This window comes from Apteryx rowi, unplaced genomic scaffold (genome assembly GCF_003343035.1).
Source record: "Apteryx rowi isolate R43461 unplaced genomic scaffold, aptRow1 scaffold_351, whole genome shotgun sequence".
Lineage (NCBI taxonomy): Eukaryota > Metazoa > Chordata > Aves > Apterygiformes > Apterygidae > Apteryx > Apteryx rowi.
The window spans coordinates 453,448-525,040 of record NW_020449986.1 but is presented as its reverse complement, the minus strand read 5'-3'; the positions used below and the strand labels follow the sequence as shown (position 1 = coordinate 525,040).

Genomic DNA, 71,593 nt, shown 5'->3' with positions numbered 1-71,593 from the left:
ACTAATTATATTGCCAAATTGTTTATACAGACTATTGGTTTAAATAACTCTACTGAATATTTGTATGCTATTTAGGCTGGTACTTATTCTCCAGCAGAGGTGATTAATGTGATAATATATGTTTTAAATGAGTGGAGAAAAATTCTGTTCCCAACATTGATAATGTTTCCTAAAAAAGGACGAAAATGAAGTTCATCAGCAACTTATTTTCAAAACTTTCTTTGCCTTTCTGTTTAGTTCTGCAAGACCATATTATGTTTTCATCCACAGCAGTGAAACAAGCTGATATTGATAGTACATTATTTCAAAGCCTAGCCTTTAATTAAGAAGTACCTGCAAATACATAATCTTTCAAACTTCAGCCAAACCAAGGTTTAAAATGATAAGGTGTTATACAGAGCATAAAATTAAGTGGCAATATTTTGTTTAGATAAAGAAATACAAATATACAGAAGGAAAGCTATTAAAAGGAATAGCTTCTAGGCCATAGATTCTATTCCTTTTAATATTCTCTGATAGAATCTTATAGATTTTCATTTTGAAAAATGAGGTCATTGTTGAACAACAAAGCTTCATCATTTTAAAACACGTCATCACCTTTTTCTGATTCACAGTGACCTTCATTTCTTTTTGGAATCACAGAGAAAAAAAATCAAAGGGATCATGACAGAGTCTGACTTTGTAAACCAAGCAGACATCCAAGGCAAAGGGGGGAGTAATAAAGGCAAGGAAAGCATCAGTTGCGACTGCTGAGAAATAGAGCGATCAGAAAAACAGGAAAGCAATCATGGCCAGCGTTGCAGCAGCTTTTCCCTCTCAATTGCCTGCTCTGTCACTGTACGTATCAGTTGACTGGTTCTGCTTCTCCCTCTCTCCATTATTCCATCCTGCCATTTAGATGAAAAGGAGATCTTGAAGATCTGCTAGCAACAATCACCTGACGTTATGTCATGGCGTAGTCCTTATACATGACAAAGACAGTGGTAACCAATTCAGTGAGACCTATCTATTTCTATAGGGCGAGAGAAAATCATAAAGACATTGATTATGCAGTGAGACTCAGAAAAGCCCAGCCAGTTACATACACTTATGGCATATACCCTTTGTGATCTCTTGAGGACTGGTAGAAAATACTAAAAAAAGAACCTGAAACTCAGTGGAAGTTCCCCTTCTCTATTACTTTGGCCACGGTCACTTCAGGAGCAGAAGGTATCAATGAAAACTGCTTGTTAAGATATCCCTAGGACATGATTCAGTTTGAAACTGGCAGATTTCCACAGATAGCTAAGTGTCTAAACTGCCGTTATATGCCTTGTTTAAGCTGTGCACAGATGAGTGTCTGGTGCCATTTTAGAGACCCAGATGTGTCCCACCAGGCCCTCAGCAAGTCTCCCACTGGGGCTGAACACTAGCCCCATGTAGACAGCTCATGTTCCCTAAGGCATCTTAAATGGCGCTAGGCAACTGATTCATATCCTAGATATCCACTGACTACAGTCAGAGTTTAAACAACTACTCTGGCGATTGCTATAATCAGTGCTTAGACATTTACCATAACTACAGACACTGACCTGTATACATTAAAGTTAAGACTCTTAATCTTGAAACTCAACCCACAATCTAGGTCTTTAAAGATATTGTACTGCAGAATTCACATACGTTCCTCTGGTAATTTGGCATCTAAATCTCTGTACGAATCCTGTTCTGCATTTCTCTGTTTAGCTTAGTCACTGAGTTTGGTACTGTTACTATAGAAAGTCTGCAGGTGTATGCAGTAGGGATCAGGTTTTTACCTTCTGCTACAGGCTGAAGCAGACAGAGGAACAGTAGAAGAGTCTTTGGTTTCTGTCCTAAGAAACAATGAAGATCAGTATTGCAAACTGAGGGAATAACAGGCACTCAGAGAATGAAATGAGATTGAATATCACTCTTAACTACAGGCATTAGGTTTCATAAATGTCTCCATTTAAAAACACTGAATCACATTTTGTAGTCAGTCTGTATTCAGGACATCCCTGAAAAAACACGTAAGCCCTGTTTCTCCTCTCCTTCCTCCAAAAATGTGCTTTAAGCTTTAACTATCGTAAAAAAAAAGATATTTTTTCTGACTGAGTTTTAAGATTATGGACAAAACCCAAAGGATTTGAGATAATCGTTGTCAGAACAGATTATGACATCCCAAAGCTCTAGCTCATTTGTACTAGTAGGGGCAAACTGTTCTTGCTTTGCAAAAAGCTTACCAATATGATGAAAATGGGAGGAAAGTGTTTTACTCTTTGGTTTATTTTATTACGTACATTACAACACGCAGCTGCTACACTAGTCATTTTATTGCACTAATTTCCTACACAATATCTGCTGTACAAATCCTTTATTTTGTTCTTATACATATAAGGCATGATTCAGTTGCTGACTGTATTGAATGCAAAACTGACCACTAATTTCAGTAAGCTCTGGAAAACTGGGCCTATACTGATCGCTTACTATTAGTTGCATGATATAATTTTTGTAGCTGCTTGCTCTTTTTGTGTTTGTGACTCAGAAAATGCAGCTCTGCTATAAGATGGAATGACTTGTTATTAGTAGGCAGTTGCTCTAAAGACTTGAACAACATTCAAACCTAATAATAGTTTTACATACCAATAACAGAAAAATAAAATAAAATTATTGTTATTATTATTATTAAACTGCTTGTTAATTTTTTATAGAAGAGAGTTTGTTCTGCTTACTACTATTTAAAGTTTTTCTGAAAAAAATATGCATAACAGTCTAGTGAGACAGAAAAAACTCCATTGTGTATAGCACAAAATTTTATCATATAGCTTGCTGCTGCACAGAGTTCTCAACTTATCAGATATCTCCAATATTAAAAGGCCCCAGGAAAACTCATAAACATAGCTGGAGAGAATGAAGAATCTATACTGACATTTTATGCTCAGCCCAAGTATGTAAGCATATTCTAGGTCTGTATGCAGACCTGTTGATTTTTTTGGAAACAAATGAAAAAAAAAAAAACCCATGTGATATCTTAGGATTATTAGAGAAAAGAAATAAAGAAAAAGAACTAAACATGCAATATCATAACACCATGCTAATATCCAGAGTTTGAATACCTGGTGCAGTTCATGTCCTCCCTCTTCCCCATTCTTCTGCACCCTATGTATAGTAGAGGTAGAAAAGGTGCAGAGAAGGGCAACAATGATGTTCAAAGGTAAGGAGAAGTCTTCTTACAAGGAATGATTCAGCAGGCAAAGATTCTATAGGTTTGAATAGGTACAACTGAGGAATTTAGGATTATACCTTCCAGAGGTAGCCTTTGGTTCAGGGGCCAATCGCTGCATGCTAGGACAATAATGTAAAAAATATCAGCATAACCTTGCTCTGTCATCTGCTATTGGCCACTGGCTTAGTAGATCTCTGATCTCACCTGCAGTGGCACCTGTATGCTTTTTTGTACTTAAAAAACAGACACACACCCTATGTAACTTGCTAAATCAGGACCTCCTTCTTCATTTAAAAATAAGTTAATTGTCTGTGAAAAAAGTATGGTCATAAACAGGTTGCTATTAATTCAGGATATCTCAGGAACAGTATGGGCAGGCTCTTTTTTGGAATTGATTACAGTGTTTTAAACACTTGTCAGCATTATTACAACAAACATAAGACTTCAATAAAATGTGTGTGCTGGGACAAGTGTTCTGGAAGGTAGCTCACAGGAGGGTATGCCTAGTTAAACCTGGGATCTACCCAAGCCAACTGTTTTGGGAAAAACACAGAGTAAGAAGAAAAACACTGACTAATGGATGGTAAATAATATTCATGAGAAATGCTTTGCTGTGTACACAGCCTACATTATTTTCTGCAGTGCATATGAAGGCTATGGTCATTCCTGGTACAAGTCTACTGTAGATGTTCTAGAACTAAAGATCCCATGAGTTAGGACTAGTTTCACAGCCTTCCTGAACCAACGGTAGGAAAATACATAGATCAAGGGATTGCAGGCAGAGTTAAAGTAAGCAAACCAGATTAGGATGTCAAAGAGAACTGGGGGAGTAATGAAATCTAGAAGACTGTCTACCATGGTATCAATAGTAAAGGGCAACCAGCACAGCAGGTAGATTCCTACAGCTACCCCGAGTGTCTTTGCTGCTTTCCTTTCGCTCTTGGATGCTCCTATGTGTAGCTGAGACCCAACACTCTTATTCATGCTGTTTATGAGTCTGGCTTGTTTGTTAGCCACAATAAATATTTTTATGTACAAAACTATCATTATGAGGCAAGGGAAGAAGAAAACTGGGAAGTTCAACCAACCCCAGAGCTTGTTGAACAGCAGCTGACAGCTACCAACACAGGGCATGTCTCGTAAGAAATGGCCCAGTCCTTCTGTGATCTCTTTAGCATACAGGAAGACAGAGGTATAAATCATCGGGACTGCCCAGCCCACCCCAATGTAAATGCAGGCTACTCTTACGGTGAACTTAGTGGGGTAGAGCAAAGGGTCACAGATAGCATAATGCCGGTCAATGGAAATGAAACACAGATGAAATATGGAGGTCAAGCAAAAGACCGTGTCCAGAAAGGTGTGCAGCTTGCAGAAGTCATCTCCAAAATACCAACAGCTCTCTACAGATCGGACAGTGCTGAAGGGCAGCACGATCAGCCCTAGGAGGAGGTCAGCCAGGGCCAGGGAGAGGAGCAAGAAGTTAGTGGGGGTGTGCAGGGCTTTGAAATGGGAAACTACAATGACAACGAGCAGATTCCCCAGTACTGTGAGCAGCATGCCCAAGGCACAGGCCAGATAAATGGCCAGCTGGATCCCAAAAGGGTGCAAGGTCCGAAAGCAGGAGCCATTTGCCTCATAGCACAATGCAGGGATCATCCCTTCTTCTGGGCCAGGCCCCAGGACTGAGCTCGTGTCAGCCTTCCCAGGTCCCCAGGAACCTTTCCAGGATTTCCACAAACCTGGAAAAGGATTCAGCTTCCAACAGAGGTGCCAGATGACTACCTGAAAAAAGGTAATAAAAAGGCAGGTTAGAGGGAGAGATGCATCTTTTAATCAAACACTTTTTATTAAAGCTGTTGGACAGTTTCCATTTTTCAAGGAAAAAACCCCCACTATTTTACCTGTGTTATAGTTCTATCAAAGTAAAGCAGTTTCAGACCAGATTAACGCATTCAATTTTTGTGGCACCATTTTTTATATTTTTGACTTGGGTTTCTTCAGCCAGTTGTGAGAGCAGTGCTTAGAAAAATGCAGCAAATCCAGAGGTGCATGAACAAGCAGTAAATAAAGGCAAGTTCTGCTTTAGAAGAAAAACATGGTGCCGACTGGCAGTCACTGCAAGCCAAAGCTCCCTAAGGGATTTTAAAGCTGACTCTAGTACAATAGTACACTGATTCTTGTGAATTTCCCTGGAAGTGAAATTCCCATTTAGTAATGATTCTTTTTTATTAAGCAGAAGGTCTGAAGTGATTACTATAAAATAAGTAATTTCTTATTGCAAAGGAAAACTCCCCAGGGTAAGTTGCTCATTTTGTAATGTTTTAACTATGGAAATACACATGGATTTTGATTGTGTTGATGGCATATAAATATACAGGAAAGCAGACAGAAATATTACTATATGTCCTAAACATCGCCACCACTTTTTACTTAAGACATTGCTATTTAAGTTTTAAACATAACTGTAAGAAATGTAAGATATTAAAGGATTATAATGGATTATTCCAGTAGTCTGTTTAATAAATCGGGTAACTGAATGGTATGATTTTTAACAGTAAGACAGCTACAGTTAAATACATGACGTTTTCTTGTAYGTATTCTATTTTTCTTGAAATGATTGGAATAATAGCTGGAAATTATTCCCACTTTCTCACCTTTCCCAGCAACAACAAACAATGCTAAATCTCTCTTAATTATATTTTCGYAAGCTTTCAAATCAGGAATACTTACAGTGAAATACTTCTTGTTGTATAATGGGACCTGTACTGAAATGTATTGAAACTCTCTTCTAAGCACATCTATTACCTATGTGGAAAGCCAGAGATCAGTCAACACCTTATATAACCCAGATGTACAAAGAGTCCCTATAGATGGCTAATATACCTTAGAGGCATAAACACTGTTGTTTATTTGGCAAAAATGCCATTTTCAAAGAAGAAGCTTAAACACACATGCTCAGCTGCTGTCAAAGCTCTAARGACTTTTCTTCAGTTAGTCTGTGAATTTTCTGTCTAAGGATATTCCTAAAACATAAACAACTAATACCAGCTCGTCCTGGTGTGTTGCTGACCCTCACCACATAGAGGCCTCCCTTGCCAGTCTGCTGCTGAGTGTCAGTCTCCCCAAAACTGTGTCTTTCCTTCTAAAATGAGTCGCATCAGTTACCCCCAGATTTTCCTTACTTCCCTGTAGCAGTCCCCATTTCGATCCTGCAGTAAATTAGCAGAGGGGGCAGGTACAGTAATCCTATCGCCCCAACAATTTTGTGATGTTTCTTTGACGCAGGACTTCTTCCAGCAGTTGAAATGTCTGTTTTTAATATGATCTTGGACATTAGCACTCAAGCAAGACCAATATCACTCAGGAAAGCCCCAGACTTCTCATCCTAGACAGGACATGGAGTTTTAAAAYGAGCTTCTCACTTCTCAGAGGAAGTTTTCCAGACGCACAGACTCTCCACTCTCATCCCCTGCTCAGTCAGGGCAGCCCAGCCACATGCATGCCTGCTTCTGAAGGACTCCTATCGTACATCCCTCAGAGCTTGGCTGCTTTTTTCCTAATCTGCAATTAATCTGCTTTGCAAGCATCTCTAACATGATCTCTGTCCTGTTCTTCCTACTTTGGGTCTCTTCAGTTAATAACTGGCCTGCTGCCTAACTCTCCTATCTCTTGATGTTTTAGAGACATAAGACCCAAAGGCTGCTGAGGCCCAGCAAAAAGACTGTCACAAAGAGGCTAAGAGGCAGTTTTTTGAACTGACTTCTTAATAGGAGAAAAATCTGAAGTTGGCGTCAGTTTTCCTTCCATTCTCGACTGTTTCCTCAGTTCTACAAGGGGACACAAGAAATAGCTTTTATAATGGGGATTTAAAAATGCCCGCAAGAGCAAGATATTTTGAATTCTTCCAGGTGTACTTCAGCAGTTCAAGGTAGCATTTCTTTACTATTAAAAATCCCAGTGCAAGAAAATATAGACTGGGCATGGCTATATAAAGCACCGTGCTTAGTGGGAGACTTGCCATAAAAATTGAAAGACTTGTTTTTCATTTTTCTATTTCCACATTTTAATAAATGTTCACTTATTTTAAGATTGTCAGAGACTTTTGGATAGTTGTCGATATTAATAATAGGTTTTATGTCCTTGCTGCTCTGCCATTTTCATTAGTTTTCATTCTTTCTGTTTTATATGCAATAAAACCTTATTCCCACTCAAGTACTTTGTCTTTTATATTCCAGGTAAAAGCAAGCCTTTGTCAAAATACTAACCCTCTCTAGCTAGCTAGCCATCATTATGCTTCTGAACTGATTATCACCACCTCTGAAGAGACCAACATTTAACAAAACAATCTCCACTTGTCCTTCCAGGACCCATTATTTGTTTGAACCTCTTTCCATTCTTTCCCCTCCATGGTCATCTGGCCATGTGAAAAAAGACCAGCTTACAATTAAGAGAATGCTCAGATAATGAGAATGTAGGTCATTATATTTTGGAACAAGAACTTTTTCACTTATATAGACTTTGAAAGTCAGAATACTATCATAAAATGAAAGTGAAAATCATTTTGAAGATTTTTCTTCTCTTGCCCATCTTTTTCAGACAAAACTGCTGAATATCATCCCAAAGTGAATTTGTCTTGAATGTACTATGCAGCTTGAATTCCTTAACGTAGAAAAGACAGTTTCAAAGGATTATAGAGTTTCTAAGGTGGCCATCATCAGTGTTTTTTTGCCAAGACACTTTTGCTCACAGCTTCCAAAAGAGTTGGTCTGGGTTTCTTAAATATAAGTCTCAGGAGGCACTGAGGTAGTGAGCTTAAAACTGAAATCCTCTGTAATGCGCATTGTAGCCTTTTGCTCTCCTCTGCACTAATGAGTAGAGATCATCTCTGAAAAAGCAGGCATATTGTATATGAGTGTTTTATCATTACTGCAGAGTGATAGAAATGTATTTAAATTAAATACTCACCCAATATAGCTTAAAATTCTTCTAGGTGTAGTGCACAATCAGTTCACTGCACTTTCAAGAGGACAAGAGTCTCCCTTTGAACATTGTGAATTGTTTTCTTCCTTTATTTTTCCTGAAAAACAGCAGCATTTGGCCTTCAGTTTTCTAATGATGAAAAGTCTTGGAAAGGTTTTTTTTTGGCCGCAGCACTCACAAGTAGTTCTTCCACCTACTGAATAACATTTTTACATAACTTTTGTTTTTGTAATTTCCTGCCCTCGGTTACACTATTCCATGTTCTGTGCATTCAAATACCCATTCAATACACACCAGCATTTTTACAGGCATAAGTAGTACCTCTGTAAGTTAGCTGTGATAGTTTAAACTGTGTTAAACGTAGAACTGAAGATGGAGGGATCAGAATTCACTGGCATTGTCCCCATCTGGCATCTTTGCCCAAATTAGTCAGCTAAAGGATTAAGACCCAGGAGGCTGTGGGTTAGAGAAGGAATAAAAAATTGATATTTTAGTTCAGGAAGTTAATAAAAAAATTGGAGGAATGAATTTTTTTTTAATCTATTTTCTTTGAAATGAAGAACTCAAATTTTTGTTTTTAGTTCTGGATTGTCTTACTCAATCCAAAATAAAACATTTTTCTTTCAGCTTATTTAACTTGTTATTCTCTTATAGTGTGCATTTTTTCTGTTTATATCTACCTTGAAATGAAAAATATCACCATAAAGTGAAAAATTTCAATATTCCATTGTCTTAAAAACATTCCTGCTCAACATTTTTTTTCTGCCCAAACATTTTGCTGAATATGACCCCAAACTGCATTTTTTTGTGAATTTAGTGTTTAGTGATGAGGCAAAGGAACTGCAAAAGATATGACAGAAAAAATCAAAATACACACTGGACCACGTGAAAAAAAGTTGCTTATGACATACTTTATTTCAAGAGTTCTCTGAAGAAGTATTCATTAATAAGAGGTGCTAAAGATAATCCCAAGACTGCGAAAGAGTGCCACAGGTACAAGTGCTATAGCCCTTCCCCAGAGCTCCTGATTCCCTTTGCTGTTGTTTGCTGCTAACAAAACACGTCAGGTGGGAATAAGCTAACCAAAACAACCAATATGTTAATAGGGCTTGTTAATTCTCATTTCAGAAAAAAAAAAAAAAAGTGGCTGAAGCCATTTTAAGCTTGCAGAAAGGGAAGGGAGAGGGAGAAGTAAGGTATTGTGCTGCCCAGCACTGGCAGAAGGAAACGAATGAACAGTCRACACTGCAATGCGAGGCACCGCATTGTCCAGGCTGTGATGCTGGTAGCGTCACTTGAATGAGATATTGATTCCTGCTACATTGTACCAGACAATGAGGAACAAAAATCCCTTTTTTGCCCTTAATAATATTAGAAATGCCAGACGTGCTGGAGTATTAGGGTCTTGCTGCCTCAGAAACGAACACCCTCCCTGTATCCTCACATATCAGAGCAGCTGCCTTTCAACCAGCTGACTGTCACCTTGGCATCCCGGCTGTGGACAAGGTGCACAGCGCAGTGACCACTGGGAAGACAGAACTGGAGCTTTGCCTATGACACCTTTGACAGATGTGACCCCATCCTAAGGAGATGTTAGTAGTAATATAATTAATTTTATTGATTTTTGGTTTATTCACATTTTTTTAAATCTAACCTTTAATTCCTCTGGGTGAATGTACCCACTTACCCAATTAATATTTTCGTGATAAGTTATTTATATATGCAGTGCAGGGCACTGCAAGGAGAGAGGTAATTGTTCAGACGCATCAGCTAAAGCTCATGTCATAACCTAAATCAACCCACATTTTAAATATTTTTTGGTTACAGACTGAAAAGTTACATTTATAGAGACAAATTGAGGTTAGTTCATAAACGTCTGTAAGACTCCCTCAGGGATCCTGTAACTAATAAAGAAAATGGAGTATTTTCAGCTGGAAAAAGCATTTTGGCTCTATTCTTTTCCCCTTGTTCACTTGGGAAGTTTGACTTTCAGCATGACTAGGGTGCTGATTTTCAGACAATGATATCTAAATAGTTACCTCATGCTTAAACTCTGTAGCTTCGACTTGAGAGTTCACACTGGCCTTCAAAACAACTGATTCTTTAGTGTGGTTGCCAAAATGATGTAACATAGCTTGTATCTCTCTGTGCACACAGCAGAGAATCTGATTAATGTATCCTGCACATTTTGCCAGTATGATGTATCATTTCCTAGAATCCAGACACAAAATCCCCTAGGGTATTTTACTGTCTTCCTGAATATAAATCCAGCTGTATGTTGCATATCATCTTATTTGACAGTGTATGCCACTGTATTGGCCTGTTATACAGATTTTGTAAAGATATTGTATTTATTGTATTTACAATATTGTAAAGATRAAAGAATTCATATAAATATTTTCAAAGTTTTCTGGATGTAATTCCAGCACCTGCTAATTCATTTATAAAGAGTGCGACAGGGTAACTGAGTTTTTACAGGGAGATACTAGAAAGCATACTGAGAGTAGGAGTGTCTGAAGACTATGCTTGCCGTGACTATTTTCAAAGTTTTTTGAAATAAAGGATAAACTAAACCATAAATGATTGTATTGCAGATAGAAATAATCCAGCCAGAAGACATTGTACAAGTCCTTAGGTGCTGAAAAGTTAATAAAAAGATTGACTATTGTAGGAATAGAGGCAGCCAACAAAAAGCAAATATCCCATGATTATAAGGAGTGTTTTTGTTGCTTTGTTCTGTTTCTTGGAGGAATTTTGTTTCTTGCATCTTATTGTGACACATGGAGAATTTTAGTAGTTTTTCTGGAATGCTTTTCTGCTGCAGAAAATATACAGACTTATATCTTTACCATAACTGCCTAGAAAAGAGAAAGCAATGAGAGAAGCCAGCACTCCTCAGAGTTTGTTAAATATGAGAGCACAGAAACTACTACAGGCAATGGATGCTACGTATTCTCCAGTAACATCTGTATTTAGCTCTGAGAAAACTATGCTAAAGGCAAATAGGAGTAAAATCGACTAGCTATCTAAGAAAAATACATCCATTGTAGGGATGGTCATTTTGGTGAATGTGCAATGGGTTGGACACAGTATAATAATGGTCAAGAGAGAGAAAACAGAAAAGAGAGGTGATGCACAGTAATATATCACAACATGTGTGTGGTCAGCAGAAGAAATCTCCAAAGTACCAGCATGATTTGGAAGATCTGCCTGTACTGTAGGGCATAACATGACACTAACAAAAAGTCAGTTATGACTGTGGAGCAGACAAGAAATTTGATGGGAGAGTGAATTGCTTGAAATGACAGATGGAAACAAGACAGACATATTTCCCCACCTTGCGAACAAGGTGGTACTACCCATGCATGTGTTCATAGCACAGAGGCAAAGCCTTTGTCTTGCATTCCTAGACCCTAAATTGTTAATTATGTTTTGCACTTCTAGCCCCTAAAATGTTAACAAAGTCAAAGCAATACTGTGCAAGCTGTGAGCTCCAGAGGCTGGATGTAGTCATGATTTGGAGCATGAGGAGAAATATTGTCCAAAGTATTGCAGCACAGCCAGTCCTGGGGAAGAAAAACATAAAAAMAAAATTGCTTAAACATTCAAGAGTTAGGCCTATAAGGAAAAATGCTGTCTTTTATTAGACCACTGATAAAATTGGAAAAGCTGGTCTGTGTCTGAGCACACAGTTCCTTCTTTGTATGAAATCTTGCCTCTCTTKATTTAATTCAAATGTATCTTTTTATCTTCAGAAAAACCCTTAAAGCATCATGGTTGCAAGGTTACATCAGGCCTCAAAAGAAAAGCAGGCAGTCACTTTCTATCACTCAGCATCTGAATTGAAGGATGATGGGACAAAATCTGGTGCTTAGGTATGCCACTGCCAGGTAGCTGCAATGTAAGCGTGCTTCGGCTGCGCCCGTGCTCGGGGATCCGAGGAGCCCCTGGCTGGGGCCCGCTGCCCCCTCCCGCGCTGGCGTCAGCACGACAATGCTCTACCTGCAGCCACAGAGCAAGAGAAAGCGGTTTCCAATCCTGAGTTAAATAAAATGTTTGCGTTTTCCACTCCCTTTTGGCCTCAAAAGGCTCCTTTCTCCAGCTTTGCCTTCCCTCTTCCTAACCCCCGGGACAAAGGTAGTCTACACCCCAGAGCACTCCAAGATTTCAGTAACACACATACAAAAAAAGCAGCTTGGTGGCCTATATAACCCTTTATTATAGAATAAAACTAATTTTACAGTAGTTGTTGTTTCAGACTCCTGGCTTTTGGTTTTCTTTTTTTTGGTGGGGAAGGGGACAGGGGAAAAAAAGGATAAAGCTATAATTATTAAGAAAATGAAAAACATTTAAAGAGAAGAAGAACATGTTTGTGACCCTGCTGTTTTTGCTGTCTCCATTTCAGCCAGCTGATGCACAGAACTGGATCTGTGCATGGACTGTGAAGGTGGCTTGTAAAGGTGAAAATCTGTTTGCTCTTTCATAGTAAATTGCATAGATTATCTAGCCAGACAATTTGCACCGATTTTTATTTTATGTGCTGTTCAAGTATTCAGGTATTTTTATGACATGATAATATCCTTTAATAAGAAAACTATGCTTTCATAATACTCTCTAATATCCTTTGGCAGACTTATTAGAACATTTTTATTACTTTTAACCCAATATTTCTTCTATYTGTTTTTATACTTTTTCTCACACGGCTTTACAAGATGCCGTTGATTCCATACAGCGTAGAGACAAAGTATTTCATCCACTCTGTCTGTGCTTTACCTCCTTAACAGCATTTGGGCTTTTTTTTTTTTTTTCAGTTTCAGTTTGAGTTAGAACACTATCCTGACTCTTCAAAGCTAACCAGCAAAATCTTCTTTCTCTTATTAAAATACAAAGCTTCTGAGTGCTCTTTTTCTCCACATTGCTTTTTGATAAAAATGAACAATTAAAAATATAACTGAAAATGCTCTTCCTTTCTTATAAGTAAAATTGGATTGTTCTTGGTTTATACATAACTAAAATGTCATGGCTGTCTGTTGTGAAATGACCCATCCTTTCATGGGAGTTTTCTCTGCAATTGCCCTGTTATCTTCCCTTTCATTGATGCTTTGCTGTTGCTGCAGCCATGAAGACTGATGCACAACCAATCCAGTGAGAGGATGTTTTGATTAGGTTACTGTTTATCCAAATGGAAGGATAAATAAATTATTTTAATATATTACATATACATTTGCATATGCCCCTTTGTCTAGAGTTTCATGAAATAGTCACTATCATTTACTTTATTTTCATTAAAGCTGTTTAATTTTTTTTGTCAAAAAAGAGCATAACTGAAAATTGGACGCTGACTATTGAGCATTAATTTACCTGAAACTCTCTCTTTTGCATATTCTCATTCTGAATAAAGAAATTAATGCCTGAAATCCCAAACTTTTAATTTAAATCTTAATATATTTTAATTCTGCAATGCTACTGCAATGTCTCAGGGGAAATATCATTTGGATGTTTTATGCTCTTGTTCACTTTCTTCATCGCTCATACATGCTTAACTTCAGAACCATAGTTACATTAGTGACATAAAGCTAAATAACTGGTAAGTGCTGTGCAATATCAAGGAATACAATTAAAAGCAGATTGCAAAAGTAAATCCATCTTTTTCTCATATAATTTTCAGCTGGTGTTTATGTAACTCAAGGATTTACGTTTTGGGTTTTTGTTTTTGTTTTTTTTTTAACCCTGCATAGATGTTGTCAGTCATTTTCTTTAAAGCTGTTTTTGCTTGTGGACTCCACAAGGGGGTAGGAAAACCTTTTAGACAGTTTAGGCAGTGACCCAAATGTTCAAAAGGAAAAAAAAAAAAGTGAATTTACAGTATTCTCACCAATAGCAGGCACTGTATAAACCTTCACGTTGTTGAGTTGCAAACCACTCTAAGAAAAAATTTTTAGTACTTGTTTGAATAAAAATCACTGAATCTGTAGATAGCTCTGAGTGTTGCTATTAGAGGTAGAATAAGAGTCAGCTGCATTTAGATTAGCTGGCCAGGATGCCCCTCAGTGTGTCTCCACCCTGTGTGTCCAAACTGGGGAGTCCTGGAGCAKGAGAGGACAATGAGGGTGCTCGTCAACTGAAGTGCCCACCTGGGCATGGGAGCTTGAACTCCCTCCTGAATCAAGAATTGCAAAGATATCCTCCAGGGGCAACATTAGCTCCTGCTGGAATCAGTCACGGTAAAAAGATAAAAGAAGTCCAAACACTTCCGATTGCTGCCCTAAGGAGATGAACACAGYCTGGATTTGACATAGATTAGAATTCATGCTAAAATGGTTCATGGCATATATTGAAAAACAGTAGGTTAATGTGCTAACGTGTATTTAGGAAAAAAATTGCCATGGTATTTAAAGAGAGGAAACATTGAAGAGATGTGCAGTGCTTACATCTGAATATAACTGGTGTACCCTGTTGAACTGAGCATGGTGAAAATGTTATAGCAAAAACCAAAGGCACTCCAGTTCTCCTGAGAACCAGAAGGTATGGGCTGCAAAACTGCATATTATTCAGCTGCCCTAGGTTTCATGCAAAGCAGAGGACCCCAAGTCTACCACGAGGTGGAACAGCACAGCATCTTGCAAAGTCATGGAGGCTCCAAATCCCACAGTCCCAAATCACACGATAAATGTGCTCTAGCTCCCCCTGTATGACCAAGATGCAGCAAAAAAAATGGCTGCCAGCGTGATTCAACCAGTTTGCACTGATTCCCTCTCATTTTCTGACAGATTTGCAGGAAAGCTTGGCTGGAAGACTTACTCCAGTAGAGCCCATCCAGCTGCAGGCTGCAGGTTGGGTACCATGTCTGACTAGGAAGTAAATACTTCTTTAACATCCAAGGACACACATCGGACATCACACACTGAAGCCTCACAGAGAGCTACAAGTTGTTCTGTAAAGATTCACAGATCAGAAATGTTGTCTTTGTAGGATATGCAATACATTGGGCTGACTGTAAATGATTTATGTCATATGTTAATTAAGTAATTCAATCATTATTTAAAATGTCTCTGACTGCATCATGTGTCACCAGCTAGGAATTTAATATGTGGAAGAATTTTCAGAAATGTTTAAATATGGACATCAATACTTAAATAGGCAACTGACATTAAGACAGAATTCTTGTGTTAAGTAACAGGAGAGATTAAAAATCATTCTGCAGACTACTGTGTACAGAGGCAATACTGCTGGCAGCAAACATTGTGAAGACAATCAAATTGGATCTGTAATTGCCTCCAAATTTAGCATTATATCTATTTTTTTGTGGCCCATCATTTGAATCATGGTAAATTTTGCGCTCTAACAGCAGGCCAGTTTCACGGCTGGAAGGAAGGGAATGTCCCGGAGTCGGGGACCTTCAGCGCTTGTTAGTTTTTAACATAAACACACCGTGGATTCCCATCTGTGCTATTTGCAGCCGTGCCCTCTTATTTTTAGATGAAGACAGATCTGATGGGAGACGAGTTTCTCCAGAGAAGCCCTAGTGAGCGGTGTGCAGATGTCACCTGAAGGACCTGCTGCCCGTGGAGCTGCCCCTGCGGCCACCCCGTGCCGACGTGCAGCTCCCCTCTCCCTGGCGGCCCTGTGTGTGGCAGGCTCCCCCATCACCCCAAAATGGTGTCAATTAATGATATCGGGCAATGTATTATCCAACGTCTAGGTGCCTACATTTTTATTACAGCTAGCCATATTCTGTTCCTTGCTCTAGCATATCAGCTAGCGGTAACTGTGTGCAGAGAGAGTATTTGTATTAAAGGTCTTGGGTTTTATATTTCTTATTAAGAAAGGTGAGTTTTACACTCCACCTGACAGGTCTTTCATCTTCCATTTCCTTGCTATCTTTTTTTTTTTTTTAGAGGTTTAACTCAAACAGGGGGTTTCCAGACCCAAAATAGAAGGTGTTCACATTGTCACAAATGCATTAAAAACTTTTCAGCAAAGAATATGAWCAGCTGTCGCTGGTATACTATGCCAGCATCAATGCGATCAAGCAATAAATGAATAAACATGTGGGTGCTTTTGGTAGTCTGACTTTTATAAGTGTACAGCAGGCCAGGTGCTGTATGCATACAGCGAAAGGTAAGTCAGAGGTACAGCACACAGTAAAAGGATCACCGTAGCTGCATTCAGTCGTGGCCGTTCAGCCCACCTTATTTTAAGCATGTAACTGATCTGAACTCTGACAGTGACTCTGTGCTGACTTTGGAGAGAGTGTAGCGTGGCAAGGAGTGTGATTAGAGGCTTCAATTCAGTGTTAAAGTTTGGTGGGATGAATCTGGGGTGAGCTATTGACAGGAATACTTTGTAATAKCTGGAGCCTGACATCTAAACTAAGAAAGTGCAAGCACGTGCTGGAGTACTTCACACACTGAGGGCTGAAAACCTGATTCCATTGATTTCAGGGGAAAAGATCCTTTCAACTTCAAGCCACAATTACACTCACAATCTACTTGTTTGGGAATAATAGCAGACTCCATACAGCTATAAATGTCCCAGTTGCAAAAGGATGACAAAGACTATCACCATATTAGTGYGGGATGTATTCTGCCTAGGAGATTATTTATGGTGAACCTTAAGAAAATTTTGCTGCATGCATTCAAGATTATTCAGTAAAATGTTAAGTTTATGGACTATATGTAAGTATTTTCTGAAATCAAAAAACAATGCATTAACAGATTCTAGAAAGATTCAAACTTCTAAAACACCATCAAAGCACTAAGAGTGACCACAGATGGTACATAAATATCAAAGTAAAATAATGAGTCTGATTTTTTAAAGGAATATTTGGTGAGATAATTCTACAGTACTAAGACTTGTAAAATTCCTATTGTGCATTTCAGACCATGTTTCCTGAAACATGAATATCCAGTAATCTGCTAATTCCTCATTGTTTTTAGAGCTGCTGTTGGTAGTAGAATATATTACTGTGACTGATCTTCAGAAAAAAGTTTTGTTGTGCGAAAATGTGGGTTGAATATTTTACCCTTTAAGATATATTTAAGTGCTTTCCAAAACCATGGATAAAAAAATCCATATATTAATGGATTGCAGAAAGAATTGAAATAGCTGAGCCAGCTTAGAGCATCAAACAAAGGTAAAGGAGTAGAGAATTTTAAAAATGGATCAACTAAGATGGCAAAAAAATAAGGAAATGGGCATACTAAGAAACCCAGCATAACTTTACTCAATGTCTTGGCAGCTTTCCTATCTTTACTCCTAGAAAGCTGATTTTTCATATTATTTTTTGTGCGAGTGTATACCTGGGTCAATGCACACATATGCATTTGGGAGACTATAAAAATTTTAATATAAATTCCTACCATAATACAGCCAGGAGCAAATAAACCAACTGTAAATAAAACAGTGACCCACAGTTTGTTGAACACAACCAGACACAAACTTGAGCRAGCATTTAACAAAGCTTTCATAGCCCTCTGTTCCAGAAGCATAAGCTTCTGAGAAAACCACCCCAAAAGCAAGCGTAGCAGGCACCGACCAGCACACTGCTACTATTGGTCTTATGGCAGTGACAGTCATCATGCTGGAGTAACRCAGAGGGCGGCAGATTGCACAAAAGTGATCAACAGTAGTGGAGCAAAGGTGGAAGATGGAAACTAAGCAGAGCATCAGGTCAAAGCTGTAATGAACTTTGCAGAATGTGATCCCAAAGTACCAGCAGTTCTCCACAGACCTAACCGTGCTGTAGGGCATAATGGTGAAGCTCAGAAGGAAGTCTGTGACAGCCATGGACAGGATGAGGAAACTGGTCAGAGAGTGAAGCTGCTTGAAATATGAGATGGAAATGATTACGGCCAGATTCCCCAAGACAGTGAGAATGAAGACTCCAGTCATGAATAGATACACTACCTTTCGTACTCCTGGTGACCTAGAGGTCTCAGGACAGGATCTATTTCCAAATGCAGAGCAATCAGTCAAATCCCTCAAGATATTAGGAGAAAACATAATCAATCCTTTATCAGCTTTTTCTACTGAAGATACAGTTCCATAGGCTAATTTAGTTTTCATGAGTTTCCAAAAGATTCCAAATCCTAACATGAGAATACAAGATAAAGTTAGTCAAGACTATGAATAAAATTAGAGTGAAATGTGGGACCTAGCTAAATTAGAGAAAAACTTTCTATTGACTTAAATAGGGACCAATTTTAACACATTATTTTTCTGAACTAGTACATGAAATCTGATAACTTGAAGCTATTAGAAAATTCATTGCAAATATTTTAAATAAAGCAGTTGAAAGTAAACATAATTTTCTTTTAAATTAACTAAATTACATGAAAATGCCAATTTYATTTTGTGTATTCTGTTGTGTCTAGAATATTTTGTAAAATATGGTGCTTGTATTTTGTATGTATCTTAATGTTAGCCATTTGAAAGTATTAGAAAAAGATGCAGAGAGGAAGAAACTCATCAAGTCACCTCAGTGTGTAAACATGGTATAGGATTTATTTGTCTCTTCAAACTGAGAATGTCAATCTTCTATAAGAGAAATGTTATGCCAGATCACATACCTCAGCTTTCCTGGAGATTTCATGAGCTATAACTAAATTCTGATTGTAAGAGTCACAAAATCAGCTTTCAAAACTCCCATTTCCAAATTATTTGTGATGCTAAACTCACCTTTGGTGGATTATAAAGTACCAACCATCAACATGGATGATGGAAATTGGTTGTAAAAATTAGCATGATAACAAATACTGTCTATTTTCCCTACATATACCCTTGTTTTGTATCATTATAATTCCAGTGACTGAAAAAGGGTGGAGATGGATTCAGTCATCTCCACTGTAACAGACTGTGGTCCAGCTGCCGCGTTTATAAATTAATACACTAATGATTATTTTTAAAGGTCAAAAATTCCCTTCATTTATCTGCCTCATTTCTTTCACCTCTTTTCCTACTCACTTGTTTTGGACTAAAAGTAAATTTAGAAACAGAAGCAGAGATACTCTTCCCCAATTTAACTACCTAAAAGGAACTTTGGAAGCAGCTTGGTCCATCGATTTTTTCCATTAGTTATCRCCCTAAAATGAAGAAAATACAGAAACAGGGCATCAAAAGGCTAAAGAAAGAATGCTAGACAGTCAGTTTTATAGGCTAATCTATCTGTATCTGTTTTGTTGCACAAAACATCAATTAGATTCTTTAAGTAGATATTTTCCTGTTTTGTTATTGTCCTGCAAAAGTGGAATATCTGCAAAAGGCAGACTGCTGCCTTTGAAACTTGGCTCAGATTAATGAAAGGTGGCAAATAATTTTTCTTTTATGACATTACATTTAGGTCTCAGGAGACTTTCAGTTAAAAAATATGTATATAATTTAGGGGTTTACATCTACAGGAGATAAACAAAGCCAAGTGTTTGTATTCCCAAGACCATTAATTTTGTTTGCTCTATTAATTCATTTACCCTCATGTACAGGAGTGCTATTTTGGTGACTTAATCTAGATACAAGTCATATCAAAAAGAGTCTTTAAAAGGAGAGACCAAAGGAAAAGGTGAAATATTGGGGAAGATGTTATGTTTTCTTATCTATTGCAGTGAACAATACATTATAACTTTCATATTTTTGAATAATTACCAGTTTTAATGAAACACAGAATGAAATGTAATCTTCCTAAAGAAGATTACTATCTTGTAATTTAATAAGATGCAACAGCAGTTTCTCTCATGCTGGCTTCATCCACAGATTCCATATCTCACACAGAAAAACTTCCCCATAGATCAATGACAAAGTGACAGATAAACAGAGGTGTTATTATATGACAATTTGTCATCTATTATTGAACAAACTATTATTTATAAAGAAAAAAAAACAGGAAAGGTAGTATTTACTTTCTCACAAGAAAAGACAAAATGAATTCACTATTATCATGAATAAATTGAGTCCTCTGAGGTCAGAGTTGGACAGTCAAACATTTTTAAGATGTTTTGAAGATGCATTACAAGTCCATTGTAAATGATCGCTATCCAGCATAATGCACATGGGATTCTTCCTGAATGCAAAGTACAGTATGTTATAAAAACAGGGCAGAAAACAAACATGGTTTTTCAAATTAACTAAGAGAAAAGTAAGAACATTTAAAGGATTCTACCTTTATGGCAGCTGCTTTAAAGACAGACAAGGAGACTTTCTTTTGGAAGCAAAGTGCAAATCACTGGGATTACCTGAAATAGAAGCACTTATCAGCTCCAAAAAATAGTGAAGTTTTTTTCCATCATGTACAACATGTCTTTCAGATTGGTCAGTATTTTTGAGGCAGACATGTCTAGGAACTTTATTTTCAGATCATCGAGGGAGAGAGATGCAAGCTTCACGCATATGATCTTTTATTAAAACAAGCTATTAAAACATAAATCAATGGAAAAATCAGGCATAGTTATATGAGATATAAAAAAATCTGTGGAAAAATGCTATGCTTCAAATAGCATTACCTTCAAAAAGCAGTGGCCCATGCGCCTCATTACTGGTCCTCCTTCTCTCATAATGGGACAGCCAATGGTGACGGCAGAAGAGTCTGGCAGCTCATCTTTAAGAAATGCGATGTCTGACAGTTGCTAACAAATTCATCGGAACCAAAACCTTTATAAAAGAAACTGTTTAACTGTGTTTCAGTTCATAAAAGCAAGGCTGCTGAAATGACCCAAGAAACTGCCTCTGAGAATTAGTCACATTAGGTACTGCTGTGTAAAGCCAGCATGAGGGGAAAATTGTGTGATAATTATTTTCACTGGCAATAAAATTTAATTTCATTATGGCCTAAGAGTTTCCCTCTTTTGGTACTTTGTCATTTCCATGTTGTTCTTCATTATTCATTGGGAAGAAGTATATTCAATATGAATGTGGTTCAAACAATGCACTGTGAAGCTGAATCCCTCTTTTTGCTTTGGGCTGGCTTCAGCAACGCAGAAGTCACAGCAATAAGAACAAAAGATGAGCTCAAATTTTCTCAAAGAGTTGTTTTCTTCTCTTGGACTGAGAAAGTCCAAAGGGTATAAGACTTACTCTGTCTTCAGTGATCTCTTTTTAACTGACATAGGTATCTTTTAGTCAGTATGCTATTACTACTTAAGGTTTAAGAAGTCTGACTTTTCCCATATCTATGGGAAATTGAATGGGAAAAGTCTAGACATCTAGGAGAGGGTTGTGGGCTTCACTCTAGACAACAACCTCCTAAAAGTACAACAGATTTATATGTTACCACTGCCTAAGTTACCTGTGGATCTGGTTTCTTAGGAAATTATTTTGTTTTAAAAACACTATTGCACAATCATCCCATAGAAATATTTTCAATTGTCTGTGCCCCRGGTTAGATTTAAAATGGCAGCATGAAAGTGAAAATGTCTATTAAAAAAAAACACAAAGAAGGAAGTTAAATTTTCTCCTCCTCTCTTCCTTGTTGAACAGGTATTAATGTAGTTTAGATGACAGAGTAAACAGTGTATACAGGGTGGATGAGTTAATGATTTAAGAAAAGCTTTACGTTTTGCAATATTTACACATTTTAAGAGCTCAATTTTTCTGTTCAATCATTGCACTAACGTACTTTTTAATCTAGCAGTTTAAAGTACTCCATTTTATTGCTGTGACTTCCTTTTGTGGGTACTAGAATTGTATTGCCTGAACAGTCAGTGGCTACTGCTGACCTCCTGTGCATACTGCTCCTTGGCAACAGATGGGAGAGGCCGTGTTGGTCAGCTGCAGATGGGAGTATTGTGCATGATGCCATAGCAGATGCCACACCACAGCTGCAACACAGTGTTGCATCCACCTAAATGTGACCTACAGACAGTAAGGCAGAGGAGACAGGAGGCAGTCAGTGAGTCTTAGCCTTCATGCATGAAACCTGTCAGTTCTGTACAAAGCACGAGAGAAAAGTGATGCTACAAACTGTGTTCAGTGGGAATATTACCATTAACTTCACTAGTGGCAAAATGAACAAACACAGGTTTATGGACAAAAGGATCCTATCATAATATTGGAATAATTGCTTTACAGAAGTTTTCAGAAAAGTTAAAACATATGATTATCATCCACTGGAGAGCCATTTGTTTTGAAAAAGGTAGCCATCTGGGAAGTGTTTAATAAGGCCACTAATTAAATGTGTTGATGAGGAATTAAAMAACACCCTTTGTACTTCATTTACATGATGACACTTTGAAATTGCAGTCAGGTACATTCTGCCTAACTAGGTTTAACTTGTAATCTGATTGGACAACAGTGTGAGGCATTTTGCTTGTGCTCTCCTACTTTATCAAACTGTTGGGTTCAAACAGAGACCCCCGGGCCTCATTAACATGTCTTGTTTGTATGTCACCTTCACAGTGAGAAATAGCTTTTTGCTTCCAGTAGTTAGAACTAATGAAAGAAAGTAACCTGGGACTTCATTAAAGTCACTCTGCCAGAGAAGACAATCTGTAAACAGAAGGCAAGGAGGCTCTTTGGGAAAGTGTAGGTAGTCAGATGCAAGAGGAAAAAGTTATTTCTGAAACTTTCTGAACTGGACCAACCACAAAACCAACTTATGTTGTAGTCATAAGTTAAAAAGAACATGGACAGCTGATTTCTCAGTTTGGATAAAGGTTTTATTTTGATCACCAGTAGTCTGTGTGTGGAGGCCTTTTGTTACTTCAGCAGAGAATAAATATTGGTGGCATCTGGATTCTGTCATGTCCAGTGCCCTGTGCTTAGACTAGCTTGCAGGAGAGTTGCTGGTCTATACAATGAAAATGTCTTCATTTATGTCTTTTCAATTAGACTAAAAAGACTGCAGTGATTTTGTACTGCCACGATGTGGAAATGCTCTCCAAACTTTATCACAGTGTGCATGTGATGGCCGAGGCTCCCCTAGGCCAAGGTCCCTCCTATCTGCCCTTCCTGCTAAGTMACCTCCTCAGTTTAAGCTACAAGCTGCTCATGAGTTTTGACCTGCTTCCCTTCCGATGCGCTGCAGGACAGGATGTCAGGAATAAGCACATGAGCCTCAAGGGATTCCACAATCCACCGTCACACTGCCTTTTTCCAGCTCGAGCTACTCAGACAAACCTTCAATAATAGCTCCTTGGATCACTCCTGAATATACAATCTCATTTTAGGACTCCTATTGCTCAACAACTGGTCCTGAGAAGTTGTCTAAGTGCTAATTCCAGAAAGCTGACCTTCAAAGCAAGTGGTTTTGAAGTTCCAGGATCATTCCAACTTTTCCACGACGTGAGATACATCTATCCTAAGAAATCCTCATCTCTGTTCCCTAAAAATCATATCTAAAATTATCTTAAAATCTATGCTCGTGACAAGAAGATTCCTCTTGGCAGAGAGAGAAAGAACATCTGCAGAGGAAATTAATTTCATTTAAAAATGGATAAACTGGTGAGATAAACCACCCTCTGGAGGYGACTAGTTTTCTGCTGTGAGTATAAAAAGAGTTAGCAATGACAAGAGCAGATGCAGTGCCTAACTTTTACATGTCTAAATTTAGGTTAGATGACTATCAGCCTTCAGGAATGTGGGACTGGGTTTTATAGTTTTAAGTGGATTGCGTTGCACACAGAAGGTCTAGGCACTGGGTGCAGAAGTGTGTGCTCGATTTAAACTATCCTGCAAGCAAGCTGGGTCATACTCTTTCACAAACATCTCCTGGAACCAGAAGAAAATGCCAGAAAGAATGTCATAAAAAATTATGAAAAGAGACTGATCAGTTATGACCTCTAGCAGAGCTAGTTCTTTGGAAATACGGTAGATGTCTCCAGATTTTCAGGAAGATGTTGAATTGTGTAGACACAGGAAATGATTACTCATGAAAGGCAAGACAATCAGATGGGATCGTACTTTTGACGATTAYACAGGCCCTGGGGACTTGCTTTTCAGTTGCCCTAGGCAGAGAAAGATATTTATAATCCTATTACAAAATTGTGAAAGATGACAACACTTTACATAAAAATGAAATGCAAAAAGACAGAGGTTTAGAACATAAGAGTATAAAAGGAAAAGTTGGGGAAAGGTGCATAACATGGTATTTCACATATGTTTGCAAGAGTCACAAACACGAAACTGAAAAGGTTAATAGTTGTAACAACATCTCAGAGAAGATTGCGCTGCTTTTGGAGTTAAAAGTTCTTCAACATAAACAAAAAATTCTCCTTAAAGTGCATTCAGTGGAGGAACAAAGGCCAAAAATGTTCAAGGAAAAGTTTGAAGACAATTTCTAGGCAGTAGAAAAGCTCTCAGCTGAGTACAGCATAGAGCTGAATCTGACTGCTCATTATTTATGCTCAAGAAAAGTTCTCTTCCATCCTAGCAGAGTTTAAAAGTGAAACAGAATAGGCTTATTTCTCTGTGGGTTTTTGGTTTTTTTTTTTCAGAAGTAGGCAAATCAGCAGAATTGGTATACTTCCTGGTCTTTATAAGAAAAAAAGAAATATAACTCGTTATCATACATTGATTTTTAACAATTAAATGCACAAAATGGGAACATTTCCCATTTTCAGTAAGGGAGACATTTTGGATAATAAAGTGGATACATCTGTAGGACTCTACTGAGTGTCCTTGGAAATACAGTGTACCTGTTGTGCACATTCAGTGCCTTTATTGGAAGACTCCAGCTCCTGTTCCCCAGACTGAAATATAGCTTGAATTTTCTCCTTCCCAAATGTTTGGAATATGCAGAAGTTTGAACAGACTCATAAAAGGAAATGCTAAAAACAGTGGGATCAATTTATTTGCCTAAATGACATAGGCATTTAATGCCATTTGCAGTGCCCTGGAGTATTTGAGATATCTGTTTGGGGCTGGCAGACCTGAAATGAGACCTGTGGACACTTATTCTTCCAGGACAGCAGCTGAAGGCTAGGTGGGACACTTTAAGGCATATCAAGTGGCACTAGACACTTATGTTTGAGCAACTGAATGGAGTTCAGGGTGACTTGATGGCCTCATCTGTTCCTACTTAAGGAAAACATGACAGTGCCAACCCATTTGCCCACAAACAGCAAAAGTCTTGCATCTGATGTTGCCACACTGTCTTTGAGGTATTCATCCCAGACAGAGAGCAGATGAGGGGAAAGAAGTAACAGCTCCTTTGACTTCCTGAAGGGACTATGTTAATATACAACAAATTTACTAAATTTCCCTGAAAAGCCTCAGATGGGCAATGTTCCTCTTAGGGAAAGATCACCAAACTTCAAGCCGTAACACTGCCAGAAGAAAGGTATTACCTCCCAACAGCTATGAAACTTTTATTTCAAGAGAGATACAGATTTTCCAAGTGACCACACAATTCACTTCAGAAGTTATTGCTGAACATGAGAAAATGAACTGCATTGGGCCTACCTCACCAGGGATGGAGGAAAAAAAAGCAAGTGGTTAAATTATCAGCTTATTTATCAGAATGATAGAATTTCTGATCTTAACTTTATTTCTGTGAGATAGATAAAGTACTAAAACAGTCATATTATCTTTCACAGTACATTTGCTGATGTGTTTCAGCCATTCCAGCCATTGTTCCCTTTTATGTAATTATGGTGTGTACAAAATTACAGGATTGCAATGAAAAAGTAAAAGAGACAATCGTGAATCCTGATATTTTGCTTGGCTGGAATTAACATCATTCAACTTTTACACTCCTTGTGCTCAGTGCTATACAAACCACAGAAAAGAAAGACAAGATACACAAATAGTGTGCACTTCTCCCAGCAGCATGAATGGAGAGCATCATTTACCACAGAGCATACCTCTTATTTCAACACAGAGTCATCGATTTCTCTCCATAGTCTTTTCTCAGGTACTAGTCCATTCCTAGTACCAGTCCTTAATAGTCTAGCCAGATGTTGCAGGATCAGGCCAGAGAGGTATTATTTCCTTCTGTTTGGTGATATGTTAATTCTAGCAAAACCAGGTCATAGATTAAAAACTGACAACCTCTGTGTCTTCTTCAGCTAATTTTTGATTTACTTACCTGTTCTTTGTGTTCCAGTCTGGGTTTCCTAAGAAGCTGCACACAGATTTGATCTTGACAACCTGCCAATCTAGCTGCCCTCAACCCATAGCATTTTCATGGTGCTTCTGCCATTCCTTCTGGTGCTTCTATATCTGAGCTGCCCCATTCKCCCTCAATTCAGACTAATCTTAGCATTTCTATAATAATTCTCTACTTACTTTCCTCACCAATTGTCATAGCATTGCTATGTCAGACAAAATAACAATATGTCCTAGCCAAAAAAAGTTCTGAAATATGCAAATGGCATATATTTTACACCACAGACTTCATTACCCAAATGCTACAAACATCACTTTCTATCATTGTTAGGTTCAGTATTCCTTTTCAGTATCACTTTTTATTCTGTATGTCATATTTTTGCTTATCTTTGATCTCATTAAACATGTCTTTGATCTCATTAAGCCTCAAAGCCTTTCTTTAAATGACAGACTCATTATTGAAAAGCATTAGTTGAAATGTAAAGAGAAGGATCAACATGACTTCTCTTTTGCTTCGTCTTCCCTCTGTGGAGCGTACTGGTGTACACAGTGGAAGCACTAGCATGGCCTAGTTAGTATAGTGGCCTAATTTGACCACTGAATACATACTGAAGGTGAAGCACATAACTTAAAAGTTTTGGTTTATCATTCAAAAACATATAGAAATTCAAAAGGAAAGGCTTTTCTGCTCTTTCTAGAGGACAGCAAATAAATATAAACATTGTAATATAACCACATCTTTCTCAAAAAAGAAAAAAATTAATCTGTTATATCAGAATCATCCCTTTATTAGCTGCTGTAAAGTTTTTTAAACTGAAGTCTTGCTCTCTTATGTATTATAAATAATTGTAACCAAAGCACCACATTCAATTCCCRATCTGTATTGAAGGAAGATTTAAGACACAATAGTCGGTTATCTACTTGAACCAAATTTGATAAGTGAATAAACAAATAGGTCTTGTTTCCCTCATTTTCAGCTGTTATTTCAAGTACTTCAGCCTTCAGGCAAAAATTCAGACAAATGAATCCAGACATTTGAAGCATGTTACTCTAGAAATAATTGAGTCCTGGAAGAGTCTTGTTTAAAAACTTTTCCAAACAGAACCATCCTTAATGCCCTGCGAAAACAAATGTAAAAAAATGCATAAACAATTGGATTAAACGTAGAATTTAAATAACCAAACCAAACCAAAGCATCAATGAGAATAGGAGGTGTCACGTAATTCATAAATGGATTGGTTGCTGTAAAGAAGAAGAATGGACTCCAGCATATGAGAAATACTCCCATCACTATGCCTAGTGTCTTTGCAGCTTTCCTTTCTCTGCAGCATGAAATGTGGTGCTTCATTTCAAATTGTATCTTTTTTTGGCTAATGGCATCAATGGATCTTGCTTGCCTCTTGGCTATAGAGTATATTTTCCTATAGATGTACATCATAACAAATCCAGGAATGTAAAAAGACACCATGGAGGCCACAACACCTGAAGTTTCACTAAAAAAAACAAAGCATCCTCCTGCACAATGGATGTGATTATAAATCTCTTCTGCCCCTCTCAGGTTCAGCTCTAGAAAGATCATCCCAAAAGCAAAAGCCGCAGGAACAGTCCAACTTATGAATATCATGACCAGGATGACAAAAGTATTTATCTTTGATTTGTATCTCAGAGGATCACAAACAGCATAGTAACGATCAACAGATATAAAGGAGAGATGGAAGATGGAAGCTGTGCTCAGCATAATGTCCATGCTCGTGTGGATCTTGCAAAAGAACTTCCCAAAATACCAGCAGTGCTCAACAGAGCGCACCATGCTGTAAGGCATGATGAAGAATCCCAGCAAAAAGTCAACTGTAGCCATGGAAAGTATCAGGAAATTGGTAGGTGTATGGAGCTGCTTGAAATGTGATATTGAGATGATAACTGTCAGATTTCCAACCACTGTGGCCAGAATAATGAAAGCCATGACGATATACATGGAAATGCGGATACTGTTTGACCAGGTGCTTTTTATGCAAGAGCCATTTACGGATTCACAACACAGCTGCATCCTTCCTGAGAGCTCAGATCCATTTAAGTATACAGGATATGTCATGGATACTGGTTGTCCTAATGCTGAGATACATTTACAGCTGTTTATTTCTTTCTTTGGTGAAAGTACTGCACAAGGAACTGCAAGCAGAAAAAAAAAATCATAAATACCTATTAATTAAGGATGAAGCTATTTTGTAATTACACTTTTAACAGAATTACACTATTATCATTAGACTGCCTTAAAGTAGGAATCTCATTTGACCAAATAAGCTGTATAATGGGAAGTCCTCACACCAGAACAGCAGTAGCTCCCAGAGACCTACACTGGGGGATGTCTTGTCTATCAGGGAGATGGGAAACTCTGCCCAAATTTCTTCTTTTAAGCTTTGTTTTTTCGTTGTTTTTCTAAACAGTCCTACTCTCCTTCTGCAAAATTAACCTGAATCCTGCAGCTCCCACTTTAGTCATGAAAATCAGTAATTTTCATTTCTGAAGCTCATTTTATTGATTTGATATATAAATCTAAGGTCTACAAGTCTAAAACGGAAAGTAAAAAAAAAAAGTAACTGACAATACATGGAGAACAAGAAAGTTTGCGGGAAGCTTCACCTTTATCAAAACACAGTCTGTGTTCTGCAACTCACTGACTCAAGGATCACCCCCTCCTCATCCTGCTGCTACATTGACGGCCAAACTGCTGACACTACTTCTCAAAATCCTTCTCWTTCCTCCCAGCTGGGATCAGGAAAGGGAGCAGAAAGCAGTAAGTACATAGGTGTGTTCARTCTAGGAAGATTGGATAAACTGAGAGTGTGGATCTTTCTTTTCCCTATTTCCCAGTTCCCGCTGGAGACTTCAGCTACTCTGAGATGAGCAATTCATTGAAATGAGCAAAGCTACCTCAGGACACTGCTTTGGATGCACAGGAAAGAAATTCAATGCCCTTAGGTTCTTTACCTTCTTCTCTGTAGTATAATCAAGAGTTCAGATATTGTCCTGGTTTTCCTCAGTAGCATATGAGGCTCATACTTGCCATCTCTGTGTGGTCTCTGTGTTTTCTTCCTAGAAGGCAATAAGGCAATCTGTCCTCTTTGATGTGTCTGAGTATGGCACCTTTCCTCTTTGGGAGCAAACAGCAAATACACAGTATATACCTGCACGCCCTCAAGGTGACTATAGGGTAAGTGCCTATTAGAGGAGCCTAGTATTTAAGCACAAGGGAGACCTGGGTTTTATTTCCATGTCAGCCAGCCCAGTGACATTGAGCAAGTCATTTTATGACCGTGGCTGACTTTGTTTATTACTACTTCAGAGGTAAGATAAAGATCTTAATGGTAGGGTGACTTGAGATCTGTGAGATGAGAAGTGTTATAAAAAAATCATTATAAGTGCATGGTTTTATTCTGCAAATTGATTTATACAGAATTCAACTGATTTTATGCAGATCCATAAAATAGGTACCTGTTTCCATCATCAATGAAGGGAAGGAAGAATAGTAGGATGACATATATATTCATATGTTTTAGAATAATATATTTGTATTTTTATGTGTGTATATATAGATAGACAGATGACAGACATCTATATTAAAAGAAACACTAATCTATAAACACTATCCAACCCTAAACCCCCAAACCCTAGTAAAACAAAGAATCCCACTTTACATTCTTCTTCTCTAGGAAGTAGATGAAAGAACAGAAAGCATATAAGCAATATTAGCTATATTATGTTTTTACTCAGTTAAGTGTGAGTAGTAGAACCTATATAGGGAAGGCTAATCCTGAAATGTACAGGTAGGAAAGGTAGTATCAGTTTAGGGTTTTATGCTGGTCTCTATTCCATACAGAAGTTACTTCCTCCTATAGCATGTAAATTATAAGTAATTTTACTCAGTCCATCAAAATCTCTGGGTTTTGTCCGGAGTCAGGAGCTCTATCCAGGAAAACAGTCATAACTGGTATAAACTCCCCTCTCATCTCTGTTGGCACATATCACTTCATATAGTGAAAACAACCCAGACAGAGCAGGCCTAGTACAGTGTAACTAGGAAAAATAATCCTATCACAGTGCATAGCTAGTGTAGGAAATGGATTGTGGTAGTCTTTTGAAAATCTGTTGCTATTTTGTAAAACTGATTTTTAAAACACTGAGCTTCAGTTATTTAGAAGTAGCTGGGTGTCTATGGTACAACTGAGTTTAGTGGAGGATATGCATCCAACTGAGACACCTTTACACACATGAGACTCAGCAGTTGTCTTCATGCTAAGACTGCTAAGGACCAGCCAGGTACATCGCTTCACTATCCCTTCAGAAGTGGTATTTATATGACACCTCTCACATTGCATTTTCTGTTACAGAAGGCAATGGCTGGTCCATGAAAAGAGTGATTTATACACACCCATCCACTACTGAAGAAAACTGAATAGTTTCAGAGCTCTGTTGCAAGGCTTCTCTTGAAAGGTTTTTCTGTCATGTTTTATCACAGCGCTGGACTTTTTGCTGGAATCACAGTGAAGACTCGTTTCAGCTATGCAACCAAAGGAACATGTTTCCGTGGATGAAACTTAGAGGCTTTTTGATTTTGTTTTTCATTATAATGAAGAGGCATTTCTCTAAAAAGGAGTTAGTGAAATCCTAATGAATAAACTATAACTTGGATTCAATCCTGGAAATAGTTACAACTGTAGTAGTCTGTCTTCATGTTAACAGTCCTCTTGAACTTATCTGGATAAGAAACCTTTTAAGGATAGCAGATGAAAATGTATGTGTAAAATCAGAGACATCTTTCTTCTGAACAGGCTTGATACAATCTGATTTCAGAGACACTAGACCACATCCATATTTAAAAACATTCCACACTGGACAACAGACTTTTCTGCAAAGGCTTTGGGAAGAAGTGGAAAGTTAATCCTCAGTTCTGGATCTGAAGCTTGGGGATGGGACCAAAGCTGGTGCCTCAGGACACCCTCACTCTTGTACATGAGGGAGCCCAGCTAAAGCGTGTCCTCTGCTGTGCACAGGGCTGACTCTTACAGCCCATTCTGGGCTGTCTGTCCTAGTGTAGCTATTCTACGTTGTGCAATATACTTAAAATCTGTGTTGGAGCAGGGGCTGAAACCAGGCGGCAGCTCAGCAAGAGTCATTCTATTTTTTCAGTCCCACGGATAACACCTTGCCCTGAGACACCTTGCCATGACTGTCCTACACGGGCAAGCCTTCTTCGAAGCCTGCAAAGGCTTCGAAGAGCAGGCTGCCAAACGAGGAGCTGGTATTTGGGGCTGAGGCTTTCTCAATTCCTGCTGGAGGAGGAGACCCGAGCTCCGGCAAAGAGGCTACTCCATGTGTTGGCTGCCTAGGGGAGGTCGGGGTGCCTGGAGGTCTCTCCACTGCTGTGGGGTCCCTGCTGAACCTCTCAGCCAGCCTGACCATGGCCGCGGTGACAGACTCCTCTTGGGAGCTTAGCAACACCAAAAAGTTTCCACTAGCCCTTGTTTTTTAGGTACTGTCTGGCAAAATCAAGTCTTCTGTAAGGTTCTCATAGGCTCTAGCTATAAGTAAAGATAGAAGGAAAAATTCTAGGAATAAAAAGAAACTTCTCTGACCCTTTACTGCCAAAATATACTGGAAGAGCATGACTGCTCTGAAGATTTAGCTGCTGTTGAAGCAAGTAACTTTTCTGTCTGGTTTTAGTTTATTTCAGTGCTAATAGTTTATCATCGTTATATGTAATTATTATGTTAATACTGTTTTTAGCTAAGGCACAGTCTTGACTCCTTTATATTAACAGTAAACACTGGCCTGAGCCCTGGAATGTTAGATGTAAACTGTCTTTATGCTACAAAGACACATTCCAAAGTGCATTTGATAATTTTTTGGGTTGCTCTTTCTGTTTAAACATGAGAATTTTTCATCTCAAATATTAAAGGACAAAGTGTCCTCAAGACCTTAAAAGTCTTCCCTTTTAAAAAAATGAAGAGCAAATAACAGTCTTGAAAGATAAAAAAATATGAAATATAAGCAATATTTACCAGTGTCTTCTTTCTCCTTAATATTTGTAATAACCGAGAGTAACTAACCCTCATCCAGTCCATAGAAGACACAATAGCGGAATATAATAGWAAAATGATTTTTTTTAATTTTACACCAAAGACAGAAATCTGAATCTGAAATGTATCCAGTTACAGAAGGAAGGATGGAGAATATTCTTATTCAAGGAATCACATTTTTAAGAGATAAATGCAATATACTGTCATTTCAGAATGCTACTTCTTTTTTTTTCTGTATCATTGAAATAACAGTTTTGTAACAGAAGAATATTTCTTATTCTCTAATGATTGTCCTAGCATGATTTTGTGCCCTATTAGTTCCCACCTAGACAATGGTCCAGGCAGTAATACCCAGAAAATTCCCTGTAATGAGTTGATTACTATTACCGTTTGACAAACAACTGAATTCTCCTGGGATTTTCAGATTTCAGATTCTTTGTGGATGTAGTACTGTTATTGCTGCTACCTATCTTTTATTTCCATCACAACAGCAACCTACAGCAACCACAAAAGCAGCTATCCCTTGAGAGTTCAGAAAATGGCATTGAGCAGTTACTCACACGATATGAACAGCTGGGTTTTGTTATGGTTGGTGTGCGATTTTGGCAGTATCCTGCTCCCCCTTCAGTCATAGGAGCTAGTCAAAGGCACATGAGTGGGAAGTTTGCGCTGCAGTGGGCAGTGCGGAGCGTTAATAGTCATGGATTGCTGGAGCCTGATCCCACCAGATGCAGAATTCACTGCACAGGAGGATGCTTAGCACCTCATAAAACTCTTAGAAGAAAAGTGTGCTTTGGGTACCGTTCATGTCCTGTAAACTTAGCAGTGCAAAAGTGTTGCAACTGTTGTAATTAGTCCTGGGGACAAATAGGTGCCCTGAAACATCCCATGTCATGGTAACTTACCGGGGCGCCTCCAGCTCCTGGCCTAGCAGGGGGGACTGGAAAACCCCCTCAAACTGGACACTGAACTTTCAAATGTCAAACCCCACTCTTTGCTTATTTCCCTTTTAAACTATATCTGAATTACTAAGAAGTTAACTTTTTAAGGAGTCTTTCAAATAATGATCTGCTTTTGAAAACCCCCAGGGTCTAGCTGAGTTGAGGCATACAGAGTTTGGGTTCAATATCTGGAGGAACTTCTCTTTACTCTTCAGCCACACAAAATTGTCTTTAATGCACTTCTTAACATATTGTTGATTTTGCTTCCACTTATCAAGGTTTTTGTCTGCCTTGAGGATTCATTTTAAATATTCTTATCTCTTGCCAACTATATATCACTGAAGGGTAAATTGGCTTTATTTTCCAAAAATGGCATAAACTGAAACTACATAACTAAAATATTGAGCACTACTAAGCCCAGGAGCTATTCCGCTGAAAGTGCACTACTTTGGTGAGAAGTAGAGCCATGACATATATATCTCATTCCAAATTTACCCCCCTCCTTTCCCTGAAAAAAAAGAAAAAATCTAGGTTTTGACTCAGGCCTATTGTATTTTCCTAATGATTATTAGACCTGGGTAAAACAATGATGAGAAATAACCTTTTCATTGTCTTAACTGGAAATACCTGTGAAAATATATTGTTTTTCTCACACTTATTCTTCACGTGAATAATCTTGTTCTGTAGGTTATTTGCAAGCAGTTGTTTTCAATATTAAAAATTGAAATTATATTCAATATTTCAACATTAAAATACCAACAGTCCTTGAGCAGACATAGCGATCACATGATATTATTTCTGTTGATTAAATTATTGAAACTCATAGTACAAATCTTCTCTTGTTACTGCCTAGGATTTCTTGTTCAGAAATCAGCTCTATGAATAGTCTGCCCCATCACCTAGACTGCACAGTAGCACATCCTTTCTGTGAGCATCACTTTTGCAAAAGCATTTCATAAAACAATTCAAGTACTTAGCAGGCAGTATTCATTGCTGCAAGATATAGTTTTTCTCTAATTAATAGAAAAATAGTATTACTGTGAAAAACAGAGAACATTACCCTATGCTATTCTGTAACTATCATTATGGCATAATACAATTGTTTATATTAGAAAAATACTGACACAGTAATTCAGCCGGTGCCAGTATAACCCACTCACTTTGGAACTTTGTTGTGTCTGTTTATTCCAGACAGAATGTAAAAGAATCATTTATTTTTTCGCAAACGAAGGTGCCTCCAAGATGCACACTCAGCAATACAGGGCACATGGAATCCAAATGTATTTATTGACTGTTTGGGGTGCCTTTTGCTTCTCCTTTTTCTGCCTGCTAATCTTTAACACCACCTCTGCTCATTTCTACTTTGCTGTAATTATCACATTTCATATATTATTTCCTTCAGCTTCCGTCAATCTGTTCATGTTTATTTTCCTGCCTATTATTCTTTCTTTCAAATCATATACACCAAAGATAGAGAAAGTACAAAATAAAGCCAGCTGGAATTTTATTGGCTCATATTGCCAACTTTCACAGCAGAAAAACTTACTCCCTTTTTAAGTGCATATATTGGACATAAGTTTTAAAATGTTAAGTTCGTTCAGATTGTAAATGTGTCACATACTAAAGATTTTGAGCTTCATTTGTTTCATATATAAAGAAATTACACAAATATTGTAAAACAGAATATGAAGCCAACTGAAAAGAATTAAGGTACTATTTCTAGTTTTCTTTTCTGTTTAAAAGATGAATAACCACTATTGCTCTCTGACAGTAAAACTGTTTAGCCTAAAAAAATTTCATGTCCCCTAGAAATTGTTTTTCTTGAAAAAAAAMCTTACTTTCAGGGCTTTTTTTTTTTTTAAACAGAAAGAAGAAACTCAAATCAAAAAGCAGCAAACTGAGATCAAGTATGTGGCTTTGCATGAAAATTGAAGCAAAATAAATCAAAACTCATGTGGCAAGCTCTCCAGATGAACTGGAGACTGAAAGATGCTTTCAAAAGAAAAGCAGAACTCTCCCTTTCCATAATTAATTACAAAAAAATGGATTTTACATTAATTAAAAATCAATGAAGCATACTTTTTAAATCCTCTCTTCCTACCTTTTTCTCCTCACACTGCATAGAAGTCTGCTTTTGATGCTCACTTGCTTTCTGCTCATTCAGTGGCATTCTTTACTTTTAAAGAACTCCTCAAAAGGCAGCTGAGTCTCTTCGCCATCATAACAGTCCTGGGCAACATACATTTTGAGAGGACAGGCACTTAATCCACAGCCAGAGCAGCCTGCAAAGCTCGCAGCATATTGCTCAAGGATGCTGGATGTAATGAATAACTTCTTTGCCTTTTGTCTCAGGAACAGCTGTTAATGTGAACAGTAGCTTAAGCTGTTTATTTTGTTAGCCACTTAAGAACAAAATTATGGCTGCAACACTGCTATTTGTTTAACAGGTCTTATTTATAGGTAAATTGAATTCATTTGAAGTAGGTTTATCTGTTTAATTAAACCTTGTGGTCACATTGTGAGCAGTCCAAGATTATCCAGGAACAGAACAAAAACAGCCGTGCAGTCTCCCTTCCGTAAGCTTCTAAAATGTAACAAAATACATAAGTATAGGTAGCAAGTAAGTGTTCCTTGAAAAGGTGTATTGTGTACAGAGTGACATGATGTGCTTTTATGAGCCTAGTTCTGCTTACTCTGCTGAACAAACAGGTTTAATCTAACAGTCTAATCTGTTAACAGCTATTTGCAAAATACAGCTACTAAAAAGGTGTTTAAAGTAAACATCTGCTATTGGCTGTATTGCAGTCACTGATGAGGAGCATTAATTTCCTGCTCTACGAAGGACCACTCAACCTTTTAAAATGGTGATGCTGCTGAACATCATAGACTGTTAATACGGTGGGCATCAGCTAAAGTCCAGTTCTGCCAGGTGCCTCAGGGACATATGGAATGAAGCAGGCTGAGATACCACTTCTTGCAAACTATGCTGCATGGCCTGGGTTAGCTGCTTCATTGTACTATGTGCACACAAATCTAAATGAATGCCAAAAAAATTGGTTCCTTTAATTTTCTTGCAGCTGCATTCATAAAGGCATTTGGAGTTGCAGTGCAAAGGCTCTCCTCGCTATGGAAGGGGAGCTTGCCAACGGAAACCAGCAGGCAGAGCGAGAACTTGCCGAAGATAGTCAACAAGGTATCTCAAAGAAGAGAGTCAGGTCCAATTGCTCAGAGCTGGAGAAGTACTCAAATATTGGTCTCTGAGAAAGGCCTTCACCCTTTCATAGCTGGGATCTGTTCCTGGACCCAGACACTTCTCTTCAAGAAGTGAAGATTTAGGCCTTGATAATTACCATCTTTACAGAAAGGTAAAATTTAGGGGATTGAGTCTATGTTGCCTTACTCTGTACCAGACTCAGTGWTATACAGAAGTCTGGCTGTCAGCTCATTATGGTGATTTAGTCATAGGATATGCACACATGTACACATACACTGCTCTCCTGCTGTGGCCTCTCCTTCGAGCAACACGGTGGTCAAATCTCAAGAAGATAATATGGAAAGCCAGCACTGCTCAAATTGCTTGTTTCAGAAGCAGCTAACTGGCAGTGATCTGCTAAATCTCTCTCTGTTTTCGCACCCTTTGGGTTTTAAGTGTTACCAAAATCAAGGCAGACAGGCTGTAAAGCCTTTTCATGCTCCAAACAGTTCTTCTCCTCTGACAGCAGGCAGGCAGCTACAACTTGCTGGGTTTTTGCTCTGCCTCCATTCACTACCAGATTTTGGGTCCAGTCAGTAAGCATTTCCCTCCAATTTCAGTAAAATATAGATGCCATTCTTCCTCTTACATATTTTTCCAGTAAGAAACTTGCTTTTTTTTTAGTGTTTAAAACTGCTCAGGACTTTGGAAAGGTTAGGAGTCCTAAAGGAGATGAAACAAAATGAAAAGGAAGAAATCAAATCTGGATGATCAAAATGATGTATTGAAGGGTTGTTAAATTTATCAGATGGCTGTCATGACAGTCATATCTTCTCCCCCCATACAGTGTAGTTATTATTGGAATATGCTGGAAGAGGGGAAGTTCAAATAATAAACCTGAGAACAGCAATTTCTAGTGTAGATCCACTGTGGAAAGGCCATGTTTGTTTTCAAGCTGACTACTGGTAAAAGTCAGATACTTTAAAATATTTAAATGCATTRTAAAAATAAAGATACTGAGAAAGGGACCTGGTCGCATTAAAGGTGAATTTTGCCATTGACTTCAGTGTAGCTAGGCTGTCATCTTGACTTCATCGCTAGAGAAGAAAAGACTCATTCTCCAGGCCACTCACATCTGTAAGGGTGACAAGCCTTCCTGCTTTGACTAAAATCTTCCTGTAGCCAAGGGCTGCAAAATACTTACCACATATTTCAGAAAGCAGAGAGGAGCAAGTGTGCTGGGGCTGGTTCATGAACGTGACTCCCCAGAACCCTCCCTTCCCATGGCAGGGTTGGGCAGGATGGAGAAGAGCTGGCACCTTCAGTGACCCCATTGCACTGGCCTCAGGAGCCCCATCTGGGTCCCTTCCTGGTATAATTCAGTTTTTCCAGCAGCACGAGGCTGGCAGAGCTTCACTAACCTGAGTTGCTGAGAAGCCCCAGGGAGCTATGCAAGCACTGTAGCATTATATGATGCTGCATGTTCTTCTGCTCCCTGTGACAAAGACCTCAAAGACTCGTTAGGAGATGATACCAGTCTTTCAACAAGCTATTGACTATGGACTGGTTAATGAGTGTTTCAGATCCATACTAGTAATGACCTCGAGCAGGTCAAGCCAGGGTACCTGAACATGGTAGGGAAGAACTGGAGCCAGATGGTCAGAGAAAGTCCCAGCTGGTCCGATCTGTCCCTGGGCTTGGTCACAGGGCAGTGAACAACAGACAGGCTGGCAAAGAGCAGAAAGTGTTTTCCCCAAGCGCACTCTGGGCCAGCACAACAAGGGAAAAAAAAGTGAACTGTAACACTTTGCAGAACTCCTTCTCCTAACCAGCAAAAGACTTTGTATTTCGTACATTAGACCATAGAGGAGTTACTGTGAACAAAGCAAGATATTTCTGGATAGACTATTTTTGCATATGCTCTTCACTCTTCTGCCAAATACCAACCCAAGGGCATAGCATTTAGCACTCATTATCTCTGACTACACCAGCTTGTACTGAGTAACTGATAAACATTGAAAACTGAAGCATATTGGCCATGGAAGAAACTCACAATAGACCAGGAGGAAGCTGCAAGTTAAAGTATGGGAAGAGCCAGAATTTATAGGATAGTTAGTGAAATGAAGGTAAAGATGCAAATTTTAAAATACTAAGATAATTTAGTATTTCAGCAGCCCAAATTGTCAATTAATTTAGAGCAACAGTGGACACTTTAGTGATTAGCTTTCATGCTATTGGTGCAGCACCTTCAAATAGGCATCTTCTTGCTGCTTTAATCTGACATGAATCATGACAATAGTCTCAAAGCTGATATTTATAATATCAAAGAGAAATACCTCTAGCTGTATTTTTGGAATACCTCAGAGCACTTATGAATAGTCAGTATTCAATAGTCTTTTGAGTCAGTAATATTACAGTAAAATAGTTGCACATCAAAATTTGAAGTAAAGACTTGTCTACATAATTGATTCTGTGGCTTTTCTTTTCTGTGGCTTTTCTTTTCTGCAAGATTTATATTTCTGCAATAATTAGTCTGCAGATTTCTGAAAAGGAGAAAACCAAGAAAACTTTTCTGACCCATATCTTGGGTCACTTACACTTTTTTGTTTTCTAAGCATGAAATTATTAACTTGGAAAACAGCACTGTGGGGAAATGGCACTTTTGCCAGACTTCAAACCCATCTGAACAATGTGTTCAGAAATGGTTCTGTCCTTCTTAGGAAAGACTGTGAAAGACACTGGAAAAGGGAAGGAATGAAAGAGGATGAGAGAATGAGAATTATTATGAAGAAAAAAGTAAAAGGTAGGACAGCACTGATTTCTACCATGATTCTATTAACTTATATTTCCATGGGTACAGTTTGGTCATTTTGCAGAGAATATCATTTATGGTATCTATCAGACAGATGAAAGTTTTTCATTTTCATATGGTTCATTTTAAAAATGGGTCTTTCCAAGGGAAATCATAGATTTAAAATTAGTAAAGGCTCTAATATGGCCCCATGGTTGGATGGGAGTTTTAAAAATACTTAACTCCGCACGCCATTTATGCAGTCCTCAGAAAAAAGGCACAGCATACAAAAAATTATCTTCTTATGTCTCCATTCAGATATTTCAATCTCATGGAATGTGAGTCTGATGTGCATTCAAGGGAAAATGCACAAATTCCCATTGAACGACTCATTCAAAATATATATTTCACTGTATGGGTTAAAGAAGATGTGCCRACTGCTACTCCACAGCTGAAAACCTGGTGTAATGCCACTGAAGTTAATCTGAAATTACTCCAGATGTATACCAGAGGAATGGAGAGAAGAATGGATGAGTTCATTGACCTCTAGACCTTTTCCCACGGTTTATATTCTTATATTTCAGTGCAAACCACTGCTTCCTCTTGTCAAGCAAATATAGCTGTTTATATAGAGAAATGCTATGTTTATGCTCTTTCTGCAAGTGCARTATTTTGGATCATGACTGTAAATCCAGGGGGGGGGAAATCTAAATGCAATCTTCTGAAACACGCAGGGGAATAAGCAATTTGAGTAAAAAAGATTTTCACAGCAAAGCAAAACCACATCCATCAAAACCCAAGAAATTATCTTTGTACTATTTAATTGCCATGCTAGGTAATGTAGTAATGTGGTTTATTGCCTCCACTCACTAGCCAAAGCTTCTCCCACTGCCGCCGGTGTCGAGGCTGCCAGGAGCAGACCCTTGGCTCCTTCACCAGAAGGAGTAGTGAGTGTTGGCTGGTGGCGGCAGTGCACACGGTGGGACAGAGGTGCTGCTGGTGGCATGCCAGTGCACCCGCCATTCCCATGGAAGTAAAGAGGGGTCAGGGCTCCCACAGTTTAGGATGGTGGCCAGTTTGTGGGCATTCAGTGGCATCCAATCACCACCTCAAACACAAAAGCAAACAAGGAGGGGGAAGAAGGTAAGGAGCAAGCATGTACGATCCAAGCTACATCATTGTATGGCTCTGGAAAAATCCCACAGAAAGTAAAGCTTTACACTGAATTCATAGCTGTGCCTGAAAAGAGAGTTTTGCCTCTAGCTATGCTTCTCATTCTGGTATTGGGACTGAACAGCTTTTTGCATGATCTTCTCAGCCACCACCAAAGCCTTATTGCTGTTAGAGGTATGTTACAAAATGGACACAGTGCTTATTGCAGAATAACAACTATTATCTTAAGGTCTAACCATGGAATATACATCTTGGAAGCAAAATACTTTCCTAAGCTAGCATATTAGCAACTAACCTTATTTCAAAATGCATGACATGGAAACTTACTGTACCTTGTCAGGAGTTATTTCCTCTTAACAAATCAGTGGAGCCTGTAGATACAGAGCAATAGGGTCTTATTCCACATGAATCCCACAACTTAGCTCTTGTACGCTTCAGTCTGACTCTAGTTTACAGCCAATTGGAAAAATCTCATCATCAGGATGACGCAAACATTAAATATTCAGAAAAGATAAGCAGCTAATAAATCTTTTCTGACACAAGCCAGCAACATATGCAAAGATAAATGCATTTGTAAAGCCAGGCTTATGGAAAGAAGCATACAAAATAAAGACAAGTGTTTATTACTGTCAAAGTATGGATGGAGCTAACAGCCCTGAGCTATTATTAAGATAGCCTGATGTTTTTCACTTCAGGATCCTCCTTTCAGTTGTATGCAACTTTGCCAAACTTCAGAAATTTGAGTTATCTTTAGAAACTTGATGTAGCTGTTTCAGACTGGATATTTTCAAAAAACTCCAACCAAAATACTTAAGCAGTATCTGAGAACAAGATAGATTAAAAAGATATTATTTTCTCCTGACTAAAAAATTCTGCTTATCTTCTGTTTACATGCTTGTAGCAGGGACTTGAGAAGTGTTGATTGCCTTTTCTCTATGTATGATAGATGAGCCATGGCCAAACTGTACTTGTCAGTTTTTAAAGAACTATTCATTTAGCAGCATCCACATTTCCAAACAATAAGGATTTTAGTATTGCTGTGGAGCCCTGGAAGAAAGTCCTTCCAGACAGAAGCAATACCACGAGAACGCCTCACTTCGGCTGCGTTGGCATGTGTTGGCTGGCAGGTTGTGCATGTGCTGCACTGGAATGCAATGACTTTCAGCTCCTGCCTCTGTTCTACTGATGTTTCCCTGAGCCTTGAGCAGCACCCTGAGTGGTTCGGGCCTGAACTTCTACCTGGGGACTTGGAACTGGGGTGGGCTTGAGAGATATGAAAGTATGGGACCAGCAAGACCAGCAGAAGGGACATGGGGCTGGAGAGGAGGAACAACTCATGGCTAAATGAGGGTCTTAAAATGTCATAGAAGTGTGACTACTCTATTGGAAGCTGCTGAAAGATAAAATTGCCAATAAAGTCTTATAAGTCAGTTAGTAATGTCCTGGGGCCTCCATTCTCACTGAGTACTCTCTGTTGCCTTTCACAAACTCTGTATTTGACCACAATTATCACATTCTGTTTTCCCAGAAATACTAAGCAAGTTTCAGTTCAGAACTGAGGGATATTTGATCACCCATAACCTTCTCTGCTGGACTAGTGCAAGGCATTAGTACTGGAAACTGATTTCTGCTGTGTTGCAAGTGACCTTCCAGCTGGTATTTGGCTAGTATGAAGTGGACAAGACAAAAAGTAAATCACAGAAAGGATTAGACTGAACTGATGAGTTTAGTAAGAATTTGACTAGGACTAGGAAAAAAGTTATAATTAAAAATTTAGGAAACAGAACTGGCTACTAATGGGGGTTGGGATGCAAGGCCAGGGGGAGGCAGTGTGTGAGGCAGGAGCTGAGCACAGGATGAACAGGRACATAGAAGCTAGTGGCAGGGGGAATTGAAGAGAAGGAAAGAAGCTGGATCTGACAAGAAATTAGAGTAAGAGGGGAGAACTGGGAACAAATAGATTAAAAGAACAAGAACAAAGACCTAGTGGAGAAGAGGAGACTGAAAACTAAGTGATAACCTGAGGGAGAGAAGACACTACTCAGAGTGGACAGGCTTACTCTGATAAGTAAGAAGTGTGCAGTAGTTGAAGAAAGCTACAGACTGCTAAAAAAGAAAGAGTATTTAAAAAATTCTAATGCTGACCTGGAAGGCTAGGCTGTGGCCTGATGAGTAATTATGCCTTACTGGTGCATCTATTACAAGATTATCTGATGCAGCAGATTTCAGCTAGTTCAGGGCTCACCTACACTATCAAACTACCATTAAACTAGCAAAATCTCAGTGTTTTTGTGTTGGTTGAGCCCTAGGCAAGCAGTCTGGCATCCCATATTGTGTCTAATAGACCATTTGTAAGCCCAACAGATTGCAGATGCCAGCACTGCTGCACTGTGGGCCATTTTTAAGGGGAATGGCCTGCTGGTGCCATCTTTTACTTTTACAGTTGTTTGCTGCTGCCGGAAGCAGCTGTGGCAGAGCACAGCAGTGCTGTGCATGAGCATCACTGGTACTGTGGCACTGCAGGAACAGCAATTCAACCAGTGTGGGAATTTCCAGTGTTGGAAGTTGTGTCCTTCCTTGCCTATCCTCTGCTGCTCAGCCTCAGGAAGGCAGGCATGGGCAACTTGACCCTTCACAAGAAGACCTTCATTTATCTCCTCAGTAGCAGCCATGTGTCAGCTGAAGGTGCTTTTTGGACTGCTGAATGGGAGGTAAGTGTCCACTGGATTCGGTTTGAATTTGATTTATTATTTGTTATCAAGTTCCTGTTTGTTAACTGTCTCCTGTACAATACCTGAGTGACTGAGAGGGAACAGATGGCAGCAACAGAAGATCTAGATGCTTAAAAGTACTTGTAGAAGGCTGCGTAGCTTTTTTCTTGCAGGTGGTGGCTAGTAAAGAGAAAGTAAATCTCTCTTTTTTCTCCCTGTTGTTCTCATCTGCAATTTTCTTCTGCTTTTTCCTTCTTCTGTGCCCTACAAGCCTTGTTGCCCTGGCTGTCAAGCATGGAGTAATACCCTAAGCAGTCCCTGGAAAAGTCCCTTTCCTCCTTTCCCCTCACTTTAACATGCTCTATGTACATCTGTCACCACTCAGTGTTATGTGGATCATTTTGTACCACAGGTTTTCATTGATCATGTGCTCCTCATTTTCTGGGTGCATGTTATGAGACTCAGGAGTTGCCAGTCCCTGTCCATTCTGTGAGCTATGTGGAAAAATAATATGTGATTATGAATTAGCAACTATGAAAAGGCATAGGTACAAGGGGAATTTAAAAGTGGGAGACAGTCCTGCTCCTGACCTCTTTTTATTTTTAAGTTTTTGGGTATGTAACCCAATATAATTCTTTGTTTTTATAATATATCTAGTGAATAATTTGTGTATACATTCATTGCTACACATACATGAAGTGTGATTATTTCCATTGCTCTTTTGGGTGGTGTGTGAGTTTGTATTTTTATAATACATAATTATTTTAAGTTATTTTTATTAAATATATTTTTAACTCCTACATATTAGACTAGCAGTGTTGACAGCTTCAGACATTAACAACTCACAACCCAGGCCCTTGAGACTGGTGAGGTGGGCTTTAAAATCCTTCTTCTTTTTTGTTGCCCTTTGTTTTCTGTGACGTTTATTTCTTTCTCCATTTTTGAATCATTAGAGTGCATTGAGGCTGCAGTTTTAAGGCTTTCCCTTCAGCCAAGAGGGCCAGAAGAATGCATTTGGAAGCAGGAGGGGAAATTTAACATGTTCCACCTAAGGAATGAGAAATAAATTGTAATAGCCTTTATCAAGGTTTGATTTTTACTTCCTTCCTTCCCCAACATGGTGGATGTGATGGGGTTGGGAGGAAAAAGCAGAGTCACTAGTGTCTTTGCAGGATAAGCATTTGCAGAAAAGCTCCATGCTCCAAAACCACCAAAGCGATGGACTCTGTCCTTGTTTTAAATGTGGTTCTTACTTCTTTCAGAAGCTGTAAAGCCCTGGATACCATCTAATACTATAAGAACTGAGAATGATGAAGGTGATCTCATAACTCAGCAAAAAAAAAAAAAAAAAGGCATTGTAAGGCTCCCTTGGTAAAATGCAGGGGTGGTTACATTAGGCATGAACCTAGTGTTCACCTTTCATTAAATCTAATATTGAACTTGGAAGAATCTCTACAAATAGAGGTTAATGTTAACATCTAAACAATCTAAAATGTCTATTGTAACATTAAAGATAGGCTCGGAAAGTCTTCAACAAAATGAATGTTTAAGCCTGTTGCTAAGTAATGATGATTGATCGAACTTAAGCTTTTTGTTTTATAATTCTGATCCTCACACATAAAGCCATCTGACACCTTTGAGGTATAGTTAAATGACATCTGTTATGAAAAGCACCACACATGTATTTTCACCCACACCTGCCAAAGCTTTCTATCTTTCAGTCTAGCTACCAGGAAGTCCATCACTTTCCATTAATGGCCATATTAAAAGCTTGCTCTTCCTTCTTATATCTCAGTGCCAGATATATTTGATTTCTACTTGGGCAAGCATAATTCTTCTTTCAAACAATAAGTTTCCATGGATAAATTATAATGTGCTTTCACAATTTGGTTATGTTACCTATTGCAGTCAACTCAGCATCAGAACACCTTTGAGAAAAGTGGAGATGGCAGCTACTAACCAAGTAAGGGTTGGGAAGAAAACAAAAGTTAGCACATTTTGAGCAGTTTTTGTACACTTTCAATCTGCAGCTGGATGACAAATCGAGAGACTGGGAATTTTACAGATCCAGGTCACCTAACTGATGCTGGGGTGGAAGTCACACAGATCATTGTCTCTTAGTCAAGTGGTTTGAGAGCTTCAGTGCAGTGTGCATAGAAAAAGGCACAGAATCCAATTGTTTTAACTCACAACTAAATATAGAACATCTCTGTCTCTGCAGATGCATGATCAGCAGATGTTAACTGACGTACCACAATTGATTTTAGGAGTAGTATAGCAAATTCACTGCCTCCATTTGTCTTTATCAGACCTCAATGAAAAGAACATTAAGTCAAGATGTCTGGTTCTTACTGGAGACAAAATGAAAAAAAAGTCAGCACTTTAGGTTTTAAATAACAACACTTAGCATAGTAATAAATACTACATGGAAAACTTAGAAAGGTCTCTAATAAGTGTATGGGAGTATAGCCTAGCAGTCTCTAAGTCACATAGCAATAAGAAAGGCCTAAAGTTCACTCTGCTCTTTTTGCTCAACTTAATGGAGCTGATGCTAAAACATTATAACTGATTATTACTGCCATAGGCAGTGGGCATATATGTATATTACACGCAAGGTAGCAACAGACGTTTTTCTTACCACAGGGTCTAGAAAATTGAGAGGATTAGGACTTCAGCTCCAGATAGGAGCCTCATATCCCAACAGGGTGTTCCAGAATGACATACACTGCTGAATCTCTTAGCAAATAATAGCCCTCACATAAACAGTTAATATTCAGATTCTTGTCAAGTTTTAGCTCTTCACTAAGGCTTACAGTTTCTCAAAATGTCAACATATTTTTCATTGAAAGACACTGCACCTTTTTACAATAATTTTCCCTGCTGAAATCTAAATCTAAAGTGAGGTATTCAAAAGCTAACATGTTCCATACAATGGAATATCTTTCCTTATTTCTCTACCTTTCCCTGGTGTGTTTTAGATAAGAATTACATTTATAACCAAATCATTTATTGTCAATTCTATGTCATAGTTTCCCTTTTAATAGATTGTATCATAAACTTCAGCACGCACAATAACAGATTGCTCTAATTTTAATACTGTCTCATAAAAAACTGGTAGCACACTGTAAAGGATTAGCAGTGTTCAGTCTCTGACAGCTATTCTCTGCCTTTTCATCACTTTTAAGGAATCCCCAAACTGTAACTGAATAGTCCTTTTGGGGTCTACAAAAAGCAAACTCAAATGGCTGGAAAACCCTGCAAGGTGAGTTGCAGGGTAGAGAAATAACCATCCTATAAAAACAGACCTTAATGTTTCCATGTATTTGACTTTGATAAATTCAAATATCTCCTGTAATCCTAACACTCATTTAGCAGATGAGGTAAATAATCAAAAACTTCTGTTACATAAGTCATAGTTAGATCTTGAAGGGTATCTCTAAAGTACTCTGCTATATTTTGCAGTACATGAGCTGAGCAACCAACTATATGCAAATACTTAGTCTCTCTCTCTTTTTTTTTTCTCCAGAAGGCTGTGTTTCCAAAAGATTGCCTTTTTTTTTTCAAACATTAAAATATATTGCTGTTCCCTACATTTCTTGGTGCTGACACCATATATCCTGACACCATCACAGCTACCGGACTATGAGATCATAAAAATTAACATTAACGTTGGGAGCAGCAAATGATAATGGATAGGCAAAGTTAAAATCATATAGTTACAATGTATTTCTTAAACTGTGTATACCTCTAGTGTCAGTTCACAGATGCCATGAGATTAACTGAACAGACAAGGGAGTATTTTGCTTATAACTGTATAGCAATGAGTAGCTGCCGGAAACATTTTAATACTTTCATAGATGGAGGGTCCAAGTGTTTCTGCTAATTCTTCAATTCTTTCCTAAACTGAAAGAGAAATTAATATACTGTTGTCAATATGTTGAGCTTCTGTCTGACCAAGACTGATCATTTCTAGCTACGGCTGTTCCGTAGCCAGTCAACACTGGGTAACACTGTTATGCTCATCTATGGCTTCTGTAGGAGGCACTGTTTGTCTACTGTAACAATTTTCAAGAGGTTCATTTTTAGAAGGTGCGCTCGAATTATTTGCCTGTTTGGCTCCATGATGTCTGACAGTCCATCACAAGCCACTGAGAAGCATTCCTATATCAGCTGTAGTGAGCCTCATAATAATTACTGCTGCCTTTATTGATCCATCCAAATTATTTCTCAATTCATTCAGAAAAAGCCAAGCCTACTCTTTTTCAGGTTTCCTGCCCTGATGATGGGCAGTGACATTGCAAACACTATCTGGACTAGGTGGAGTTACAGTTCAGTTCTTGGTTAATTAAATGTATGAATTCTTCAACTCGCACTCAGGTCACGGTATCTCTGCCTGTTCGTCACCCACTATATCTGTACTGATTCTGCATACCTAGGAACAGTGTCCCATACTGCCAGCAATTCACCTATGATAACATGAGTTGTTCAGAAACATTTAGCATTGTATTACTGTGGCTAAGAATTGCACAATCTCTGACTGCACCTTGCTGTTCCATGTTATTTAATGGAAACTTGAGGTTATGAGGGCTAAAATGTTCATACAAAGACAGGGCTGTGGTTTTCTTTTCTCTTAAGAAGAATCAGCTTATTACGATTTTCTGTTGCTCTATTTTTGCTCAAGGTCTAAGACTTGCTTGCTTTAATTCAGTATAGACAATAAAATGCATTAAATTTTACTCAAAGCTAAAGTTTCCTCAAAGTTATGACCAGTCTTAGTCAAGTCAGCCATAAGGTTTGGATCACACTTGTTTTAATGCAGTATTTTTCTACCTTCATCTGAACCTTTAGCCTTTTATCAATAAAATCTGTTAAGGACTTGTTTTAAAGCACCRCTTCCTTTCTATGTGATCAGAGACACCATGGACAGGTGGGTCTTGTTTGATTTGCACAGCATTCAAGGTATAAGAAAGAAATATTGACAAGTGAAGAACAAACTTTTCCAGTTCAGAAAAGGATGGGGTTCATTAGGACATCCTCTGGAGCAACTTTTGGGGTGGAGCTATTGAGATGAATTGTGTATAATTTAATCCGATTATTCTCCTCTGGCATATCTGTTCAGTAAATGTCCCCTGTTTCTTTCAGAAACTCAGATTCTTTCCCCTGAGAAAAGCATAGGAGGGGTGTTGGGGGCGGGGGGGGGAGGAAGATCAGCTAGAATTCCCTCTTTCCTATCTCCTACCTATTAGGTAGGAAACTAAACGCATAGTTGGCTAACTTTCTTAAGAGTTCAGCAGAAGCTATTCTAGATGAATGTGATTTTCACCATCTCTCTTTCTGCTTCCCCATTCTGAATGTTTCTGTAATTTGCATCTGAAAATGGTCTCTATTATAAAAACCCACATTTCCTAGAGCCTAACTTTGTCTAATCGCTGTGACCACCAAATTCCTCAGTTGGAGATCTTGTATCTGATTGGGTTTTACACTTCTTCCATGGACCCCTCACCCAGAAGCAGGATCCAGGGTTTTTGCTCATTAATACAATGGAGCTATTGTGGAACTACTGCAAAATAAATACATGGTTCACATAACTGCATCCTTTACTTGATTAAATTCTTGTTTTATCATCAGAAATGGGAAAGTGATTAAAAAACTCCTCAGTGGTCCATTCTATGGTGCCCTCATTATCCTCTCAAAGAGAGGAAACCTGTACAGCAAATCTTGGAAACTACAGGTTAGCTTCAGATCTACAGGTCAGCTGTTCTTCAAATRTGGTTTCAGTGTCATCTTCAAAAATGTCTTCTACATCCCTAATGGATGATGTTTGAGGGTCCTTTCCTGATGCTTTTCATAAGGCTTGGAAAAATCCACCCATAGCTGGCAAGACTCAACTCTACAGACTCTTTACTCCAGTACTGATGTTACCAGCAGTTCCTTGCACCCAGTTGAAATCCTCAGGTGTTAGATCACTTTTTCTGTCTTAACACAGTTCTGTTTCCAATGAGCCCAGTCATAAAATAACATTCATTTTTCACATAACCTGACCTGTGTTGCCCCTTTTACTATATCCTACAAGTTACTTCACTAGCAATATCAATTGTATTCTACCCGTTTCCAACTCTGATTGACAAAGACAGTCAATTCTGCATGTATCTGGGAAGCATACCATACTTCAGAAATCTCAGCAGGAGATATGTAAGAGATTTCATGTTCAGTTATCACAGCCTAAACAGTGATAAGGGAGCAGAATATGGCATAAAATGTATCCTTGAATAAAAAGAAAATATTTATTAAAAACTAATTATTTCCTCAGGGGTCCTGTTTTCATTATCACTAGCTCAGGAGCTTGAATAAACTCACTGACTCCACCTTTACAGATGTTTTATGTATGTTTAATCTGATATGAGAAAGATAAACCTAGTAATAATAGACTGAATGTCTCGAATTGTATTCAAACCAGGTCTGCTGAATATATTCCTCTTCAGCTTCAGAAAGGTATTTATAAATTGCATGTGCATTTGGGGTTGCATGAAATTCTGAGGATTTAAGAATACCAGCAATCTACAAAGCAATTTTTTTTTTTGTTTTGAGAGTGCCACTGGTGCATCTGTAAAGTATGTCTTTCTAAAATGTCCCCAGATTCTKCTTTTTTTGTGGATTAGCATGTAAAGCTGTAGACACCCATCAGTGAAAAAAGATTTTAATGACTACAAGTGATTTGACTGTGGCAACAAAAACAAAAGTCAAATTATACTCACATGCAGTAGCTGTTTCTCTTTTTTCTTATGAGCAACACTAGGCAAGGCACATTCTACCTAAATTGCAGCCAGGTGGGAGACGGAGGCAAGGGACAATGTGCGACAGGGAGGTACTTCTCTAGTTACACATGCTCACTCCCTCATTCCCTCGAGTTTTCAGCTCTTGGCGCACCTCTCATGTGAGAAGGCCCCAGGAGGAGCAGTTGTCCCTCCACAAGTGGAGCTGCTTTCTGACCTTCAGTCCTACCCCACTGGAGCCAAGGCCTGAACTTCCTCAGACAGGGAGTGATCGTGACTGGGACAGAAAGGCATAGGGACCTTCTCTAGCGTAGAGATGAAAAGAATCAGGGCTCAGGGACAACTGGGAGAATTATGGTTTTAAGTTAAATTTTTTTTAAAGATTTTAAGATCTTTTTCAGTACTTTTTCAGTTCAAATGTCAGGGTAGCTCTTGCCCTTTTCAGAGCTGCTGTGAGGCCATGGCTGCTCCTTTACCGCTCTCAGGCTGTATGGCTGACTGAGCAGCATGCGGAGGAAGGATGAAAAAGTACTGCAGGCTGTCTGACTGTTCCCAGACCAAAGCTTTTGGCTGTTGTCTTCAGAGATGCTTTTCACCATACGTGCATGCCTCTGTGCTGATCCCAGTGCAAACCAATGGGCCTACATGGTCAACAGGATGACATTGCAGAGACCTTAATAACCAGCATACTCATTCTTGTTTGCCCTTCCCAGACTGTTGCCCCTTATGCATGGGACAAGGAGCTGCTGGGTGTATCAAACTGGCCCTGACAAGCAGGGATCAACTCCCAGCCTTCAGTGTGGCTCTCTGCTTCTTCAAATTCTGGCCCCTATACTCATTAGACACCTTATGGTCATGTGCGATTGGTAATTCCACCAGTGGGCCATAATCTCTCTTGCCCAAAACCTCCTCTCTTTGGTGAAAGGCTATTCTGGGTCACAACCACAAGTCAGGTGAGAAAAGGGTGAGATGCTGGACAAGCCAGAAGCAATCATGGTCTCTAAGCCCTGCATGCCTTGAATAATTGCTCCTAGGTGGCACAATCTCTCCTCTGAATACAAGCTCGACTGTTCCATTGTCCAGGATAAAGCAAGTCCTAGAAAGAGTCTCCAAAGTTGTGTGTTGAGAAGTAGCAGCACAAGAAAAATAGAAATTATGTGAATTCAACAAATTATGTATAACTTATGTTGGTGTGCTTGGGTGGGAAGCCACAAAGTGTTTCTAATGTGCCACACTGGGGCAACTCAGTGTTAAGTAGACACAAAAGCCCACGGGATAAGCACTGAGCCAAGGACTACTCCAAGGGATATGTGGTGCAAATGAGGCTTGTTTGCTGCAGAATGGGGTAGACACAAATCAGGCTCAGGACTCCCAAGTTTCACATGTCATTGCTAGAAGTCCTATGTAATGCACAATTCTCACACTATATGACCAAATCTCTTTCATGTACAAAAAACATACGTTACTTGTCTTTTTCCTATGTTCTCACATATTGAGGAAATTTTTCAGACATCCAGCAGCATGTGCAGGTTTATACATTTAATAATGTTTCCATAATAAGTTTATAATGTTTATACAGTAAGTTGGGCCTGAAATGCATTGAACCTAGCAGGCATGCACCATGCATATATATCAATGCACGCTCAGAGTGACTCCAGAACTGACATTGCTTTCTACAGAGTTCGGCCGGACTCAAACCCTGTGTGAGTCATGTAGAACCACTTCCTCTCTCTAAGGTTTCACCTAAAACCGTTTCAAATCTGCTTTTCTTTTCAGGGTACAGTCCCTCGGTCAGAATGGGGCCAAGGTCCATAGAGTATTAGGAAGGCCCTACTGATTGCTGTGTAAGGCTGAGGAACACAGACCCTAAGTGCTTATACAGCCTGAAAACCAGTCAAGCAGGAGCACAAGGGATAGAAAGGCTCCTTCAGGGAAGATTTTCATTGCAGCAAATTGGAAAACTCCACGTTTCACTGGCAGCTTTCCGACCAGCATTACCCTGGTGACCTACAGTGTATCTTTGGAAAAAAAAAAGTTTTGGAAGTCTTTAGAGAAAGATTTCACAGGAGAAAACATCCCTACACTATTAAAAAATAACTACAGTGGCTCAAGCACTGTTAAAAAATGTGTACCATTGTTATATGTACACAAAAGACAACAGTCACATTGCTTTCTCTGAAGTAAACTCAACTACTGCTGCTAACCGCAAGTGCAAGGTTGCAGAACAGGAATGACACAGAGTAACTGCCTCAGCTCACGGCAAGATGGCTTATGGTAGGAAATTCTTATCCTGTATATAGTGACTGTTTAAAAATTAAGGAGTTACATTATGGGGAGGTTCTCAGTGGATGCGGTGGGTCCTTTTCATAATGCCTTCCAAAAAGGGTCACTGTTAAGAGTGGTTTTGATGAGCTATGCTTACTTTTCAATCGTCCATCACGTAACACCTAGTCGAAAAAAGAAAGAATAATACTAATATTCCACTAACAGAGTAGCAATATCACATGGTACAGAAAGAGTAGGCCTTACAGGTTAAATATTCTGATGCAGTACTTTAGTGTCAAAGACAATCACGAGAATAAAACAAACCAGAATTCTCTCTGACTTATGCATGGAAATGCTTTTGCAGTCAAGTCACTAAAATAGAGCTCAGAAAATTTAAGTATCGTTTTCAGCTCTGCCATGGCTCTCCCACATTTCCTTGGACCTGAAGTTCTTTAAAATTTCCTTCAGCTCCATCTTTGTAAGGAAGATCATTTTCTCTGCCTCATAAGAAGGTATGAGTGATAACAACAGATTTGTTAAGTTTTCATCAGTTACTCATACATGGCCATGCAGGTTATCTGTCTATCTATCTATCTATCTATAGAGATACACATAGAACAGCAATTTTAACTCTACTTTGATTTGTAGATTCCTAAACATTTTCCATGTGGAAGTACAGAGAATTTCAGTCTACTGGCCATATGTTGCTTTTCTAAGTCACTTTTTACCGATCAATTTGAAATCACTATTGTAGACAGACTACATATATCTGCAACTTTTAAGAGTCTTTGCGACAATCAATAAGCATGTATTTGGTAAGAAAATATAAAATATTTTTTAATTAAACCATGATCACATTATAGCGTACCTGATAATCCTTTGATGTATATGTTTTTACAAAAGTCCAATTCGAAACAAATATACAGTATGAGCAAGTGTTTCTCCATTCTCTACCTTACAAAAAAATCACTGCTGCTTCTCTTAAAACTCTTCAAGCATCATTTCACTGTCTTCGTTATCTCTTCTAGGCTCTTAAAGAGCTCGTTCAAATCAATTAACATTTCATCTAGCCTCTTGCATAAACATAATCTAAGGCTTATGACTGAAAACATTTTTTGGCAAAAATGTTTAATGAAGTTTCAAATAAAAAAAAAATTATAACCCCTACAAAAACCTCAAAACCCCCTTTCAGTATTTTTTTTTTCATAGGATATCTACCCTTATGCATGATACTCAATAGCAATTTTTCTTGCTTGGACAACTACATTACTCAGAGTATTTGATTCCTTTGTCTCCTAAAATGCACATCAACAAAAACCTTTAGAAAATAGTTCCTTGAAAGCTATTATTTATGGATTTGGAATTTGAAGTGGGAATGCATATTTGCTAAAGAAAACACTCAAGAGATTCTCAGCCTTAGCATTTACATCTCTCCTCAATAAAGACGAACTCAACCCATGCATTTAAACATCCTCTCGAATTATGGTCCCTAGAATCAAAGAAAGTAGTTCTTGGATTTGTTTGACTTTGTTGCCATATCAGTTATCATTCCCTTGCCAAGACCTGGAGAACCTAATGTGAAACAGCTCGAGGGCATCCCATTACCTCAAATTCCCCAGGGGCCAGGTGAACCCCGCTGTACAGGACTTCTGGAAAGACGTAGTTAGTGCCAAATGTGCCACTCAGGGAGAACATGTCAAACTTGGTCTGAGCAGCCTCCACAGGCTGCCCACAGCTTTTCAGGTCTGTGCTTTTACACTTTAGCAGCGTGCATATCTGTGGGGGAGAGGATACAGAAAAGCAACTTATTTCTCAGCTTTAAGCAATCAGGAGCTGAATTTGATAGTATGAAAAGCTTTCATGATGAAGGAATGAACAAGTGTTTTGGAAATATTCCTTAATTTAGGCCACAAGAACCTTTGCATGCTTTGGGTGCACACTGGATTGAAAAGACTTATCATTGTTTTCCTCAAAAATAAAATTAAAATTCAATGCATTCACTAATTGAACTTTGGTGTCTTAACAGTCACTAGGAAAATGTATATCTCACTCCCATTGAACAAATTACCTGCCAATGATATTTTATGAGAGAACCATGAAGACCATCAAATGCACCCAGTACATAAACTTCATCTTTACTCTTGTCTGACATCCTGTAGATCAAATGACAACAGAGGTCTCTCTGGCAAACAGTATAATTTCCTGCTTTGTGCCTGAGTTCACTGAAAGTGAATATATCACGTCGAACAGCTCCTGTAAAAGTGTTTTTTTCTTCTGGAAATTTTTTGATGCTTGTGGCATACGAGCTCCAATTGACAGCAAGAGGGTAAGTAGGAGAAAGACAGGGGTGTGAGCTCAGCTCTGCTATCAGGAGACGACCCTCCTCGGTTTCTGTGTCATAATGACATGCTATGGGGCCATCTGGTGTAAATATCCCACTCCCTGTAAATGACACACAGAAAACATTATGACACAGCTATGTGGAAACATTGAGTACACATTGGGAGCTATGTAAGCTTTGTAACATGTAAATTTGAAAATACTTTAAATCAACACGTTAAAATGTGCCTCAGACTTTGTTTTAGAAGAATTTTTAAATGGCAGAACCACCAAGATCAGGTTATGTGCTTCACTGGATTTTGGAACTGAAAGCCTTTAAAAGGCAATATGAGACAAAACCCTGTAATTTTTTTTAAAACTTAGATTATTTCTATTCTAAATTAGTGCTTCATAAGTGTCATATTTGCCAAAGAWAGAAATCATGGGGATAATTACATTTCGTAGAAAGAAACCTAGAGCTTTGGCCTAAACTCAACTCAATGTGCTTAGAAATAGAACAGACAAGAATATTCCTTTGTGGCTTTCACTTCTGCTTCAGGTAAGAATTACAGATTACAGATGCAGCTACAACAATGGTTTCTCAGTTTCTAGAAAATAACTGGGAGAAATATCTATTTAGATCAAACCAAAACATAAATATCTCTAACTTTTCAACAGCAACGAAAAAACAGAAAATGTTTTGTTCAATACAAAATAGGAACCCTCCTTTTGTTTTCAGGTTATTCTGTTTAGGACATTTGTTTTCTCCCTTTAATTGTTAATTGATTTTTAAACAAAAAAAATCTGCTTCAAAGTGAGAGGCTGAAAATTTAAGTGAAACTTTGTGCCATTTTGAAAAAAAAAAATCAGTTTTAAAATACCAGAATGCAATGTCTTGATCTTTCTAATTACATCTCTCCTAGAAAGTTCAGCATTTTTTTGCCTTAAGTTATTTACTAAATTCAAWACAATATCAAGAATATTTTAGTCGTCTTAATTTTTCAGAGACTTCATTATTTGTAAAACATATTTGCCTGCTTCTGAATCCAGTACCATTAAGATAATTTCCCTTTTCCTAAATGCAACTCACCTGTCATTGCCAAACCAACATTGTGTGTATTTGCTGAAAGTAAATTGACACCCATGCCCATAGCCCAGGCAGAGTGAAATTCAACAGCAGTCAAAAAAGGCAAGACATTCATCCAAGCAGTCGGGAACAGCACGGTGTCCACCTGTAACTTGCTCACCAGGACCACCGCAGGGTCGTGGAAAAGTATGTCGAAGCAAGTGAAGATGCCAAACTTCCCAAAGGGTGTCTCAAAAGTGACAGTTTCTGGCTCTTTAGGGAAATTAAACTGAGTTTCTCCTCTAAAGAGGTTATACTGTAGACCAAGAAGATGACATACTAGAATTAAAAATAAGGCAAGATTACAAATAGCTACTTTTTTGTCTAAAACTGCCTTAAAGCAGACCCTTAAATACAGGGTCTGTATCTCAGATAGTCACTCAATCTCCTTTTGTAGCCACTGGAGTCTCCTGAAATCGCTCAGCAGAGACAGCAAATCAAAGTTAGTAAAACCCAGATCCCAGAAGCCCCCTAAAATTAGGTAACAAACACAGAAGTTGCAGGTGCGCTTTGGTGTATGGGACATGGCACCTGCTTACATCATACTTAGCGCTACAAGCCAAATGAGCATCGCTTAAATTTGGTGTAAGTACCCTGAGGGGCTGAGCTAGCGATGCCTGCTGTGATGGCAGCCTGGATGTGCACCAACATCTAGTGTCCCATGGCTGCAAGTCCTACAGTTGCTTTGTGGTGAAACGCGAGCACTGGCAGCGTGGTCTGGCTGAATCCCCTCTGATGCTCCCAAGGGCCTGGCCTCCCGCAGTACTCCGGAGTCGGACAGCAAATGCCAGCGCTGTGCAGCCAAGCAGTCCCAACCACTGGGCAGAGAGACCCTCAAGTGTCAGCGCCTGCATTTTGGATAGTTCCTACAGCAAAACCCTGCAATGCCATGTGCCTGCATCCCTGCTGCCTTCTGGAAATGTCCAGCCAGTTTTAGCTCCTGAACTCTGCCCAGACATCGCCTGGGAAAGTGCCTGGCTAAAACCATGACGAGGAACCTGCTAACCATTTACCTGTATGGAAAGCTGCGTGCCTTTTCAGTTAACTATCATAAATGTAGACTTTAGTGTTTTATATATATCAGACATGCACTCTGCAGCTGAGGTGCTCCTGGGAATCATGACTGATCAACCATGTTCTTGCCTGTTTTTCCTTCTGGCCACAAGATCCTTGTACTGGATCATCCTGGATTGGTTGTCATTCTACAGTTATATAAAATTATTGTATCAAACTACTGAAATTGGTGCCAAAGAGATGAAAAGTACACAGATAATCAGTAATAGGCTGATGCCAAAGCCCATCCTTACCTTGTGGTAACGAGCCAGCAGTTTCCCTTCTGAGTCAAAGACAACATCAGTATTGTACTGATAGCGACCATCACTGGGGCAGCTGGGATCACTAGAATTACATGACTTCTTGTCCCCAATGTTTGCCACCACATAGATAGAGTTATTCCTGGCCATGCAGCTGAATCGTTCCTGCACTGGAGCAGGAGCAAATCTAATGCATTTTTGATGAAAGAAGAACCAAAAATTTTTGAAATTTAATTATGGATGTGGAAGAAAAGCATTCAAAATTATTACTTCAGTAACTGCGTGTCACATGTTTTAAACACATTACATGTTCTTATACATTTTGAAAATAATGATTTTGCCTAAAGTTTCCTCCTTTTCCTCCTTTTCCAATTTTTAAAAGTGAGGCTGCCTCAATGCTTTTTACCTTTCACATGCCCATTTAATTAAGAGTTCATTGTGATGACTTTAATTTATAAAATACTTGGGATTTTTAAAAGATTAAAAAAATTAGCAGTTCTTACGCAGTTATTGAGAGTAGCTCACTTCTCTGTGAGACACTAGTTTGAAACCACATAAATCACTGCAGAAGGACTCACCTCTTGGGATCGGTGCAGGGAATCCAGTTCACCTCTGGATCAGGAATATCCTCCAGGTAGGGGTAGATGGCTTCTCTGGTGAAACGCCAGCCATAAATGCCATCTTCAGGAGTCACAATGATGTGGGCACCCTGGCAGGACAGGCTCCGTTAAGAGGTCACCAGTACCCACRTAACCAGGAGAATTGGCAGAAGGTGCTAATAGTACAACGAGTACCTGTCGGGCGGCTTCCTTGATGGCTCCTTCCAAGATGTCCATGTTTTTGTTCATCAGTGCCAAAGCATCGTCGGGAGAGGGAGGCTCGTCAGTGAGTGCTGGCAGGATCACTGAGTGCTCGTACACGGCCGCAGTGAAGCTGTCCCAGGCAACGGCCTGGAGCGCTGAGAGGGCGAGAACTGTGCCCTGTACCAGAGGCTGGAAAGCGAGYATGGCTGGTGCCTTGTAGTTCCTGGGAGTGGGCATGGGGTATATAAAGCGAACAGAAAGAGGAGCAAAGTTTTTAACACTTTGCTTTGAAATAATCATCTATTAAGAAATCTGGGAAAGTACAATATTGTACTGTCAACATCTAAGATCATTCATTTATGGTAAGAGGTCTAAGAATCACTTCTAGGAATTGCATCTCATTTTAAATTTAAAATGCTGACGGTAAATAAAAGGCTAAGAGGGCATTCAAGAACAATACTGATCTATAAGAGTCTTCCTGGAAAAAGTGCTTGCAAAACCTGTTTTTACGTTCCTCTTCAAGCTTCCAAACCTGATCTCTCGAGTCATGTGTTCAGACTCACATGGTTAGGGCTGACTATTTCACATAACCATGCTGTGAGTATCCCCTATCACTTAGAAATTCAGCCGGGGGTGAAGGCAGACAACTGGCACGAAGTACAGCCCTCATACTTYAGAGTGTAGATTATACCTTTTCTAGTTATGAGACACATGGACCTGCCTTGCCTCCTTCCCTTGGCCAATAACTTATTATACTTGCAGCAATTTCCCTAAAAGTGTCCTCCCTCGCACATTCATAATTTGATTTGCACTAACCCTTGAACTGTGTTAATCTGTATTTTTAGACCTGAAATATTTATCTGCTTTGTGAAAATGAATTAAACCTAACTTTCTACTATTTTTGATATAAAAAGCAAATTTTGCACAGTGACTGTTTTGCAAATGGCACGCTACTACTATAGTCTCCATTTTTTCATAAAAGATCCACTGTTAGAACTGTATCTCTGATCTTGCATTATCTCTGTGAGTGTAAACTAACATAACCTGGCTGATATTTACTGTTCAGTAAGAAATAAAGGAAAATATTTCTCATCTAAACAATATCTTTCTCTTTACTTTGTAAGTTCACCCTGAAATCTTATTTTGTTTTGAAGGCATCCTCAGGAGAAACAGGTATTTCAGTGTCCTCTGACAAGATGACATTGTGCTCATAGACCGCTGCACTGTAGCTGTCCAGGGCACAGGCCTCAAGAACGGACAGGATAAGAACCGCAGCAGAGACATGAGCTTTAGAAAGCTCCACATTTGAAGTCTGGAAGTCGCTCAAAAGGAGGACAGGTGACTTCTTTAATAGGGAAACTCTTGCACAAAACTGGCAATTCCCCACAGTGCCAGAAAGCTGACACCGAGTGACATAATCACTATGTCCGGAAAGCCTCAGGGCATCAAGAGCAGGGGAGCCGCAAAAACTGAGCAATTCTGCATTACAGCACAGGCAGAGCAGTCACCACTGCACGCAGCTGAAGAAACATGTCACCTGCCAGATTTAAGAAAGATACAGGYGTGGCTACAGGACCAAAGCAATACAGGAATTGCTACAGTGAAGGGAATTGAAGGCAAGCCCAAGTCACAGCAGGAAAACGAGCCAGAGGAATTTGAGATATCTCAGCAAAAACCAGCATACACACATTCCTGGCCAAACTCGTGCAGGCAGGGCAGCAAGAGGCAGGTAGCTGGCCCTGAGCTCTGTGCCGCTGCCAGTCATGTCCAAGCCCACTCAGCAYAGAGYCAGCTCAGGGCCACAGGGGCTCAGGGCCAGCTCCGCATCACAGTGGGGATACCAGGCAGGTTATTACTCCAAGCAAACCCATCAGCACGCCACCCAGTAACTGAGCCCTGAAGAGATCCCCAAAGATCATCGCTGGAACAGCATGATGAATGGGAGCCACAGTTTCTAAATTTTGACTATTGCAACCTCCACCAGATACAGCTGCAGATCACTGCTGCCAGAAATCTTAAAGTTAAAGCTGCCTGTGCACAATAATGACTTGTGTCTGGTTGCCCAAATCTCTTACCTTCTTTAGTTCCTCTTTTGCTTCACTACCCCTGAGAGAAGTGTTTATTGTTATCAATGGTTACGTGCAGACTTGTCTTTATATACAATGCTTTGGTATGTGGATGGATGGGTAGATTTCCGTATGATTGCTTTCTGCATGCTTGACTCACTCCACACAATAACACATTTCACAATGATAAATGTTATGCAATCTTTGTAGTAAAAGGAATTCAGCTCAATATTGGCTTGTGTCAGTCTTCTAAAGAAAAATATTCAACATACAAATATACCTAAAAGAGACAGCAATGGCCTTGAACCAAATCCTGAAATCAAAATACTCACTGGATTCAGGGTTTGGGATCATATATTGTTTACGCACACATTCCCTCAGGTAGAGGACTTGCATCTACAGTGAGCAGGCCTGAAAGAGCTGCTTCTCAGCTGCCAGGCTGGCAATGTGCTCTCACTGTATCCCTTCTGCATTGCAAGGCGAAACCTCAGTGCCCATCTTCGCCTAGCACCATAATCTCCCTTAAATCCAGATCCTTTCCCCAGAAGTGACTTGCAGTGGGATCCACTAGGTTCCTGGCCCCAAAACGTGGGGGACAAGCACAGTGTTGGCAGTGAGTTTGGACTGATGGGAAGAGCATTTGAACACTCCCTTGCTGGGATGAGATTAGTCTTTGGCCAAGCTGTGACTGAATTAACAGTGAACAAGGTTTTAAGAGAGCGTGAATCTAGCAATACAGATGTTGATCTTTTGTAAGGTATTGTCTGGGGTTGGGAAGATGGCTTTTGTTAAACACTTATATGCCATAGGAATGCCAACCATTCCCTTGATAATATGAGAACTGGGCTTACGTCCATTGGACCTTCTAAAAGCTTTGCCCGGAAACTCTCAGCTTATATGCCCTTTTCATATCTTCTTTATCTTGCAGAGTAGAGTTCTGTATGTAATACCCTCTTCCAGATAGCTCTTGGTGTGGGTTCCCATTATTACCATGCCTGCAGGCAGGCAGTGTCCTTTACTAGTTTCATGCCCTACAGTCTTTAAGGTGACTGACAGTTTAGGGTCAGGAACAGGAAATGCAAATCTGAAACAGTAACTTTGTGGAATTAAAAAAACCCCACCCCTTCATTTAGCTGGGGAGAGCGAAGAGCAGTGTTTCCACATACCAAGTGTCCTGTAATTTTTCTTCCCCGACTGCTGCTCAGATTCCCTAATACAACACTTTTGAGATTGCCAAGCAGAGAGAAGCATGGAGAAGAGCCTGGCCAGAAAGTGAGCAAAAGAGCAGCCAGAGCCACGAACACCTGAGCCTGGGCAAGGCAGAGAGCATGCTGATGTGCAGGCAGGCGGAAGACTGGAAAGGCTTGAATGTCATCTAGAAGCAAAAACTTGCCGTTCGTTGCCTTGCTACTAAATTCCTGATGCAGTTGGTAGCATCACCTAGAGTTAAGGTTCTCTGGTCCTTTCCCTGACAATTCCCTATCATTAGCTACCATGTAATATTACTGAGCTTGGCTAATCAGAGTGACATTTTCCAGAGGTTCTTGTTTCAATTTTCAGTGTACATTCTGAGTCAAGACATCTTCATTTACTCTTTCCTTTACCACACTTCTCAGAGATGTTTGATATACGCCTCAGATTTAGTTTGTATTTTTCTAATTTTAGCCCATGGAGTGAGAGGTGCATTGTGGATGGACCCCACTGTACGCTCTGCACCCCTGCAGAACCAGGAAGAGATGTGGCCACGGAAATAAGACAAGGAGAGGTATGAGGCAAAGTTCAGGCCACAAGCACTGGTGTCCCATGGATGCAAACAAGTTCCTCATGCAAAATGGAGGCAGAAGTCTTGGGAACCTTCTCCTCACAAACACCTAAAATCACTGTCTCCAGTGTCTGCTGAGAGGTGCTGGGAGTGCTGCAGCACTAAGGAAGGTACTTGAGCGTATGCAGGGCTTAGGTCTGGTGTGCTGCTCAAGCTGTGGGGAAGCCATACGAGAGCAACTCTCCCAAGGGGGCAGCCAATGCCGGTGCTGTTCTGGCTCTGCTGGCGCGGAGTCTGCTGACTGCCAGTAGTGATGTGGGGGAGGCTCCGGCCACCTTGACTAGCTGGCTCTGAGCCAGCTGGGTGTTGCTGGCACCATGCCACAGCATAACAGCAAGCGCASACATGCCTGCAGTTTGCCAGGATCCAGAGGGGTCTTGACTGGGCTTTCAGGTGACTCCCCTTTATACTCCCAAGCAAGTATTTCCAGGCTCCAAAGGCAACAGTGGTTGTTGGATCAGTGCACGGAGGCCTGTGCATTGGGGGTTTTCAGTGACACAGACTCAGCTGCTGAAGCCGGGCGCTCCTCAAACACCAAGCCCATCTCCTCCTTTGTCCCAGGCAACATTCGCCTCCCCCTAGCCACCACGGCAACACRGAAAGGCAGCTCCTAGTCTCTGAGCACATCTTTTAGACCCTCTCAATGGCAGGCACTGGCACTGGGCGTGTGGGGCCCAGACCTAGAGAGCACATCGTGATTAGCATGAGTCAGCAGTGGTGCCCCAACCCTACCAGCTGCAGCCACACACAGCAGATGTGGAAATCCTGCAGGGTCAGAGGCAGCAGGCAGCTGGGGAGACTCCCCTTTCTGCCCGGAGACCCCGGCCTGTGCCCCCCCAGAGATGCCCCGTGGCCCAGCTGCCGCATCACAATGTGCCACGACGGCACCCACAGTGACCTCAGCCACRGCCACCAGCGTCCGTCCACCAGCGCGAGTCCGTGCCGGCGCCATGGGCACCATGGGCAAACTGCTGCGGTGGGAGGGGTGCTGCCAGCCCTGCTCCCAGCGTGCAGGGACGGCCCAGGGGCCTTCACCGTGGGGCTCCTCGTGCCCACCTCGGGCTCTTGGGCAGGGAAGCCTCCCAGCCCCAGCAGCCACCGAGCGCCTTTGTGTCAAGCAGGAGCCCCCAGCTCCTCCTCAGCGACCGTGTGCAGGTGACATGGCACCACCACACRAAGGACAGGCACCTGCTGCTCTTCCCTGATGCCATCGCCATTGCCAGCTTCAAGTAAGAATAGTGACCAGAGACGTCCTTCCACCCCACCACGGCCTCTGCCACCAGCCCCAGGGCACCACTCCTCCCCGGAGCTGCTCCCGCTGCCGCAGAAAGTGCCTCCTTGGGGCTGCCTGCACAGCAGCTGGCCTGCAGCAGACACGGGCTGGTTCATTTTAACTCTGGCAGGGCCACAAAAGCAAAGCGGCACGTGCTTTCTTGTAAACTGGAATGGCAGTGGAGGTGGCCACAGCTGGGCAGGAGAAGGGATTTTAGCCAAGGTCTTTGCATTTGCTGCCACGAGGGCAACCTGGAAGTCAGTGCCTGCTCTTGTTCCCTGCAGGTGTGGCTCCACCTTCTGGCTGAAGCACCGGGTGCCTCTCAGTGAGCTGTGGGTGGTGTGCAGCGAGGACGAGGACAAGGCTGCCTGTGGGCATGAAGAGAAGGAGCTGTTTGGCATCAAATGCAGCAATACCCTCATCCTCGTCTGGCCCACCAACCTGTGCGCGGTCACTTTTGGGTGAGTCTTGGGGCCACGTTGTTTGGCCGTGGGGGATGCAGGGCACTGTGCTCGCGCTCAGTCCTCTGTGGGCTTGCTGGGGCTCAGGTCAGGCTGTGGGGGCTGAAAGCAGAGGCCCCGCTCTGGTTTCACAGCAGGACACCATGAGTTTTTGAAGGTGAGAACACGACCGCCCGGGCTGTTGCTTCCCCTCCCAGGAAGACAAAGCTGTGTGCCTTCCTGGGAAGGGAGGGAAGCAGCCTCGTTTGCAGGAGGGGCAGAGCTCACCCAGAGGGGCAGGCTCTTGCCACAAGTCTGTAGTAGACCCACGGCCTCTCCCGGGCCCCCCGGCTCCCTTGGAGGAGCTGTTCATGTAAGAGATGCCCTTGTAAACACCTCACCCTGCAGCCCCCTCCACGCAGCCCCCTGCCAGGGGACTCGCCACTGGCAGGTGTCTCCTCTTTTCCGTGCCTAAGCGCTACCAGGGCTTTTGCCTTCCTGAAGTGAAGGAAGGCAAGAAGAGAAGAGGAAAGAAAGAGAAGTAGCTCCTCCAGAAGGAGAGAGGACGCCAGAACTTTGGCGAGTCCCTGTGCTGCCCCACGAGGCTGCGCCCCGTCCCTGGGACTCTCCCCAGGTCGGAGGCAGGTGTGTTTGGGGCCCATGTCAGGCCAAAGGAGGAGTAGCAGCCAGGTGTGAGGCTGTTTCTCCTTTTCCCTGCAGTTCACAGGAGGAGAGGGAGCTCTGGCTCAACACGATCCTCAGGTAAGCCCTGCCAGGCCATTCAAGCGGTGGAGAGAAGGTTGAAGGCAGCGGAGCGCTCCAGGTGGAGCTGCAGAGGGAAAAGCAGCAATGGCGGTGGGGGGAAAGGGACACCCACTGCGCAGTGTAGCTCCTGGGCAGAAGGGTGCAAGTTGCTTAGCTTTGTGATTGCAAATTCATCCCAGTGCCATGGGGTTGTCGGTACAGCTCCTTGCTTGCATGGATTGAGACCCTGAGCTGCCACTTTCCATTTCCATAGGGAAGGGGCGCATAGCCAGCAGGGCTGGGGGTGTTACAGAGCGGGGCTGCCAGTGAGCACTGCGGGAAGGTCTGCTGTGTCAGGGTCCCATGCAAGCACGGGCTGGTTGCGGGGGAGAGAGCAGAGAGGGCTGGGTGTGACAGAGCTCTTCCTTTGTCCCTGCCCTGTGCCCAGGCAAAGCCGAGGAGCCCAGGGTCACCCGACTGCCCTCCATTCGGCTCCTGGTGAAGGTGGTTGGTTTCTACAATCCTGTAAGTGTCCCTGGGGTTTCCGCTCCACCCAGAGAGCGACTTGGCTTTTGAAAACAGTCCCTGCGACGAGCTGCTCACGTTGGCTCTTGGTTCTCTTGCCTAGACAGTGACACTGACAGCCAAGACCATCGAGGCGTTGATTGTGGCRGATGTAAGCAGTGGCTCCCTCTGCCCCGGCCCTTGCTGGCTGTTGGTGGGAGGTATCGTAGCACAGTGGTGGTGGCTCTGTGGGAGCTGCCCAGGGCCCCGTGCGGAGCAGTGTGGAGGAGCCGGCTGGCTGGCAGCAGCGGGGGAGCTGCACGGGGCTGCCCACTGCCTGCCATTGCCTGGGAGCGGGCAGAGCCCTTTGCAGGTGACTCCGGGCAGCCCCGGGCAGAAAGGGCCGGGCATGGCTGGGAGCAGCCAGCGTGTCCCCAGGGCTCGCGGGCAGTTTGGGGAGGGAAGCTGGCAGGGTCCAAAGCCATCGAGACACCAGCTGCTTCCTCACCGGAGGCGTTTGGGAAGGAACTCCCCAGTGGCGTGGCAGAGCACGGGAGGGCAGCCTGTCCCCCATCGGCCACGTTTGGATGCTGTGTGTGGGGCTGTGCCTATTCTGGATCCCCCAGCAGCCTGAAAGGGTCCTGAGCTGGGTGCCCATGGGGCAGGGCCTGGGGCGCTGGGTACAGCGCGAGCCTTCAGAGCCAACAGCCCTGTAGGCTACAGAGCTGAGGGCTCCCTCATCGGGGTCAGGGGGCTGACGAGGCAAATGAAAGACCAGATTTGCAGGAGGGAAGCAGAAAGCCTTGGTTACCCATTGAGAGAGATCAGTGGCCTTTTCATAGCAAGGCTCTTGTGATGTTCTTGCCCTCCCCGCTGCCCAGCCTGAGTGGCTGAAGATTCAACGGCAGAGAGAAGCAGTGGGGCAAGCACTGGCCAGCGTGCGAGCGCAGAGGCGGATGCAGCCACGAATGCCTGAGCCTGGGGAAGGCAGAGAGCACGCCAAAGGGCGCACAGGTAGACGGTGCGACAGGCTTGCATTTCATCCCCAACACAGAACTCGCTCATCCAGAGGCACCTACACAATGTAGTGCATGTTGTGCTTGGTAGCATCACACAGAGCTCAGGGTCTCTGAGCCTTTCCTTGATGTCCCCCTCCAGTTAGTCAAGACATGTTCTTTGGCTCTTTGCTTTAGCAGGATCATCCAGCTGTTGGCTCTCTCAGGCTGCTATTCTGAGAATCATCCAAAAAGCCCCAACTGGTAGTGACTAGGAAACCAGAGAGCATGTCTTTGTAGGAAGAGCGTGAAACTGGGCATTGGCGTCCTCATGGGCACCTGGCAGAAGGTTTTGCCCTTGGAAATCATTTCCGGGTGGGCTGTCTTACAAACGGGGAAGACGGCTGAAGCACAGGCTAGACACATGTGGTCTTGGGATTCGGAGTGTTCCCTCTGCTGCAGCCCCGCTGAGCCACCCGTGCTACTTCCAATGCGCACAGCGGCTTTTCGCCATGAAGTACCATTGGGCGAGCAAGGGAGCAAGGAGGTTGTCTGGTGTGGAAGTTTTGGTCTCTTCCCCTTCCCACTGACAAATGCTGATAACCTGGTGTATGCCCCAGCCCTGATTTCCTGAGCACAGTCAATTATCTCCACGGGAGGAGACAGAGAGGTAGACTTCCATCACAGACATTACGGAGACCAGGGCCTCCAAGGGCTGACACCAAAAGCAGGTGGATATTTGGAGCTGGGGTGGGGGGTTGTTGCTTTCTTGCACAGAAGTCACTTTGCTGCCCATCCCCCCAGAGGCAGTTTGCCCTGCTGAATCGTAGCTGCAAAAAGCATGGCTTTGAACTGAAAGCCAAACAGAATCCAACCGGCAGCATTGCTCCTGCTTTTGCTTTCCAGAGCTGCACGCAGAAGAGCCTCTGGAGCGTGCGGTCTTGGTGCACGTGGCAAGTCAGGAAGCTGCACTTGCTGACACACCACGCTCTCCACTCTCTGCCGAAAGAGAACCAGGAAGAGATGTGGCCACACAAGTAGGGCAAGGAGAGGTATGAGGCGCAGTCTGGGCCACAAGCACTGTCCCAAGGTGTCCCATGGACAAAGCAAGTTGCTCATGCAAAACTGAGCAGAAACGTTGAGGACCTTCTCCTCAGAGAAAGCATGAACACCTGGTTTCCTATATCTGTTGCGAGCTGAGCAGCAGCACTGAGGCAAGTGCTTCTGCATATGCAGTGGCCGTGCTGCTTCCAGCTCTCCCCCATAGCGACAGCATCCCGGCCGAGAGAGGTTGGGAAGACAGAGGTGAGCAGACAGGGGGTCGAGGGGAGCACTCTGCCTCTTCCTGGCAGCTGACAAGGTGGCTGTGAGGAGGTCTGTGGTGTTGCCGTGTCCATGTTAGAGGCTCAAACTCCTGCCGGCCTACTCATCATTTAGCCCTTGGCTATGTTTGTGCTTCCTGCCATTGGTGGCAAGGGGCCCCCACCTGCCCTTTCCAGCACTGCCTTCAGCACAAGTGCTTTGCTCATCCTCCTTTCTCCTTGATAAGAGGCTAAGGATGATGATGACCTCAAGTGGCTTCTCTCTGTTTCACTGACTCCCAGCTGCAGCTGTTCAACTTTGATGCTGAGGTCCAGCCCATCATGGAAGACTTGATTGCGAAAGCGATGGAGAAAGCTTTCCTGGCCATCAAGCAAGAAGAAGAAGAAGAAGAGCTGGCCAAGCTGCAGCCACTTGAGGCTGTGGATGGGGAACTGCCTGGTGCAGAGGGTGCTGGAGGAGCCTGGAGGAGCACAAGAAAGAGCCCCCAGAGGAGAAGGTAGGAGCCTCGAAGACCAACGCGGGCCTGCCTGAATGCTCATTGGAAGGTCTGAAATGATTTGCAGCCCAGAAAACCGAGATTGTAAAGAAGCATGGTTGGCCTACAAGGGTAACTCTCCAAGTGCCAAAGAACATTGTGCAGCAGCTGCCGCTGAGGCATGTGTGCGCAGAGGGAGGTGGCTGCACTTCCTGCAGAAAAGGAGCTGGGAGGTGGTGTGCTTGAATGCAGAGGTGCAGGCACAGTTGCCGTTCAGGCTCCTGCACAGACCAATGTGAGAGAGGATGTGACGTGATATTGTGGGTTACGTATGCGATGGTTCCTTCAGTCCCAGGCAGAGCTGCAGTTGTGGCTGAGGTAGCTGTGCAAAGGGAGGTCAGAAATGGCCCCACTCCCTCAGCTGCAAACGTGCAGGAGCAATGGTGGCTGATGTGCTCCTAGCCTCTTCCCTGCCTTCCCACCATCATCTCTTCCTGGCTTGGTCTTAGGTTTAGGGACTGCCGCCTGTCCCTTCTTTTGGGCTGCCCTTCACTTCCCAAGCTGTGTGTGCCTTCTTCAGATTTCTGCTCCCCTTCTCCTCAGGTGCAAAACGTGGACGAATGTGCAGCCTCTGCCTTGGCACCTGCAGGCACTGCAGTGACTGCAACCCAGGTGCCTGTGCAGCTTGAAGGCGAGGCTGACAGCCTCCCCGAGGGACCGGAGCGCACGGAAGCAGTTCTCGTTGTGGTCCCTGGCACACCTGAGGGAGAAGAGGAAACTCCTGCCTTGGACTCCCCAGACCAAGCTTGGGCTAAAAGAGTTCCTAGCGAGGCACCGCCCCAGGGAGAGGAAGGCGAGTCTGGGCTCCCTGCATTCAAAAGCACAGAAGTGCCCGCTGCCGAGCTGCCCATGCAGAAGGAGAAACAAGCCTCTGCCCTCCCTCCAGAAACAGCTGGCTCAGAAGCAGCTGCAGTGGCCAGGCAGCAAGAGCTCCTGGGAACCTCAAGCTGTGAAGATGTCCTGAGGCAAGAAAAGGAAGCGGAGCAATGGACAGAAACAGCCCAAGAAGTAGGAGAGACTGGTGCACTGGAAGCCATGAGGGCTGAGGACTGTTACTCTGCTGCTGTGCAGCAAGAAGTTCTAGCTGTGCCAGAGGAAGGCCCTGGCTCAGCTTTCCCTGGAGCTGAAGGCTCGGAGGCGCCGCAAGTGTCCATGCCAGCACCAGCTGCAGCACTTGAAGAGCCTGTCGCCCCCGAAACGGTGACGCTCACAGACACGGCAGCCGAAACATTAGAGCCCTTGGCAGCCAGGCCTGGGCAAATGGCTCCAGAAGAAATCCCAAAGACTACAGTTTGTTGGGTTCTGTGATGAAAGGCTTTCATCTCCAGCAGCCCAAAGGAGCTGAGGGGAACTGGGACAGGAGGGGGAATCGAATCGCTCCTTGGAGAAAGGAGCACCCTGGCCCTGCTCCCGTCTTTGCATTAAACTCCGTTTCTAGCTATATTCCTGGGTGAGGAGACTCTCTGTTCTGTGTGCCTGTGTGTGGATGGAGGTGCATGTGCCAGTGACAGGAGTCGCACCAGGGCTCGCAGGGGTCTGTGAGTCTCTGGTGGAGCACCTGGAGTGCGTGAGGGTCCATTTGTCAGTGTGTGATGGCTGGCAGATTTCAAGCCAGATCGGCAAGCAAGTAGGCTAAGGGGCTTTGGTGATGGCATTGAGGCGGCCTTAAGTGTGGGCCGGAGACTGGAGAGAGCGAGGGTCTGTGAGTTATCTCCAACTCTTGGAGGCCAGGGGATCTCAGCCAAGTCTCTGTTTCTCTGTGTGGCCAGCCTTGTGTATATGTGAATTGTATAGGTGTGTGCACATTTTGTGTGCGTGTGTGCCTACTTGGAATAGCTGCTCTGGCTGGCTGCTGGCTGGAGCTGGGACCATGCTGCTGCAGCAGCTTTGCCTCCATCAGGCAACCGCCTTCAGCACCTCCAAACGCTGTTGCCCACTCAGGCCCTGCGAGTGCAGAGCCTGACTCTGAATGTCTATTCACATTTCAAAAAAGAAAGGGCTGTATGGTGCTCTGCAGTGATATTCAACACTGGAGTTTGAACAACATTTGCATTCCCAAATTCTCTCCAGCTCCCTCTGTGAAGTGTATGGGGCTGAGGACTGTGAGACCACCATGCTGGGAACAGCAGTGGTGCCAGTGTGGGCACAAAGAAAGYGGAAAGGTGCCTGACCCCTTTTAAAGGCACAGCTCCAGAAAGAGATGCACAGCTTCATACACTGAGACGCACCAGTGGCATTGCTGAAGGAAGCTTCCAGCCACAGCAAAGCACAGGTCTCCATGGCGGGAGAAAAGGAAACAAAAATATGAACAGCTCCTTCTCCCAGGGAGTAGCTGACCTCAAGCAGGAATCTAAAATCCTTGAAGTTATTGGATTTGCAGGGCAACATTATCGTGCAGGAACAGAGGAAAAGGTGCGTTTCACATATGCTGGTGTTATATGGCCAGGAAGAAATAGAGGAGCTCGGAGGGAGAGAAGTTGCTATGTGACACCATGTCACTACTCCGTGACCTCTTCACTGGGTGCCAACAGTTCCAGCACTGAGGAGGGTCCCACATAGCCAGTGCTTTGCAGCCAAGCTGTTATTCAGAAAGGGCAAGCCAAGTATTTTGAAGGTTCAGTTCCAAGTTTTGGTCCAACAGAGATTGCAGAAAAAAATGGTGATTCATGGTCAATTCTGGTGAGGAAGAGGTAATAGGTTTTGGGTCAGGATTGGCTCTCTGACTGGAGCTCCTCATCCACCGCCACACTGCAATATTCTGTGCTACAAGGTGCCACAGACCGTGCCCTAAGGGCATATGGGCAAGCAAGCCAAAACAATGCAAATAGGAGAGAACTGTACAAGTGAGGTGAGGGAACAGGCTTGTACGGGTCAGTAGTAGTAGCTGTAGAGCAGAGACAAAACATGCCTGAGCTTGTCTGCATAGAGGTATCATGAATCACCTATTTCACTCCTTTACTTACTGGTCTCATAATAATAYGAAATTATAAAATATGCAGTGATATCGAAATATGAATTAATCTTCTGGCCCACAATACAGGCTGTCCAAGGGAGAGAAAGGTCAAAATCCAGAAAGCAGAGCTAAACAACTGCTATTTAAAACTGATAAAAGATTAGTAACCCTTTAATATAAAAGGGTTACTTCTCAATAAGTGGCAGCAATAAGGTAAGAATGATACATTATTAGTAAACAAAGCACACTGAGGAGAAGCTTGCGCAGCTGGAATTAAGAAAGATAATTCTGATTGTTTTAGCCGATGATGTCATATCTCATTTGGACATGACGTCAATGGTGTACAACCTCAATTATGGTAACAGCATGGGGAGGCTGGTGGTTGTGGGTCTTGTTTCAGATGATCCTTTTCATACCACCGTCCAAAAAGTGTCACAGTGACGATTGGCTTTGTTGGTCCTATCTTACTTATCAAACGCCCATCACTCGATACCTAATTGAAAAAGAAAAGGGAAGGATATAGAGGAGTACTCATAGGAACAAGTTAAAAGCTTACAAAGATGTGACCAAACAATGAGAAGGTATGTCAAACCATGTAGCTCACTGAAACCAGTGACTTCATCAAGCAGACAGTGAATAAATCTGATTACTCACTATGAGCAAGTTTTCTTTGGCTTTTCCGAGACAGCTTCTTCCATGACTAAGCCCCAGAGAATCTAATGTGCGATGGCTTGAGGGCATCCCATTACCTCAAATTCCCCAGGGGCCAGGTGAACCCCGCTGTACAGGACTTCTGGAAAGACGTAGTCAGTGCCAAACGTGCCGCTCAGGGAGAACATGTCAAACTTGGTCTGAGCAGCCTCCACGGGCTGCCCACAGCTTTTCAGGTCTGTGCTCTTACACTTTAGCAGCGTGCATATCTGTGGGGGAGAGAAGACGACAACAACATATTTAGCAAGATGGAAACACTCTGGTAGGAAACTCTTGTGTCATCAGATCTAGTGTGTGACAGAGAAGGTGACTGGCACAGGCTATCTTTCATAATTTTAAAGCAACTTCCTTTTAGCCATAGTGTATTTTTTCATCCCTTGATCTGACTGGAGCATGTTCCAGAACTGCACTGCTTTAGTAGATAGAAATAACCTTAGTTTCTGGTGAAAGTTCTGCCAGAGCAATTTATTTCATGCCTGAAGGCCAGTCCTGTCACTTCCACTAAT

General features: G+C 41.4%; 5 protein-coding genes across 5 annotated transcripts in view; all 5 read right to left on the bottom strand.

Annotated features, from left to right (window-relative positions):
* Positions 1 to 3,883: 3,883 nt before the first annotated feature.
* On the bottom strand, positions 3,884 to 6,425 carry TAAR5 (trace amine associated receptor 5). Its single transcript, XM_026072809.1, has 3 exons — positions 6,406 to 6,425; positions 5,125 to 5,137; positions 3,884 to 5,005 (listed from the first exon to the last, which is right to left on the bottom strand). Exons 1-3 carry the CDS (start codon positions 6,423 to 6,425, stop codon positions 3,884 to 3,886), a joined length of 1,155 nt encoding a protein of 384 aa, XP_025928594.1.
* Positions 6,426 to 17,166: 10,741 nt separating this feature from the next.
* TAAR2 (trace amine associated receptor 2) lies at positions 17,167 to 18,208 on the bottom strand. Its single transcript, XM_026072828.1, is given in 2 exon segments — positions 17,167 to 17,652; positions 17,654 to 18,208. Coding segments are annotated over 2 exon segments (1,041 nt in total).
* A 9,073-nt stretch (positions 18,209 to 27,281) lies between these two features.
* TAAR1 (trace amine associated receptor 1) lies at positions 27,282 to 28,283 on the bottom strand. The gene has a single exon (XM_026072827.1). It carries the CDS (start codon positions 28,281 to 28,283, stop codon positions 27,282 to 27,284), a length of 1,002 nt encoding a protein of 333 aa, XP_025928612.1.
* Positions 28,284 to 52,222: 23,939 nt separating this feature from the next.
* On the bottom strand, positions 52,223 to 57,861 carry LOC112969471 (vascular non-inflammatory molecule 2-like). The gene is made up of 7 exons (XM_026072826.1): positions 57,713 to 57,861; positions 57,497 to 57,627; positions 56,913 to 57,105; positions 55,570 to 55,861; positions 54,229 to 54,602; positions 53,766 to 53,936; positions 52,223 to 52,342 (listed from the first exon to the last, which is right to left on the bottom strand). Exons 1-7 carry the CDS (start codon positions 57,764 to 57,766, stop codon positions 52,223 to 52,225), a joined length of 1,335 nt encoding a protein of 444 aa, XP_025928611.1. The 5' UTR covers positions 57,767 to 57,861.
* Positions 57,862 to 64,373: 6,512 nt separating this feature from the next.
* The window catches only part of LOC112969462 (vascular non-inflammatory molecule 3-like), a 14,566-nt gene continuing 7,346 nt past the window's right edge, over positions 64,374 to 71,593 (bottom strand). The window contains exons 6-8 of the mRNA XM_026072807.1: positions 71,126 to 71,296; positions 70,779 to 70,869; positions 64,374 to 64,528 (exon numbers count right to left, since the gene is read on the bottom strand). Coding sequence (XP_025928592.1) covers positions 64,374 to 64,528; positions 70,779 to 70,869; positions 71,126 to 71,296 — 417 coding nt within the window. The remainder of the gene's footprint in view (positions 64,529 to 70,778; positions 70,870 to 71,125; positions 71,297 to 71,593) is intronic.

Coding starts and splice junctions, on each gene's coding strand:
- TAAR5 (XM_026072809.1), bottom strand. CDS start 6,425: ATGGGGACTGCTACAGGGAA.
- LOC112969471 (XM_026072826.1), bottom strand. CDS start 57,766: ATGAACAAAAACATGGACATCTTGGAAGGAGCCATCAAGGAAGCCGCC. Junction 57,106..57,496: donor CCCTGCACCGATCCCAAGAG/GTGAGTCCTTCT, acceptor AAAATGCATTAG/ATTTGCTCCTGCTCCAGTGC. Junction 53,937..54,228: donor TCATAAAATATCATTGGCAG/GTAATTTGTTCA, acceptor TCTCCCCCACAG/ATATGCACGCTGCTAAAGTG.
- TAAR1 (XM_026072827.1), bottom strand. CDS start 28,283: ATGCAGCTGTGTTGTGAATCCGTAAATGGCTCTTGCATAAAAAGCACC.